At 38.0% G+C, this 67,178-nt stretch overlaps 1 long non-coding RNA gene across 1 annotated transcript; it reads right to left on the bottom strand.

The window, feature by feature from the left end:
* Nucleotides 1-27,229: 27,229 nt before the first annotated feature.
* Nucleotides 27,230-39,228, bottom strand: LOC148127672 (uncharacterized). The gene is made up of 3 exons (XR_015741001.1): nucleotides 38,981-39,228; nucleotides 33,240-33,316; nucleotides 27,230-27,844 (listed from the first exon to the last, which is right to left on the bottom strand). It is a non-coding gene; the product is annotated as an uncharacterized LOC148127672 (long non-coding RNA).
* Nucleotides 39,229-67,178: the final 27,950 nt, after the last annotated feature.

Genomic DNA, 67,178 nt, shown 5'->3' with positions numbered 1-67,178 from the left:
CATAATTGTCTATATGAAAAATATATGCCTCGTGAATCTCCTCTTCCACCAAAGTTAAAGGTGTCAATGCTCAACTTTCACTCTTATAAAGCGTCACAGAGAAAGTCATTGCCTGCAGGATTCTGATCTTTGTAGCTACAGATTTATTCTGACATCTGAATATCTTTTCCAAGGCTATGTTTTACCAAATGCTAGTCTATGGCATATTTCTTGATTGCTGATTCCTTTACTGTTGATAGTTGATCCCAAAAGACAGAAGCTATCAAACACTTTAATTCTTCACAGCCAGTTCTAAGGCTAATTGCTATACCTGTTGTAATTATCTTGGTCTTCTTTATCTTAGTCCCATTTTTTCACCGTGCCCTTGACTTTCATAACTAAAGCTTGCAGATCATTTGCCGTTATCAGAGTTATGTCATTACCATAGCTCAGAAACAAATCAAAGTTAAATTTGAGGTAAATAATAAAATGTTGGATAATTATTTATTCATGTGTTTACTTACTGGAGCTTATATATCACTCTAATTCAATAAAACTCCAAGAGGTTAGAGATGGTAAGGAGAAAACTCACAAGTTTGCTTAATCATGGGCACAATCCCCTTGGCAACCATTTACTTTGAGAATCCAAGACATGATCTCAGAATATCAAATGAACCACTGGCCTGAACAATTTAAGGAATCTACCTCTCTGATAAATTAAAACCAAGCTGTTCTGCCTATGTTTGTCATTGAATGGTTTCACAATTTCATGTCAGTCTTCCTCATAAGTAAAAGGAACCAGGACTCCCTCTTGCAGTGAATTTGATAGGATTAGATACTCTTGGGAAGATTCACAACTGTCCCAAATCTTATCATTTCAAGACAACAATCACTTTTTAGAGAGTCGTAAGGAGAAAAAATGCACTATATTAACATGGTATGCATTTCTCCCATCCAGGATTCAATAGAAAAATAGTTCAACATAAGTAGTGATGCCTGCATAACTGAGATTTATTGTGCCTCAGCAGTAAGGTCAGAAAAATTAATTTTCTCCTTACAGATTTAAGTCAAAAAACTTTCAGGCCAGCAATTGGTGAATCCCTCAAATTTCTTTCCCATCCAATATTATCTGCTGACAGGAAAGACAATCATCAGTCAGTCTCCATAAAATATGAACAGAACAAGGTATCGGGTGCCTCTGGAGTTTGTGTGACAAGAAGCCACTGTAATGAATTTGTTGAATTTATATAAGGTAAGGCTGGCCTAAATTGGTCCTGACTATTTAATTAAGTACTTATACACACAGTCCCAGTTATCTCTTTAGCTGAATTTTTAAGCTAGGCCAAGAGATGATTACCATACTTGTCCACACTGGTATTAAAAGACTTTGTTATAATGAAACAAACACCAAACTTTGTGGATATTTGTTCACTCAGATTCCCTCTGCATATCAGGAAGGCCCTTCTGATAACACATGGTGACAGAAATAGTCAAAAAACCCTCCAAAAAGCTGAAACTGTACATTCACTCAAACAATTTCTGCTTATCCACAGGACCCATCAATCTATTGCATCAACATGTTTTGTGACTATGAGAGACTTCCGAGTCAAACCCTCGTTTTGAGAAAGGCAATATTTCTCTCTGTCTCATCCTTGCCCCACAACTCAGCTCGATTCTCCTCAACTGTGGCTACCTAAAAGGAAACCAAAAGCAATCTAAATATGCTTAGTTGTCTTTTCCATCTTGCCCGTCTTCCTTTTCCATCGGGAGCGAAATTTCTTTTCCATTTATGGCAAAGACAAACATACCGGGAGCCTTCCCAGCTAGCAAAAGCAAGCAAGTAGCCTAGCCTGTTCCTGAATGTGCCGCTTAAGATTGGAAGGGTGGGCTCAGAAGGATATGGGTGGGAGTGGTGGCAGTAAGGAAACCCCTGCTTACAGTTTCTTCCAAGAGGAAATGGGCACAGATTCCAAGGAAATTGTTTTTTGTTCTTAACTAATCACAGGGGCAGGGCAGCAGATGAAGTCCAGCACTTTCCCATTGTTAGAAAACGGCTCGGCTGTATCAAGAAAAAAAAAAGTGAGGGGGGGCCTTTAACTGCTATGTGCAGGCTCTGCCATTTCTCATTGTTCACCATTAACAAATCTGTCTCCTTCTCTCTCTCTCTCTCTCTCTCTCACTCCCTCCCTCCCTCTCCCTCTCTCCCTCTGTCCCTCTCACCCACAGCAAAAGACAGAAAATTTCTTTCTTTCCTGGCATCTGCTACTTATGAATTTAGGGAAAAGTTACAAGGTATTGGAAATGATGTCACAGCAGAAGCAAATTGATATGAATGGGGTGGCCAAGATGGGAGCAAAAGGTTCAGTATTTCAGTGAGGGGAACTGCGCACAGGGCATTCGAGCTGAAAAGATTGGGAGATCAGAAAACACCAGCAAGGCTACAAATGTGTCTGTCTGAAGGGAGAGTGAGAGAAAACCCATCTGCAAACTCCTAAGCTGAGACTAGAACTTAGAATTCTGGGAAAGTTAAGGTTCCTCAGTTAATTTCCGCATGTTGCCAAATGCGATGAATCAAAAATGTCAAGAGATCCACTCAGTCCAGGCAGCCAGAGTCTTGAAGGTGAATGAACGAAGGAGGTTTCACTCCCACATTCCCATCTGAAGTAATTTCTGACAGTTCATGTGTGCTGCTGGACTAGATCAGCCTTCCACTGCCAACCCCACCTCACCACCTCTGTGTCAGCCCTCTATTTCAGGAAACAGACCCATGCAGTACTGAGCCAAGATCATCAGACAAATTTGACCTAGAAAAAAAATGTTGAAATGAAAATGTTTGTTAATTTCCAAAAGACCCAGATAATATCAGTGGGCGGTAGTTTCATTCATTTATCACACCTTCGCACAGGAAATTATCATTAACGCTCATTTTTACAGATATAGTATAGTCTTAATATGGCAACACCATAGAAACTTCAGCCAAGATATAAGCAGAAGTTTGGTCCTCAGCAGCAATTTGGATTTATTAAACTGAAGGAAACTTAACCATTATCCACAGGGATAACTCATCATATGCTTAGGTCACCTCTTTGAGTAAACAGGAGAATCTCCACAGTCTATCACCTGTATGTTTTCTATGAGCCTTGGTGATGCAGTGGTTAGAGTGCTGTACTGCAGGCCACTTCTGCTGAATGGCAGCTGACTGGCAGTTCAAATCCCACCAGGCTCAAGGTTGACTCAGCCTTCCATCCTTCCAAGGTGGGTAAAATGAGGACCCAAATTGTTGGGGGAAATATGGTGAATCTGTAAAACTGCTTAGAGAGGGCTGTAAAGCACTATAAAGTGGCATATAAGTCTAAGTGCTATTCTCTTGTCTACTCTATTTCCCCTAACAGGGTGATGCTTGATTGCATTGTCATTTTACAATCTCAAGGCATCCTAAGAAATACAATGGTCTAAAACATTGGTAGGGAACTATGGCCCTTTTCTGACTTGTGGATGATTTGTTCAAGATCCATAAGTTTTTCTTAGCTGTCCACAATATTCTCAGGAGTCCTCTCCAACATCAATGTTCAAAGAAATCAATACTCTTCCTATCCTGCTTCTTCAAAGTCCAGCTTTTTTGTTCCATAGAATGCCTTAGGCAATACCATGACTTGTATGATTCTGATCTTTGTAAGTATATATCGCAATATTTGAATATCTTTGCAAGACCTTCATGGCTGGTCTTAACTTCTTGTTTCTTTACTGATGAATTGAACTGTATATTTCTAGACCCAGTTAGAGTTAATACATATTAAATCACCCTTAAAATCAATCCAGCATTAACTCCTTAAACCAATTTCCATTGTAGTTCACAATTATCCTCCTCAATATGCAATGGAAAAGCACAATTTTTTACCAGCTTCCAAACAAAGATTAAGATGAAAAAGCTGTCATAACATGAGAGATTCAGATGTTCCAGATTAAGAGGGACTACCTCTGAGAATGGTATTTATATCTCTGGGGTCCTCTCTTGGAATAGAATAGAATAGAATAGAATAGAATAGAATAGAATAGAATAGAATAGAATAGAATAGAATAGAATAGAATAGAATAGAATAGAATAGAATAGTTTATTGGCCAAGTGTGATTGGACACACAAGGAATTTGCCTTGGTGTAAATACTCTCAGTATACATAAAGAAAAGGTACATTCATTAAGAATCAAGAATCATAACGTACAACACTTAATGATAGTCATAGGGTATATTGTATAGTATAGGGTACATTGCCTATAGTATCTAGGCTTCCCCTCTTGGCTATAGTGTCTAGGCCTGTCAGATTCTATCTGAAAAAGTTCGTCCTTATGATAGAAAAGGATCGATATACCTGAATGTCCCAACTAGAGGGCTCTTATAGTCTGGATTACCAATTTATATAATCTTTTATTTCAAGAGAAGACAAGAACTTTTTCAGTAGCTTTTAAAGTTGCATAAATTAATAACAAGATCCTGTATTGGTGCAATAGAGGTCTCTTTTCCAAAACAAAATGAGAATTAGTATTTCTTCATCCCCAGGGTGGGAGAAAACTGCTTAGCACAAGTTTCAGGATTTGGTAATTTATGGTCAATTGGAGAAAAACATCTTTCTGAAATCTTGAACAGCCACCTTGCACTGTACATAGGCCCAACGTTGCACTACTGTCAGAATTGTGTTACTGAACTGAACCAAGTTGGTGGGATATAACGTAGGGACTGGATTTGTGCCAGAGAAAGAAACAACAGTAAGAGAAAAGGAAATACTAACCAACCTGCTTCCAAGTCCTCCCAAGGGAGATGCTAAAATATCTCCTCTTAATCAATTAGCTTCTGACATAAAATATGGCCCTACACATGATGGTTGCATATCACTAAGGAATGTTTATGGTTTCTATGGTGACCAGTTTACGAGCTTCTGATCCCAGGAGAAAGCAGCCCATTTCAGCAAGAATTATGCAAGGTTTGGTCCTAAAGGGTTTTTGTCTGTTAAACGGGGGGGGACGACCCCGCCAAAACAGGCAAATCTGCAAGGACAGGAGTGAGAGGTGGCTGGAAAGCCTAGACATCTATCAAGGAAATATTTTGTCGAAAACAAAATGTTCAAAGCTGGCTGAAAATAGATGTCAGGCACTCCGGCTCAAAGGAAAAGCGGAAGGGCAAAGGGCTAGAGGCGGGGAGTGGGGGGGAGATCAAACAAATGACAAGGAGGACACCCCTGGGGAAAGGGGAGCACAAAAGTTGCAAAAAGGTTTCTTTAAAGTCCATTTCCTGCATCAGCAAGAGGAGGGCCCGTTGGCTTAAAGCAAAGCTGTGGCGGAGACTCTCTCGCTAGCCTGCAAGTCAGTCTTTGCCTTGTTCAGTGTTAAGGGCATTGTTAAAACTTTAATTTGCCTTTTATTCTCTCTCTCTCTCTCTCTCTCTCTCTCTCTCACACACACACACACACACACACACACACACACACACACACACACACACCAAGTAAACTCCAGACCACTTTGATTGTACACATGATGAAACGATTTGGGACTGCTTCTATTTAAGGAGATTGTTAACTCATTAGCAGCTTTAATTAAAGATGTTTGCCCTGCAATAAAGTAACTGTTGTTGGTCTTGACTGGGACAGGAATTTCTTGGGGCTTTCTCCTTGTCATTAGTCTCTCTTGCCCTTTGTTATTGTTTGTCGGTGTCTTGAGTTTTCCTCTCCACCCTCCTTTTATTTCAAACATATGTCTTTATTTGCTTATAATATATCGAACGTTCATCCTCCTCGAAGCCTCTTTGGGTCTGATGTTGTTCAAACTTTTTTGCTGTCATCATCACCCCCATCAATGCTGCCACCATCACAGCAATAGTGTGTTTTATGTTAACGAGCCTGAGAAAACAATAGGAAATAGGATTGAGCGGCAATTAATAGAAACAATTAACGACACCAAGCACTTACAGTACAGCTTCATATTTCATGATAGAAAGGAAGAAAAACAAGTTGGAAAGAGTTGAGAAAAAAGTGCTGAGGAAGCAGGATGTTGCTTTGAGGAGGTCTTAAAAAGAATGTAAAGTGGACTAAACTAGAGAAAACATCACAAAGATTTCTGTATGTTGAGGTAAATGTTGACAGTGCTTTTTTTCCTATCTTAAAATGGGATATAGGCATTTAATGGTTTACAGAAAATGCTGTTTTATTTAAGAGCATTTGGCACGTAACCAGAAATGGTAGAAAACAATGTGCAAGTGAGCTTATGAGAAGCAGGAAGTGAAAGAGACACAGGGCATTGGTGCTCTCTGATCTTGGTTGTTTGTTTGCAGACATCTCATTACCAGGCAAGGTAACAACTTCAGGGTTAGATATAGGACATTTTGCTCCTTGTATATTTCCAGCAATGAATTTTCTTATTACTTCTCTGCCAATCTTTCTGCTTAGTATACAAATGAGGAACTTCTGTATATTTATCGTCAGAGTTCTATTAAGACATTTCATGCAGAAATGATTCTCTTAATATATGATCACTAGCTGAAGAGGCTTTTGTATTACATCAGCTCTTAAGCCTTAAGATTTGGATACCGCAGTGCTCAGCTTATAGATTGGGCTATTTCCATAGAGAGGCCTTGTGTGGCTGGCAGAATCTTCTAGGAATATTGAATGTGGCCAGATAAGTAGATTTGGATGTCTTTTACCAAAATAATTTAGATTTTGCTTCTTGAAAAAGGGCAAATCTACTAATCAAGTAATCAAAAATATACATTCAAAAATAAAAAAAATTATAAAAATATGTAATACTGAAATTAGAGGTGTAATGTTCAAAAATATTGCCTTGTTCAAAATATAATAAAAGCACTAACAATTGAAGCTCTTCCTAAAAATGCATGTTACTCGGAATGAGTCTGACATCTGATTTGGAGTGAGGGATAGCTACATTAAATTTTGGGGTGTTTGGTTAAAAACAAAGTACAGCTCTTGTGATCAAATAGTTATTTTTTCCAGCTGTATCCCTGAAATAAGGTTCTTCTGAAATGGCCAGCTTACCATTCCTAAATCACTGGCCTTTTCACATATACTTCCATTCCTTGACCAGGGGTGTTTTTTTTTCCTTTTAGGTCAGGTGACATATGGGTTTGTAGTGCAGATGCCCTATGTGGGGCCTATGATACAAAATAGCAGCCCAAAACTAAATAGTCCAAATGGCTATGGCCCGGTGAGATAACTTTAGATAGAGTGATAAATCCAGGGGGCTGAACTCTGATCAGATGCATGGATGTTTTCCCATGCTACACTAAATCACAAAGTAGTCAACCACAGCAACATAGCAAGTTGAACAAATGTGGTAATGTTGTTGATTCAGCATCTTGGGGAAATCCAGGCATTCCAATTAATTGAGAAATCCATGAGTAAAGGTTTTCAAAGCCATTGCCTCTGAAATTACTTAAGTCTTTCTGGTTTCTGTTTGCATTGGAATGTGAAGCGGGAACAGGAGGAACAGCTTTATGGCAAGAATAAATATTCCTGAGGGTACACAAGAACAAAATTGAATTTTAAAAAATGGAGGAAGGAGACCATTGAGCAAGGGATAACAGTGAAGGAGAATATGGCTGAAGGATCTGGCCTCCCATATAATACTTGGAGGAACCTGGATGTGTTGAGAGTTGGAATGCCTAAATGTAAAACCAATATGGCTCAAGTGAAGGCTCTTGGGAGATAACAATACATATGTTAATGTGGAGAGAAACAGAGCCCAGTCCACCTTCTGGTATGTTGGCTAGTACCAGAAACATGTACCAATTATGACTTATTTTTGGCCAATGACAAAACCAAGAAGGTGGCTTCATTCTGGCAGTTTAAAGTTTGATCTAGACATGGAAGAAGTGGACATTCTTCCTGTAACCAGGGTTAGGATATATATTATTGGCAGATAGTTTCCATTTCACCCAGCTCTTTGTCTTCCCCCTCTATAATTCTTCTACTAGGGATTTTGTTTATTCTGCTAGCTAAACTTTGAATCAGTGATCAGAAAGTGGCTTCCTCTAGCAGGAGGAATTTGGTGTAACAAGTCATAATTCTTTTCAGCCAACATATTCTATCTTTAAAGTCAGTATTTAGTCTTATTGCAACACAGTGAAAATGCCCACAGTTCAGCTATGTATCAAGACCTACCTCAATAATGAAATATTTAAGTTTTCCACTTAAATATATCAACACAATATGGGCAGCAAGGATTCTTTCAGTACTATGGAAGGCAGACATGGGAAGTATCAATAAAAAGGCAAGAGTGTTATAAAAATAGGCCAAATCCCAGTGCTTCTCTCCCATTCTCAGACTGCCTTGTTTTCTCCAAATATTGCTGCTATGTATGTGTCAATAGTTTGCCTGATCATATGGTGATAAGGCATCCATTTATTAAGCAAAGTTCCAATTTCCCAGGATCTTTTCTTTTCTTGTTTATTAAGATACATTTTATTGCTTGAAAGAAAATTAACATAACTTCTATCCCACGAACTGTAAATTTAAGAAAAGGTTAAAACCCTACTGTTTTTCTCTCCTTTCTTGTAACCCATTAAGGGTGGAGGGGAGCGTCTGTGACAATTTGACCTTTCAGGAAATTGAAGTATCCTTTCTGCTGACTTCTTCATTGCCCTAGAGAGTCTTTAGTGGTAAAATCAGGCTCAGCATATGCAAGCAAAGAAGAATGATGGCTTTTCTTCAGTAAAGGAGGATGGAGACAAAAGTACTACAGTGGCTTGTAAAACTGTTTTCGGAATATTTTATGACTTTATCATGAACTCCTGGAAAATGTTTTCTTTATTAAAATTAATAGAGTCACTTGAATAGTCATCTGGTTAGAAGGACATTTAGCATGGCATACCCATGTCAGATTGGCCCCTTATAACTCAATAGAGCATACTTGGACTAGAAATATGCAACAAACTAAATCACAATTTACTTTGCCACCATTTGTTTATTAAGTTGGATTTGGTCAGATTCAATACTTATCTGTTGTCGGCTTCAGTGTCCTACCTGTCAATAACTACTTCAGCTTCAACCACAATAACACACAGGCAAAAAATAGATGTAAACTCAGAGTAAACCGCTCCAAACTCAAGTGCAGAAAATATGACTTCAGCCACAGAATGCCTGGAACTCACTACCTGACTCTGTTGTTACATCCTCAAACCCCCAAAACTTAACCTTAAACTGTCTACTGTGGACCTCACTCCATTCCAAAGAGGTCTGTAAGGGGGTGTGCATAAGCGCACCAGCATGCCTACCGTCCCTATTCTACTGTTCCCATTTATTCATACTCATTTATTATGTACATACTTATACCAGTTTATACTTATATGTTTATATGTTATGTTCATACTTATACTTGTTTTCTCATACATGCTTGACAAACTAAAATAAATAAAATAAATAAATAAAATAAACTGTATGCCATGTTTTTAAAAACAGGATTGTGAACTCACAGAAGAGATGATGTCAGAATTAACACCATATTTTGACTTAGTCTGAGATCACTTATGCACATTGGTTAGCAAGCTTTATTCAGGAAGAATACTATCATAGAAATTGTTCTCACAATGGAACCACTTAAATTTGGGCACTTAAAATGGTCCTCTGATGCCTCTAGTATCCTATTTTACAGCTAACAATAAACTATTGTTAAAATTGTGAGTTTTAAACTAACATTTAATGAAAATTGGGATAAAAGCATGCCAAAAACAAGACTGAGTGATTATTAAAATTAAATAACTACAGTATACAATGTTCAATAAAACATAAAAACAACAAATGTCAACATATTAAACCATACAAAATCAATAAATATACAAATAAACCGTTCTGCATAATTCTAAAGGGCATAGCAATATTTTTGTAATTTTACAAAAAGATATGAAATTATAAACATCCATAGCTAATACTGAATGTCTATCCAAGAAGAAAGTAATCTAGTTGGATTTTTTGTTGATGTAATCCAAAAGTGAATATAATGTGAATAAATTAATTTTTAATTAAAGATTTTTCAAGGCTCTTTACTATTGTGTTCATTTTTTTTTAGCAATGCTATTTTCAGATGTTTAAATACCAGTGACCAAACGAAATATGTACTTTTAGTTTCCTATTGTTTTGCTGTAGAAAATCTGGCAGCAGACAACAAAAATTAAATTAATTTCCTGTGTTGCCTTCTTTTATATGTCTTCGGGAAAATGGACAATGAAACTGTACTGAAATTAATTATTAAAGAATGTTGCATAATCTTTATAATTTTTTTGATCCAAAATAACTAAGTTAAATGGACATTGCCATGAGAGATTATAATATATACCAGCTTGATTACAATCCCTTCATCATAATCTAGACAAGACTTTGATTAATATAATACAGTTTTTAGGAGGTAGAGTACCAATCATATATTATTTCTATGTTCTATTCTTGATGAATTGCCAAAATACATTAAAAAGAATTTTAGACCACAAGCAGTTCTAAGTTGAATTGACTCTGTTTAAATCCCAGATCCATTTATTCATATTTGCTTTTTAAGTATTGGATATGAGTTTTCTGCAATAAGTGAAGAAGTTACTTTGATTTTCAAATGATGAAGACTAAAAACTTCATCATTATTGGGAAGTCTCCTGAATATATTTTGGATAAGAATTCATCTTAAATTCAAACCTAGAGTAGTTTCAAATGAAACAAGTGCAATCACCCTTTTTTCTAAGATGTTAATAGTCAGGTATGTTCAGAGGTGGTATTCAGCAGGTACTGACCAGTTCTGGAGAACCGGTGGTGGAAATTTTGAGTAGCTTGAAGAACCAGCAAATACCACCTCTGACTGAAGATTTTACAGTATCCTTCCCCTGCCACGCCTACCAAGCCACGCCCACAGAACGGTAGTAAAAAAATTTGAATCCCACCACTGGGTATGTTCACATGTTTGAAAAATGGTGTATTTTCCCTTGAACCAAGAAAAGTTTCCAAGAATTGCTTTGTGTCAGCTTTAAAATTCAGCTGTCACATTTCATGGAAGGGGGGGTGGAAGAGTTGAAAAGTTCAAGGTTATTCTGTATGTTGTATTAAGAAATTCCAGTTGCAGTTAATTGGTTCTCATGATTGATGAAGTGTAGAAGTGGGAGGAGAGAAGGTGGATTCTGTGTAACATGCGAAAATAATTTCACTTTGGGAAATTGCTTTTGACATGCCAGCTCTGTTTCTAAATAAATCAATTGGAGAGAAAATGTCTCGGAGTGATTGATATCATGGATACTTTCTGGATGCCTCACATTTATTTCCCAAATACCACTTTTATTTTTTGAAGGGGCTTGGCTGATACCCCAGAGTTCTTTTCCCAGAGATGGAGAAAGATCAACAATCAGCCGAAGTTGGAGATACGCAAGATGGAGAGTATGGGGGCCCTCCATCTGGAACATTAATTGAATCTGCAAGCCCTTGTTTGGAGGAGATGATGGATGCTTTCAGAAGGACAGTAGAGGAAAGAGGTTTGGGAGCTATACTGAAGCGTTTCAACTCAAGAAGTTGTTATAACCCAGAGATAACCCAGATGATTGAAGATAAATCTTCCTCAAGCCCCAGGCATACTGCTATTCTGTCAGATTGGAGGGAGGAGACTATATAGGTGCCAGTTGGAGGAAGCCAGAAAGACGCATCAACTGACAAAGGCATGTTGCAGCCTCTGAGGCAATCCCCTCATTTTCCAGAGGGAATTTTGCCCTCTACAGAGAGTATCCCTCCAGAGTGGGGATTTTATTCAGGCCAGGGATGGATTCTATGCCAATGGCAGCTAGCACCAACACAGCCCTGGTCTGAAGAGGGGTTGCCCAGACAACAGACAGAAGCCACTTGCCTTCCACCCAACCAGGGAACCAGGCCACACCCATCTTCCTCCTGGCAACCACAAATGCAGCCCCAAACAGCAACGAGGCCACAGGGACCCCTATTCCAGAGAGGCACCACCCAGCTAGGATACAGGGGGCCTACCCAACCTATGTACGCCACCAGGCCATTTCCTTTTATTCCAATACAACCTGCAGGGGCCTAGCCTGTGCCACCTCCGCAATCATGACCCAGGTCAGACCAAATACCCTTTAAGGCCGTATTCAGTGGCTGCCATGAACATTTCAATTACTTCTTCACTCAAATCCGATCCCATATAGAACAATTTGGAGATCAATACGTCACAGAGCATGATTTGGTTAGGGCCATAACAAATGGGATGAATGAAAGGGGTGCTTCAGAGGCCTTTGAGGTATGGACTGATCATAAGAACCTTGAGGCTCTAAAGACCCCTAGGAGATTATCACCCAAACAAGTCCGCTAGGCCTAATATTTCAAGCGATTCAACTTTAGCATTAAATATATCCCCAGAGGGAAAAACATACTGGCGGATGCTCTGTCCAGAAAACCTCAGTTTGACAGCCACCGAGAGGAAATGGTACAGGCCTTAATTTCAGAAACTCAATCAGCAGGCAAGTGACCACTCGAGCCAAGCCAACCGCAACCCCAAACACTTGGTCAATTTGTGCCACAATAAAACACCAAACTGGAAAACCCCCTGGCCTCCTACAACAAGTTGCTGAACCAACCCAACCTTGGAAAGAGATCACAATGGACTTTACTGTTGAATTACATAAGAGTGAAGGGAATACGATCATTTGGACTATAATTGATTTATTCTCTAAACGGGCCCATTTTATAGCCTGAAAATGACTTCTAGCCTCAAAAAAAAAAAAAAACCTTGCAAAGCTGTTTGTGAAACATACCTATATACTACATAGAGTACCTCGTAGAATAATATCAGACAGAGGGGTACAATTTACCGCAAAATTTTGGAGGAAATTTCTGAAATCCATTGGTTCCTTTCAAGGGTTATCCTCAGCTTTCCATCCTGCTTTTAATGGAGCAGCGGAGAGGGCTAATGCCATGACTGAACAATACATTAGTTGCTATGTAAATTATCAACAAGAACATTGGGCTGAGTTATTACCTTTTGCAGAGGTTGCTTACAATAATGCAGTACATAGCAGCATAGGATTGACTCCATTCTAAAACAACACTGGAATGGATTTTCTCCCAATGCCAGAGTTTTCTAGACAACCTCCCTCATCCATGTCCCTAACAGAATGGGTGAACTCATTAAAGAAAGGATGGGAAGATACAAAAAAAGCTTTGACCGAAGCTGCAAAAAAAAAAACAACAGGCGGATAAACATAGATCCCTTCAACTGCCTTTTAAAGTAGGGACAAAGTATATTTGTCGACCAAGTATCTTAGGTTGAAACTGCCCAGTAAGAAGCTGGGTCCAAAATTCTTGGGTCCATTCCCAATTTCAAAGATAATCAATCTGGTTACTGTCCAATTCATCCAGGGTGTTTAGATCTGGCCTAAGGGGCCACTCTGGAAATAGCAAAGGACCAGCCCATGGTGTCTGCTAGCAAAAATGGAGCTCAGGAAAGCTGTGGGTGGCCCTCCCAGACCCTGTTTTTGGTCGCAATAGCCTCCTGCAACCCTCTGCCAGTAAAAACAGAGCTCAGGGGCTTTGTGCAGCTCCCCTGGGTCCCATTTTGGCTTCAATGGCCTCCTGCAGCACTCTTCCAGTGAAAACAGATCCCATGAAATCCATGAAAGTCATCATGAATGGAGTTTGACTTAAAGATTGGGTTTTGACTTATGAATATGTCCTTCTGCTGATACAGAATACTAATTTCTCCACTCCTCTACTCATAGCAGAATACCTTATGCCACCAGACTTGAAATTTTAGACCTAGAAAATCTAGAACTACGCCGCCTTCAGTTCGACCTAAGTGTAGTACATAAAATTATCTATTCAATGTCCTACCTGTCAATAAATACTTCAGCTTCAACCACAACAATACAAGAGCCACAATAAATACAAACTCAAGATAAACTGCACCAAACTTGATTACAGGAAATACGACTTCAACAACAGAGTGGTCAATGTCTGGAATACTCTACCTGTGATTTCTTCCCCAAACCCCCAAAATTTTAACCTTAGACTGTCTACTATTGACCTCACCCCGTCCCTAAGAAGTCTGTAGGGGCCGTGCATAAGCGCACCAATGTGCCTACCATCCCTGTCCTAATGTTTTCTTTTTATTCGTATCCATTTCATGTATTCATAAACATACTTATACCTGTTATCTAACACTTGCTTGACAAATAAATAAATAAATAAGAAATAAAAATCACTCCAACATCTCAGCTCAATGTCCCTTCAGCCTATGTTTCCCAGCCACTAACAAAAGAAAATGTTGATCTATAATATTTTATTCACTAGTACATTTGTATCACTTCTATTTTAATGTAAGTTACAGTAATGGTACAATGCCTTTGTTTGTTATGAAAGCATAAACCTTCATGATGTTCCCAGTGTCCAGTTCTCTGGAAATCACTGCATGGTTTGATATTAAAAACAAAGGCGGTTCAAACCAACAGTTAGAAGCTAAAGTTAGCATCTGAAGAATAGTCCTAGAAAATATGGTGACTCAGAGATTACCTCTGGGTCAATGTTTCCTCTGTTTGCCTTGAACTTCCAAAGGGTAGTAATTTACTCCTAGCTATATATGCAGCAATAATTATACTTTTAGCGTATCAAATCAGCAACTTTCCCTATGTGTGTGCAACACAGTCAAGAAAATTGAGCAGCTCTGATCAAGTAAAATATAATCAAGCAGTACCAAGGTAACACTTTAAGAATGCATGTTTCAAAACAGTATGCTTGGATACCAGCAGACAGAGAAAGAGCCCTCAGCCTCTCTAAAGAGATCTTTGAGGTCTCAGTATGCATGGATGTTGCTTATGCTCAGTGTATATTCTATTGTATATTATGGCTTTTATAAGGGGACACCAATCAAATTGGTCAAGCTAATGTGCAAAGTTTGCTTATTTGTTCTTTATTTGAAATCAGAACTTCTTGTTCCTAGTTTTCATGTGAGCCAAGAACTGTCTATAATAGAGCAGTGCCCTCTAGACACTACTGAAAAGCCAGGATTGAGATTGGGATTCTGAGTGTTTTCTTTGGGATGGTTGATACTAGCATAAGAGGTGTATTAAATCTATTTTATATTGTTTTTGACTGAATACCATTAAATTTTTCTTCTATTCCTTGTTATTCTGAAGATGAGACATGGAGATATTTTACACTGACCAGTCATTTCCACTGGGTCATCTCCTCCTCTGCCATAAAAGTGACTTCTGTTTTGGTATTATGGATTTCTTCTCTTTCAAACGTGTGCTCCATCACGAGATACAAATTCAATCTTCTGAAAATTAAACTGATAGAATTAAATGAGACACTTGGATGACTGAACTACCCACTCAGTGAGATCAATACCCAAATCAATACAGCCAGATAGATCTACAGGACTGATTAAAAGACAATGCACAAAAGCATAACAACAGAACCCCGCAGGTTGTCCTCTTCAGCTGAATTTCCCACTTCAACACAGTTTATTTTAGTAGAAATATGATAGAGTTCTTCAAGTATTTGAAGAGGTCTTACTCAGTAGAAGGTCTTTGATGTCTTTGTTGAATCAGAATGAAAAATAAACAATAGCCTTGAGTTATTGAAAAATTCTAGTTAAAATAAGAAAAAAAATCCTAGCAATAATATACTTTGATGAATTTATTAAGTCATCAAACTTGGGAAAATAATAGACTCCCCTTCACTGGATATCTATCCAGGGTGCTTTAATTTGGATGCTTGCACAAACCAAGAGCTGGGCTTGATGAACTAAATGGCCTTTTCAAATCTAAGATTCTATCAACCCTAAAAATGCTTATACAAATGTGCTTATCATTTCAAGGTCGGATAACTATTGTGCTCCTTTCCACACCCATGAATAGCATGAATAAAGAATCTATTTTTGGTAACCTGCTTCAAATAACATGGCAGTCAAAGAACTTCTTTTGGGAGAGACATTATGCAAGAAAGATGCTAGAAAAAAAGATTAGAGACATGGTGGTGCAGCGGTTAGAATGCATTATTACGGGCTAATTCTAAGGAGTGCCAATGGTTCGATTCTCACTGGCTCCAGGTTGACTCAGCCTTTCATCCTTCTGAGGTTGGTAAAATGAGGACCCAGATTGCTAGGGACAATATGCTGACTCTGTAAACTGCTTAGAGAAGCCTGTAAAGTACTGTGGAGCTGTATATGTCTCAGTACTATTGCTATATGTGAGATAAGGAAGCCACTACATAGAAAAAGTACATTTCATAATATTGGTCTAGGGCATGTATAAAAGTGCAACTGACCAGCAGAAAAATTATGCTGAATAACATTTGCTGCCCTTACTTCAATTAGGTAACAACATTGGTGCTAGTCGGTTTGAGGTTGTAGATGATGATATGTTGTAACACAATGGTGTTATAACACCAATGATGAGGAGCCACGATTAAAGTGTAGTGCTGCAAACAAACTCTCTCTACAGCCAGGAGTTTGACCCTGACAGGACTCAAGTTTGACTCAAACTTCCATCCTTCTGAGGTCGGTAAAATGAGGTAAAATGAGGAGCTAGATTGTTGGGGGCAATATGCTGACATTTGTAAATTGCTGAGAGAATGCTGCAAAGCATTATGGAGTAGTACGTAAGTCTAAGTGCTATTGTTACCTAGACAAGTAATGAGACATCTATAAGCAAACAACCAAATTCAGACAACACCAAGGACTCCTCAGTTCAACCCTGAGCTACGGTCATTCTCTTCTATTTAATGCAATGAAATATCAATTTAATGAAGCAGATGGGTGAAAATTGTTTCTTAAATCATGATGCAGATTCATTTTTCACTTCTTTGATGATGTCGTTACACAACTGAGAAAATATGGATGCAAGTGACATAAATCTCTTCAGATATTTGATTCACTGCATGCAAAGCACATCACTGGAAATGTCACCAGACACCAGGAACATATTATCATATGTGGTGGCTATGCGTAGAAGCAAAAAGATATTGGACAAAAATACATACTTGGTTGGAAAAGATGATACAACAACACATGGTTTTAAGACCTGAAATATTTTTGTTGGGGATCATACCAGAAACTTACAGTAAAGATAAGATGTATTTAATTATCCATGTAGTAATTGCAGCTAGAATTGTATTTGCACAAAATTGGAAAAATGAAAAGATTCCAACAGAAGAGGATGTAATAAGGAAAATACTAGAATGTGCAGAAATGAACAGATTAACAATTGCCATTAAAGAGAAGGAACAAACTGAATATTATCAGATATGGGAATTATTTTATCAATCACTAGAGAAAAAATGTGAAAGCCTGAAATAATTATTAGATCGTTGAAATACAGAATATATGTTAATAGAATTGAATACACAAAGAAATGTTATAGTAATAGAAATAATTTGTATACTAATATTATAAGAATATGATAAGAATAGAGAATTAATATTAAAATAATGAATATGGTTGTAAAATTTAATTGTTATGGCACAAGACATTTGTAACCAGAACATTTGTTACAGTTAAATGCAAAATGAATTGAATGTTGTATGTATTTTAAATAAAATAAAAAAATATTTTAAAAATAAAAGTACATTGCATTGAGGTTTTACCATGTTTCAAATATTTCAAACAGTTAAAGTTAAAGATCCTGCCTGATCATTCAACGTACATGGTTATTTTTAGTACCTTTTCATTATACAATTATTCCTTTATGTTAGGGGTCCCCAATCTTTGCAACTTTAAGATTTGTGGGATTCTGGGAGTTGAAGTCTACAAGTCTTAAAGTTGCCAAGTTTGGAGACCTCTGATCTATGTTGATAAGACTAAAGAGGACATATAGCAGTTTAATGTTCAGTTTTGCATCCACAGACTTAGGAGTCAAAAATGACTTGATGATACATAATCAATCAATCAGTTTTCAAGAAAGCAGATCTCCTTCTGTGCCTCTTGCTTTTTATCCTTAGAGGTCTGCTTGCCCCCTCTATAATCCACCCCCATATTTTTTTTTCTCCAGCATTTAAATTTTTACCAAAGTTTTCAGCCTACTTTTTAAAAAATGTCTTTTTCTGAAACATAGCATCTTTGGCAAGATACACTCAGCTCTAACCTCGTACATTAACATCCCTGAAAACAACAAAGCTCAAAAACCTAAAAAGTGGAAGAAGAGGAATAAAAAGTTCAGCTGTTTGAAGTCCCACTTTTTTCATTTACCCAGCAGCTTATGCAGTGAAATGTCAAATTGCAAGCTGCTTTCACAGTGCAAATATGAGCAAGAGTGAGAGGAAAATTGTTCTTCTGCTGTTCCATTGATAGTAACTCTGGCTTGGATGCCAGTATTCTTCAGAAAAGATCTGGCGATGTGTTTTTCTTGTCAAGCTGCTTCTAGACAAGTCATCAAGACAGTGAAGCCATCTGATTCCTTCATATGAGTTTATCTCAAATAAATGCTCAAAACAGTATATATTGGTGTAAACCAGTGTTTTTTAAACTTGGTGGTTTTAAGAGGTATGGACTCAACTCCTGGAGCACCTTAGCCAGTTTGAGAATTGAAGTTCACACATCTTAAAGCTGACAACTTTGAAAACCACTGGTGTAAACTAACTGAAAACTGGGGCATATCCTTCCAATCAACTATAACAGCGGTCATCAACCGGTGGTCACGGTGGTCTGTGAGAAAAATTGGGTGGTCCACAGAGAAATGTCACCCCCAGAGCACTCCCCAAAGCAATTAATCCAGGCTGCTCAGGAACACAAGGCTGCGCCACCCACATGGCCCATAGGTACCCTCCCCGCCCACTCACTCCTTACCCGACAAACTTGCCTCCTAAGTTGCTATTTTTCTTTTTTCCAACCATAAGCTATTCTGCTGTGCCAGAAGATTTAGATTAGCTAGAAAGCAGGAAATCATTGGATTTCTTGATTTCTAGCTAATCTTTATATCTTTGGCTCTTTAAGCAGAGCCGAACCTTCCTTAGGACTGAAGCAGTGCAGACTCAGCTAGCCGATGGCAGAAACTCTAAGTGAATCTGTGATTCTGTGGGCAACTCAATCTGCCTGCCTGCTTTGCCTGATTTTGGGTAAAAGTTGCTCTTTTTTTATAAAAAAATTCAATATTTATATACATGGTGTGTTGTGAGTTAATTTTGTGAGTTTGCTTCCTAGCAAATTTTATGAGTTTGCTTGCAAGCAAATTTTATGTGACAGACTCAGCTAGCCGATGGCAGAAAGATAGATCTGAATGAATCTGTGATTCTGTGAGCAACTCGAACTGCCTGCCTGCTTGCCTGATTTTAGGTAAAAGTTGCTCTTTTTTAATAAAAAATTCAATATTTACATGCATGGTGTGTTGTGAATTAATTTTGTGAGTTTTCTTGCTAGCAAATTTTATGGATTTGCTTGCAAGCAAATTTTATGTGACAGGCTCAGGTAGCTGATCTCACAGATCTCTGAATGAATCTGTGATTCTGTGAGCAACTCAATCTGCCTGCGTGCTCTGCCTGACTTTGGGTAAAAGTTGCTCTGTTTTATAAAAAAAATTCAATATTTATATAAATATTTATAATATTTACATACAAGCCATGCCCAGCCAGTCACATGACCATCAAGCCACACCCACAAATTAGGCCAAACCCACAGAACTGGTTGTTAAGAAATTTGAATCCCACCCCTCCCTCTGTGTGTTTGTGTGTGTGTGTGTGAGAGAGAGAGAGAGAGGTTAGATCAGATCTCTCTCTCTCTCTCTCTCTCTCTCTCTCTCTTTCTCCCACCAATGTCAGCAAGCCACCATCAGTCAAAATTCATATTAGTGACCCCTGGGATTTAAAATTATGAGTTTGCTGGTTCCTGAGGTCCAAAAGGTTGGCAACCCCTGAACTATAACACAGTTCAATGTAAATTGTGTTTTTTTTTTAAGTTTTCATGTTCTTGTGCCTGAATGACAAATTTTGTATCTGAGTTTAATTCTCTTTAGTTAGCCAGAATACATGGCTGAGACTTTTGACCGTCACTTTCCACCACTGGTGGAATTCAAATTTTTTTACTACCGGTTCTGTGGGCGTGGCTTAGTGGGCATGGTGTGGCTTACTGTGCCTGGCTTGGTGGGTGTGGCAGGGGAAGGATACTGTAAAATCCCCATTCCCTCCCCACTCCTGGGGGAAAGCTAGCGCAAAATCCCATTCCCTCCCTACCCCACTAACCTGCTTTCTAGCTCCGTTCTCCTGTGCAGGGCAGCAAAAGAAGAGCCAGACAATCATCTGGGACTTGGGAGGCAGAGAATAGATGAGGGTGGGGCCAGTCAGAGGTGGTATTTGCCAGTTTCTGAACTACTCAAAATTTCCACTACCGGTTCTCTAGAACTGGTCAGAACCTGCTGAATACCACCTCTGGTTTCCACCTCGGTGAAACCAGAAAACAAATCAGGGCATCATTAGGTCTTCTTGGTTTTGATGCTGCACAGAAACTTTTGCTAGCAAGCCAAGATAAGTTGTGTGGCCAGTCTGCCTGGATATGGCTAAGTGAGATCATTTCACAGCTTTACTTCAAAGGCGCACTTTGATCATAGTCTTGATGAAGCAAAACACCTCTTTGAAGATCTGAACACTCCTGACGTGTTCCTTCCTCCAAGTCATGCCTTTTGCCCTGAATGAAACTGAAATGAATGTGCTAAGGTATAGTCGGTCTGTACAGACGGAATGACTATATTTGGGGGCGGGGGAATCAAGGCAACCTCTGTTTAATGGCTGAGAAATTAGTGTTGTCCTTGTCATCCGAAAATATGGAATGACTTTTTTTCTGAGAACAAAAACAATTAGAAGAATTGGGGAAACAAGGCAGCCTAATTTAAAAGGTTTTTTTTTTTTTTAATAGAATGAGTGCAATGGATTTTAAAGCAATTGTTATCACAGCCAATATGCATACTTACTGCAAATATTAAAAAAATAGAATTAGAATTCTTTTATTGGCCAAGTGTGATTGGACACACAAGGAATTTGTCTTGGTGCAAATGCTCTCAGTATACATAAAAGAAAAGATACATTTGTCAAGAGTCAAGAATCATCAGGTACAACAGTTAATAATAGTCATAGGGTACAATAAGCAATCAAATCATACTAGGAAACAGTCAATATAGATAGTAAGGATACAAGCGATAAAGTTACAGTCATACAGTCACAAGTGGGAAGGGTGGGTGATAAGGAGTGATGAGAAGATTAATAGTAATAGCACTGCAGACCTTGTAAATAGTTGGACAGTGTTGAGGGAATTATTTGTTTAGCAGAGTGATGGCATTCAGGAAAAAACTGTCCTTGTGTCTAGTTGTTCTGGTGTGCAATGCTCTATAGCGTCGTTTTGAAGGAAGGAGTTGAAACAGTTTATGTCTGGGATGTGAGATGTCTGTATACAGGATATGGTGTTAATGGCAACATTCTGTTGCAGCAGACTGAACTGCTAAACCAACCACATTCTTTTGCTTGATATAAATGTTGCAGGACATTCATAATCTTTAAGTAATTTACCCAGACTATGACTCAGTCAAACATAGTAATCATGCAACATCAATCAGAATAGAGTTAGAGGAGACTTTGGAGGTCTCCTAATCCAACTCACCCCCTCACTCAAGCAGGATTCCCTATACCATTTCAGATAGGCTGTCCAGTATTTTCTGAAAAACCTCAACTGATGTACACCTATAACTTCTGTTGCTCCACTGATTGTTCTCACTGTTCGGAAGTTTCTCCTTAATTCCAGGTTGCTTCTCTCCTTGGTTAATTTCCATCCGTTGTCTTGCCTTCTGGTGCTTTGGAAAATAAATTGACCCCCTGTTCTTTGTGGCAGTCCCTCAAATACTGGGATACTACTCCAGTCCTTCTTTTCTCTAGATTGACCATACCCAATTCCTGCAACCATTCTTCATATGTTTTTGTCTCCAGGGCCTTTGTTGCTCTTTGTGGCTTTTCTTTGCACTTTTTCCAAAGTCTCACATCCTTTCTTTATAATGGGGTGACCAACACTGGATGCAGTATTCCAGTATTCTTACTAAGGTTTTATAAAAACAATTGCCCCAGTTCCAAACCAAGCCAGCAAAAGAAGAGGCCGCACTGTGAGCAGAACAGGTCTCTCTACTGGAGTCTCAGCTTGAACAATGCAAGTGAAGGGTTTCTAGAACAGCAATCCTGGCTTCTGCTAGCCAGCTGGCTATACTGACTCCTGTTCCGAGTTGCTCCCTGGCCAGCTCCAGCAAGTACTTTTTGGGCCCGGCTCCAGCAAGTACTTTTCAGGCCGGCTTGCCTTCCTGGCAGGTTAGTGGGTGGGGAGGGAATGGTATTTTGCACTAATCCTCCCCCAGGAGTGGGGAGGGAATGGGGATTTTGCAGTATTCTTCTCCCAAGAGTGGGGTGGGAATGGAGATTTTGCAGTATCCTTCCCCTGCCATGCCCACCAAGCCATGCCCACAGAACCGATAGTAAAAAAAAATGGAATCCCACCCCTGGTGTTGGCTAGTCCTGCCAGCTTAGTGTCATCTGCAAATTTGATAAATTCCCCTTCTATTACCTTATCTAAGTCAATTATAAAGATATTGAAGAGTACTGGGCCTAAGATGGAATCTTGTGGTACCCTAGTACTAGAACTGAGTTGAACCTTAACCTTGGGAGGAAATCAACAGTACCTGAAGAATTCCAGTTTTAATCGACTCAGTCTTAGGGATTGAAAATGAAAGAATGTGTTTGACTGTTCAAATGGAAAGGGGATAGAAGAAGGGCCAATAATAAAGGGCAAAGAGATCAGAGATTATGTACGTGCTAGAGAAACTTAGAGAAGGATGTTGCGTGTGGGTTGCTTTGGGTTACAAGTTTCAAACCAAGGTGAGATATCTTACGTGCTTGGTTTCAAAGGAGAACCAGTGGTTTCTTTAATGGAAGTTTCATTTTAAAGATGGAAACAAATTTTCCCAACTACCAAAAAATTGTATATTCTTAGGTGACCGATAAAGCCTGCGTACATACACATTTCTAACCCTTGGTATTTGTATATAATTGTTGTTCAATACAATTGAAAAATCATTTTCATATCATTACAAATTCATTTCAATCTTTGGGGGAACTCATGACATATATATTTCAGTTTTATCCTATTTTTTTCATTTTTTTTCAAAACCTATTTTCTCTGTGGTTTAAAAATTTCTACATTCTGATTCATGAATAGGAGTTGACCCAGATGTATCACTGTATATAGTCTGCAGTTCTCACCTATTAAATGAACTCATAGAAGTTTCCCTCATTAGAGTGTTAAGGGTTTTTTAAAGACCAGTTATTCAATTGCTACAAATATACTTCCAACAGAATTTCATCATTTTAGCTATCACTAACAAAAGCTTTCCTTTTTTATTTCTTTGAGTTGGGTTGGTCTTGTTTCGATCTAGCAGATTCATATACTTTTCTCTGATGGTAATAAATAGCTGGATATTTTTCTCCCTTAGAACTCTTTAATCAATTGCATTCCTAAAACACTACACAGAGGTTCCCAACTCTGTATTAATCATATTTTTCATTAGTGACAACATGGACCATGAAAATGTAAATTATCCTTTCTATAGTATAGTAATCAACAGCTTTAGCCAAATATTGTGGTGTTCTTTTTGTTTCTTTTCTTTTTTGGGGTGGGGGGAGATAAGTGATTATGGTTGCATGATAAATCGATATTGTCCTTTTTCAAGACTGCAGAACTTGAAACAGGAAAGAGTGGTCATTTTTTTGTTTGAAAAAAAACAATGAAACCTAAGAATTACTGAAAATATAATCACGCTAAAGACTTCTACCAGCCCCGAATAATGTTTTACTCTAAAGAACACATTCTGTCTTCAAAATAGCCTTGAAAAACTACAGGAAACAGCCAAGCTCAGAGAGTTCCAAGGACACCTCATTTCAACCCTGAGCTATTCTCCTCTATCAAGTTATCTTTGCCCAACAAATCAACTTTCCTATTTTTTTATTTTTTTATTTTAAATTTAACCTTCTGGTCCATCTACAACTGACGTTGACCTACATCACCCACACACTTATATATAATGTGAACAAGCTCAAATGGGTTTCTTGGATTTTAAGTGGAGAGGCTTAATTTTAACAAAGAAAAGAAGCTATAGAATGTTGGTCTTTATATAGGTCTATCCCAGAGACCTGTACTTCCTGGTTAGAGACTGATGCCTAGTATTCAGCAGGTTCTGACCAGTTCTGGAGAACCAGTAGCAGAAATGTTGAGTAGTTCAGAGAATCAGCAAATCCCACCTCCGACTGGAGATTTTACAGTCTCCTTCCCCTGCCATGCCCACCAAGCCACGCCCACAGAACCCGTAGTAAAAAAAAATGAATCCCACCACTGGATTGAGGGTGTTGGGAGCAGAACCACCATGGCAGACTGAGAAAGGAAGTGGACCTGTAGATTGTAGATTGGCCACGTGGTAATTTCCATCATATCTTTTAGTTGGCCGAATTTGATTGCTTCCACTAGTAATAAAGGCAGTTTGATGTTTTTGTTAACATTATGTTAGCGTAGCCTTTCCCAGAATGACTCTCTTCAGGTGGTGTGAAAACTGCATATGTAGAATTCCCAGCTAATTGGTAACCCATTGATTCTGTGGCAATTGGTCATTCGATAACTGTGCAGACACTATTTTTTATTGTATAAAAGACCCATAAAAGGTGCAAAAAGAAAAGTAGTCTCATTTCTACTGATTTTTCATAAAGTTCTTTGATGAACTGGAATTATCTGCATCCCCTTGCTTCCACTGACTACTGCGACATCTTTGTTTTATTTGAGAGGATTCACCTAATCATTAGATAGAAGGAGTCTATCATTGTTGGTTAGGTAGCAAAATGTTTGGTGTAGTGATGAAGGCCTAGAAGCCCCCAAAATTGTGAGTTCTAGTCCCACCTTAGCCATGAATGTCAGCTGAGTGACTTTTGGTCAGCCTCTCTCTCTCTCTCTCTCTCTCTCTCTCTCTCTCCCCAACCCACCTCACAAGGTTGCTGTTGTGGGGGAGGAAGAGAAGGAGCAAAGTGTGTTATGAATGTTCATGAGCTGACTTACTTGAATTACCTACAAAATAATAAAAACAGGATTTAAAAAAATCAGAGAAATAAAATAAAATGTGTTTGGTGAGATGTGGCTACACAGGAATGAAACTGGAATTTCATCTGGCAACGATAAAGCAAGTTGAAAAGGAACAGTGTTATTTTTATTGATTTTTAATAGGAAAACATCCAAAGAGAGGAACAGACTCTCTTTTAGTTCAGCTTAGAACCTCTGAATTAAAAGTAAAAATTGTGCATTGTTTCATGTCCCCAGCATCTGAAAAGAAGACTCAGAATTCTAAGAACTGCACACTGCATCATGGGGAAGCTTCAGAGGTGGTATTCAGCAGGTTCTGACCAGTTCTGGAGAACGGGTAGCGGAAATTTTGAGCAGTTTGGAGAACTGGCAAATACCACCTCTGATTGGCTCTGCCCCCATCTACTCTCTGCCTCCCGAGTCCCAGATGATTGGCTGGATCTTCTTATGTTGCCCTGCACAGGAGAACAGAGCTGGAAAGCAGGTTAGTGGGGTGGAGAGGGAATGGGATTTTGCAGCATCCTTCCCCCAGGAGTGGGGTGGGAATGAAGATTTTATAGTATCCTTCCCTGCCATGCCCAAGCTATGCCATGCCATGCCCGCCAAGCCACACCACACCCACCAAGCCATGCCCACAGAACTGGTAGTAAAAAAAATTGAATCCCACCAGCTTGGTTTTTTCTCTCTCTCTCCCTTGATCCTCTTTCCTCTCTCCTCTCATTTCTTATCATCCATTTTTCCTGTCTCTTTGGCTACTCTGATGCTTCTGGATGAAATTTCTAAGATTGCCATTAAATATTTCTAAGATTGCCATTAAAAAGAAACTGATTGAAAGCCTCAAGGTTTCCTTCATTTATTAACTGTTTACATGATATTATGTATATTCTATTCTTTGCTTAAAAGACTCCTCAGTCCTGGATCTGCTTCACATCTGCATACAAATAAAATAATTATTCTGGGTATAATAATTGGTTATAGATGATGCAGAAGGCACAACTGGATAAACAACAAATCATCCTTGAAAAAAGGGAAAGTGGAAATTGTGCATGTGTGTGTATAATGGTACCTCTTTATTAAGCAATCTACTTCATTAATTTTTAAAACTTCCTAAAACATCTTTCCTAAACATTTGATTCATCCAAGGAACTACTTTCCTTACAGGGGAAACAAAAGGCAGATGATGATGATGATGATAATAATAATAATAATAATAATAATAATAATAATAATAATAATAATAATAATAATAATAAACAGCTGACAGCTGGTGTAACAAAGCACTGCATGTACAGTTCCTTGAAAAGATCCAAGGAAAAGTAGATAAGGAAAAGGCTGGCCAACGGAACACTGAAGAAAGAAGCAGAAGGCCTGATTCTTGCAGCCCAAGAACAAGCCATCAGAACTAATGTAATCAAAGCCAGAATAGAAAAATCTGCTGATAACCCCAAATGCAGACTCTGCAAAGAAGCGGATGAAACCATTGATCACATACTGAGCTGTTGCAAGACAATAGCTCAGACTGACTACAAACGTCACACACACTCAGATGGTCCACTGGAACTTGTGTCACAACTACCATCTGCCTGTAGCAAAGAACTGGTGGGATCATAAGCTTGAAAAAGTTATTGAAAATGAGCATGCAAAACTACTGTGGGACTTCCAAATACAGACTAACAAAGTTCTGGAATACAATACCCCGGATATCATGATTATGGAGAAGAAAAAAGTGTGGATCATCAACATTGCCATACCTGGTGAATCGTCGAGAAACAACTTGAAAAAGTCACCAGATATCAGGACTTGAAAATCGAACTGCAGAGACTCTGGCATAAACCTGTGCAGGTGGTTCCAGTGGTACTCGGCACAATGGCTGCCATGCCTAAAGAACTCAGCAAGCACTTAAAAACAGTTGGTGCTGACAGGATCACTATTGGTCAGCTGCAGAAGGCCACTTTACTGGGATCTGCTCACATAATCTGCCGATACATCACGCAGTCCTAAACTCTTGGGAAGTGTTTGACTAGTGATTTGTGATATGAAACCCAGCATAGTTATCTTGTTTGCTATGTATGCTGTAATAATAATAATAATAATAATAATAATAATAATAATAATAATGAGGCTCCATTAATTCATCTTTTTAATGACTCAAAAATATTTTTAATGTAACTAATTACATAAGTAGTGCAGCCTTGTTTTGATTTTTTTTTCATTTCTAAAGCAAAAAATGCCTGAAGATTGATTCAGGTCTGGGCAAATATCTGCCTCAATCTCATCAGGAAATTAAACTTCAAATTAATTTTGACTGTGTAGTGTCCTGAGTATTCCTGGTGCATTTATTCTACTTTGTAAACAGTCAACTTCTTTGTTTTCCAAAAAGGCATGTTAATTTATTAATTTAATTTTTTGATTGTGTAATGCTAGTGTACATTGGAATTATTTAAGTAAATTGATAGTGTAGATAATTGTAAAGTGACATTTACTATGAATGAACAAGTCTGTATATTTCTCTGGGTAAGAACCAAAAAAAAGAAGTAAAAAAATGTGATGGGAATTAATTCTTTCTCAGCAGTGGTTTGCCATGATAAAGTTACAGGATATTTGTAACAGTGGGAAACATAACCTTTAGGTGACATTTTATTTTAGGTAATAGTTGTTGATGTTGTCTCTGTGACCTACTTACCAAAGCTTTGTAGAGCAATAGGAAGCCAAGAATCCATGCGAAGGCACAAGGTATGTCCATGGCCCATCCTGTATTCTACAAATAGAGCCAGATTCCTGGTTGGTTATTTTAGTCACAGACGATGAACTACTTCCTTCAGATGAAAAGGCTCCACAGCCGGTACCCGGACACAAACAGGATCTTGGCATATGGAGATTAATCAAACAATTTAGGCAGCTCGGAACTCATGTAGACATAAACCCAACCATGTATAAGCGCCAAGAGACAAACAGCACAAACTGAATTTAAGACTGAGTTAAAAACAGGGGAGAAAAATTGCTTTTGCTTTTTGCCGGCATCTTCTACGCTTCTATTTTTATTTTACTATTATCAGGTAGAAGGGGATCCATCTTAATTCTGACCTTCAAATTTATGTGATTTATGTTATACATGAAAACAATAACAATATATTTACAATAGCTCAAGGTGAAGTACAGACAATAAAAACAATTATTGAAAAAATATATGGAATGTTGTACAGTCATGACCCCACTGAACTCATTGCTCATTAACCAAGTAAGCTCAATATTAAATCCTAGTCAATCCATGGACGGGTTTCCAAATCACTAAATACATTATACTTCTTAAACTCTATGAAAAGTCAATAGCATTTTTACTGTTAATGGGGAGTGTTGCTAACTTTGGAACGCTATCATGAAGATTTCACCTCTTAATTTCTAAAGTATCTGCAGCATACATCTTTATCTAGTCTAGTAGGACCAGCAAGTTCTACTAGACGGATGATCCTCAATATAATCACAACTTTTTAGAAATAATATTTGTAGTTTATTAGTAACTTTAATGTGATTTTATATATTTATTCATATAGTTATGATTTCATTTTACTGTTGTAAGCTGCCCAGAGTCACCTTGTGGCAAGATGAGTGGCAACCAAATTTAATAAATAATAATAATAATCAGAAGTAGCAAGAGAACAACCACAGTTTCAAAGTTGATCTTCTATGAACAAAGGGTTCCTGCTATTTTAAGAAAGGATGAATAACCCAATAAAATCTTCTTCAATGTTACATGTCTGCTGATCATCCCTCACACTATTTTCTTCTCAGGACTTCCCAACTTTCTGAAAAAATTCCTAGGAAAAGAAATAACTTTCTTGGAAGAGTGTAGGAAGAAAGGATACTTTTCCCCCTTACATTAAAATAGAAGTGATACAAAGTCAGTTTGAGGAATACTTGCATGCTGAAGTTCTGGATATACTTTTTCTGTTTCTGGATAACTGCATTTTGCAGCAGTTCAATATTTGGAGTTCAGTCCAATGATTCCACCCTCCTTGCTGTGCAAACCACTTAGAAGTTCCCACTAAACTTAATCCAAAAGAAGTCAGTACAGGGTCTCACTTGGGAGAACAATTTTCTGATAAGTCAGGAATAAATGTAGGTTGGATGAAAAAAAACTGGAGTGGGGCTACTATTACTATTAATAGAAAAGTAATTTGTTTAGTATCATTTCTCACAATCAAGAGAGGAACATAATATTCTCTGAAAAAAGGCAGTGTTCCTTCAGAAGAGAAGTCTATCATTCTCTGCTTGAATATGACTAGACTTGCAAAACTATTGCTCTATTTAACACAATACTTGCAAACAAAATACTAGTTGGGTCACCATGCTACACAACATCCTTCATTTTTACAACCAATCTATTTTGTCTCATCTGTCAGGAGCTGCCAACACTAAAAAAATGTTTTGAAATTTCCTTAGGCATAACTGATTCACCTCCTGAGTTAAACAAGCCTGGTCTAGCAACTTCTGCACTCACTGTTTGTGCCCTGAAAATATCTGACAAAGAAGCCCTACACACATGTACAACTGCTCCAACTTTGCTGATTTACAGATGCAGAACTTGGCTGAAAGAAGACAAATAAAACTCATAATCCTCTTGCAAAAGGAAATAGTATGATGGGGTAAAGAATTCAGCAGGTGTGGCACATGTTTTTTTGTGACCTGACAGGGCTGCAATTTATCTATCTGTCTGTCTGTCTGTCTGTCTGTCTATCTATCTATCTATCTATCTATCTATCTATCTATCTATCTATCTATTTGATTTGTCAATCACTTACAAGATAACAGGTATAAATATAAACATGAGTAAGAATACAGGAAATAGGTACAAATAAATGGGGACAAAAGGACAGGGAAGGTAGGCACGATTTTGCACTTATGCACACCCCTTACAGACCTGTTAGGAATGGGGTGAGGTCAATAGTGGATTGTTTGAGGTTAAAGGAGTGGGGATTAGAGAATATAACAACAGAGTCCAGTAGTGCATTCCAGGCCTTGACCACTCTGTTGCTAAAGTCGTACTTACTGCAATCAAGTTTGGAGCGGTTTACATTGGGTTTGTATCCGTTGTGTGCTCTTGTATTGTTGGAGTAAGAAAAAGGAGGACGAACTCAATTCTGGCCTTGAAAAGCTCCTATGGTGTCAAGAAGGCTAATGAATTGACCTGGCTACTAGTCAGGTGTTTTGTGGTGAGATATTGGAGAAGCAGTCCCATTAGTCTCAAGCAAATCAACCCAGCAAATTTAAATAATAATAATAATAATAATAATAATAATAATAATAATAATAACAACAATAACAATAACAATAATAATAATAATAATAATAATAATAATAATAATAGGTCCAGCCTGGTATGTAGATGTTGGAAGACTAGAGTCCTGAGAGAGAACCACTTCACCAGTTGCTGGAGAACATGCTGCTTCTCTGACTCAAAATATTTTTATTTAATTATTTAATTATATTTGTCAATTGCTTACAAGATAATAGGTATAAGTAAAAACATAGTTATGGATACATGGATACATATAAGAAAAATAAAAAATATATAAAAGAAACAATAGGACAGGGATGGTAGGCACATTGGTGCACTTATGCACCCCCACTACAGAATAATAGGCAGTCTAAGGTTAAAGTTTTTGGAGTTTGGGGAAAAAAACCACAGAGTCAGGTAGAGTATTCCAGACAGTGACCACTCTGTTGCTGAAGTCATATTTCCTGCAATCAAGTTTGGTGCGGTTTACCTTGAGTTTGTATCTATTGTGCGCTCTAGTGTTCTTATGGTTGAAGCTGAAGTATTCATTGACAGGTAGGACATTACAATGTATGATTTTATATACTATACTTAGATCAGACCGAAGGCGGCTTAGTTCTAGGTTTTCTAGGTCTAGAATTTCAACTCTGGTGGCATAAGGTATTCTGCAATGAGTAGAGGAGTGGAGAACTCTTCTTGTGAAATATTTCTGGACTTTCTCAACTGTATTAATATCAGATACGTAATGTGGGTTCCAGATTGATGAACTGTATTTGAGTATTGGTCTAGCAAATGTTTTGTATGCTCTAGTTATAAATAAATAGTTATAAATAGTATAAACAAATAAATAGTTATAAATAGTAGAAGAGAGTACAAAAGGTGACAAAAGAAAGGTGAAGCCATAGAGAAAGTGAAGTTACATGAGTATGCGGAGCAAATGGTGCTCAGGGAGAGAGAAGAAAGATCTGGATGGCTTCCCTGGAAAAAAAGGAAATGGAGACCCAGATAAAGGATATCATCATGCAAAACCAAAAGTGGAAGGAGGGGCCCAGCTGGCTCAGATGACATCTTCACATAGGACCCAATAGAGACTTGTTATCAGGAGTGGGATTCACCAGTATAACAACCGGTTCAGTGATCACACCCTTTGCGCGTGCATGAGCTCCACATTTTTAAAAGCTCTAATACTTACCTTCTACTGCAGTCCCTGTGAATAAAATAGCTGAGGCACAGCAAACCACTCTGCCAAGTGAATCAGCTGTGCTCTAAAAAAAATGAAATAAAGCACAGGAAAGAGGTTCGAAGCGAGCTGATTTTCACAGCAAGGGGTTCGCCTGAACCACTCCAAACCAGTAGAATCCCACCCCTGCTTGTTAGTCATTGGTGAAGCTCTGGTCTCTAGATAAGGAAGGGAAGAAAACCCTGAAAGAGGTTCTTCCTCCAAAAGAGAAACTGTAGGTGTTTCAGCAGATCCAGGAAAAGGTTAAATCCATTCCTTTCTTTTCATTCTCTCTTGATAACTTAGAAAAGGGGGAGGAAGCAAGAGGACAATAGCCACTGGGAAGAATATTTTTTTAAATTTAATTTAATTTATTTGTCAAATGCTTACAATATAATAGAAATAAGAATAAACATAAGTATAAATACATGAAATAGATACTAGTAATTGGACGGTAGGCACGGTTGTGCATATGCACGCCCCTTACAGACCTCTTAGGAATGGGGTGAGGTCAATAGAGGTTAGTTTGAGGGTAAAGGAATGGGGGTTTGAGCAGGTGACAACAGAATCAGGTGGTGAGTTCCAGACATTGACCATTCTGTTGCTGAAATTGTACTTCTGGCAATCAAGTTTGGAGTGGTTTACATTAAGTTTATATCTGTTGTGTACTCTTGTATTGTTGTGGTTAAAGCTGAAATGTTCATTAACTGATAAGACATTGTAACATATGATTTTATATACTATGCTTAAATCCAATCTTTCCTGGCATATTTCAAGGTTGTCTAAGCCTGGAATCTCAAGTCTGATGGTGTAGGGTATTCTGTTGTGAACAGAAGAGTGTAGTACTCTTCTTGTAAAATACTTCTGGACTTGCTCAATTGTGTTAATGTCTGATATACAGTGCAGATTCCAGACAGCGGAGCTGTATTCAAGAATTTGTCTAGCAAAGGTTTTGTATGCCCTAGTTTGCAAATTGGTATTACCAGAGGAGAAGATGTGGGAGGAAATCTGACACTAGGTGAATAACAGGATTATGTTGTATATACCTGTTGTAAATATCTGTTGTGAGTAGTAAAAAGTATAAAAATCCACGCTGGGTTGTCACCTTTGCAAAGCACAATACACCTCCAATTCAAAAACAGCCCTCTCACATTGTGATAGCAGGAACAACTCTTGCCCGCTGATGATCTCTTCTGTTACTGAACCTCACATCAGCATTCTTTGCCATTATGCTGTCTGGAAATGATATGAAATAAATTCTAATATGCCAGGTTGGAGAAAGCTGTAGGGTGTAGTGAATCTCTCGAGATCACTTTCCAGAATCTTTGCTTCCTGGGGTTACCCAAAGTCAGCCCTGCTTCAGCCCTGATGTTCTTCAATCTTTGTAACGTATAGATATTCACTTGTTCCCATCAGCTATGTGATCTCTTTGAACATATGCAGATAATGGTGGTCATGTAGTTTTGCTGCAACAAGTTTTGGATGAATGTATTGACTGGGATAATGATATATGATAGCTTCTAATCTTATCTAAACCAGTTATTTCATGCCTACATTTAATATATGGAATTATATAATTCCACTTTTAGGTATTTATTTTAATAAAGAGGCATCTAACCAAGTTACCTCCCAGCTAAAACTTCATGAGTCATTACTTACCTTTTTTGTTTTGTTTTGTTTTCTCAATCAGTCAAGGGTGATGATATTTCTACATTTTTTTCTATCTTGTTGCAGACCTAAATCAAAGCGAAGGAAGAATTGTAAACCTTAATTCAGTGGATGTATTACAGCCTGTCTATTGAAAAATGCAACTCAGTAATGTGTCTTGATTCTACCCCAAAGATTCCTGAAGTATTTTTAAAAGTGATCTATTAATGGCATCATTAATAGCAATAGCACTGATATATCACCCCATAGTATTTATAGCCCTCTCTAAGTGGTTTACAGTGTCAGTATATTTCCCCCAACAATCTGGGACCTCATTTTACCAACTTTGGAAGCATGGGCCAACCTTGAGCTGGTTAGCATCAAATTCCTGGCAATGGGCAGAGTTAGCCTGCAGTACTGCATTCTTAACCACTGCATCTCTACAGCTCCTAAGCTGCAAAAAAAATTGGTAGGGTCTCTACAAAATATTTTTTACTGGGCAAAAGTAGACATCTGCTTTTTGATTCTTGGGAGAGCTTCATATTTTAAGAAGCTCTTCATTATCTCAGTCTGAACCACTTGGAAATATTAACAGTTTTCAAACACATACATTATTTTACTGGTTATGAGAGCAATTGCAACTTGAAAAAACAATCTTTGAAGAGTCAGGTATCAAGTTGCTGCAAACTGGTAGTGTGGAAGGTGGCGGTAATCATATCTTTTATGCCTTTCAATGGTTACTGGGGAGGTTATAATCATAACGGTAATTTTACTGTTTTTCAGTAAGGAATCTGTTTCTAAAAGAACCAAATATATTCATTAGCCACAAGATTTCACAGTCAACTTCTACTGATCAGCATTTGGCTAAGGTCACCAGTACTGTCCTGTATATAGAATTTAGGCAACTATGAGAAGCAAATGATTGGTAGATAGAATCCCAGGATCACTAAGAAGTATTAGCATTAGCAATAGCACTTAGACTTATATACTGCTACATATATACGTATATAAGCAGTTTACAGAGTCAGCATATTGCCCCCGACAATTTTGGGTCCTCATTTTACCCATCTCAGAAGGATGGAAGGCTGAGTCAACTTTGAGCCTAATGGGATTCGATCTGCCAAATTGCAGGCAGCCAACAGTCAGCAGAAGTAGCCTGCAGTACTGCACTCTACCACCAAGGCTCAAGTATTGTAATTGTATCCACTATTTCTTCAACATATTCCTTAAAGAAATGGTGGCTACAATATCTTGTCATAGCAATATCCTCCATGAATTAGTCTAATTGCTTTTTACTACCGTAAATTTAGTATAGGTAAGTGTCTGATGCTGTTTCTTGGAGTAGTGCATTCTATAAACGAACACTGTGATGTTTACTTTTTTAATCTACTGCTAATTACTTTCAATGAATCATATCCAAATCTTCTTTTAGATTCAGTGGAACTCATCTAGATTAGCCTAAATTCTCATAATCTCAGTTAGCCTATTTTAGATATGGTAAAACCTACAGCCAATCGAGTATATAACTGTAAATTTTAATCTTTAAGAAAGCTAGGAGAGGGAGAAATACTTTGTATTCTCTTCGTCATCTAAACCTGACTGTGAAAAGAAGCAGGTTTACTTTAATGTTTATGCCAGTAATAATCCTCCGTTTTTCCTCCTTTCCCTATTTCATTCATACAGCTTGCATGAAACAAATGCTTGCTAAAACATGATGTAAAAATCTAAGACTTTTGGCAAAAAAATAGAAATGCTAATAGAAATACAAAAATATACTTAATTAAAAGCCATGAGCAATGCATATGTTTTCACAAACCTTGTAATTAAGTAATAATCAACAAAATTGTTTAAATATCTTGCTTTAACCACCCTGACAATTTCCATATGAGTTGAGCATAGGAGCTATCATTCACAATCCAAATCTGTAATGTGACAGGAGCAGTCATCCAGAAACAGGGCTAGCCACAGGAATAAAAAAAAAATCAAGAATTCAGGAGCAGCTACATGGCACACATTAAAAAATGGTAGTGTTTCAGTCAAGTGATTGAAGACACCATCTTGACTTTTGGGACAATCCTACTGAAGAGGCCCATGCCAACAAACCTGTAAAGTACACAGATCAATAAAACTGTCATACAATAACACCTTAATAATATTTATTTATGCTGTATAGGAAGAATTGCAACAGATTTCTGTTTCTGCAAATATTTCTGCTTCAGTATTTTAAAATTCGCTTTTTGGGACAAAGTAAAAAGTGGTTACGCAGAATTGTTGCCTCTACATCGTGGTCTGCCAATCAACTACGTTAAGCTCCAATCAACTTATTCTAAAAACAAGATTCAACTTTTTCAAGCACTACTTTTCAAAAAAGCAGTTCTATCCTATATTAACTCTGAATTGGAAAGGACCTATGGTTGAAGGTTCTGAATCCTTTCATTTTCTTTACATAATGATCCCCAGCAAGGAAAAAAAAAACTTCCAACCAAGAAGGGAATGGTTAGAGCTAAATTTTTCCACTATGGATAGAAACACAGCTGGGAAGGGTGAGATGAGAAAGAAAACTAGCTAGAGAAAATGAAGCAGTGCCAACCTTGACAACTTTAAGACTTGTACACTTTGTGACTGGCTGAAGAATTTTGGAAATTGAAGTCCACAAGTCTTAAAGTTGCCAAGGGTGGGCTACAGTGGTGGTATTTAGCCAGTTCTCACCAGTTCGGGTGAACCGGTAGCAAGGATTTGGCATGGGTCGCCAAACTGGTAGTAAGTTCTGGCTGGTCACGCACCTGACCCGTTCACCTGCTCACTTGCCCTGCCCACCCGATGCTTGCTCACCCTGCCCGCTTGACACTTGCCCCTTAAGATATTTCTTTTTTTCTCTCCTCCCGACAATCAGCTGTTCATACGATGAGCTGTACCGGATTCCATCTTGCTGAGACCCAAGAAGGCAAAAAATGAAGGGAGGGGCACAGCCCCCCTCCATTTTTTGCCTTCTTGAGCCTCAGGGGAGCCTTCTGAGAGCAAACCCCCACCCATCATAATTAATTATTACCACAGGCTAGCACCAGAATCTTCACCCTTTTTAGTAGTTTTTTGCTATCTCTTCCTCTATTTCCTCTTTGGCCCAACAAACACAACTTCATTTATCACACTCCTTTTATTATAAAGGTCTATGTCCTTTCATTTTAATACATATTTTTCTCTTTCTATATTTAAACAAAGTTTATCACCAAAGGTGCCAGTTGGCGGACTATTTAGAAAGTTGGCTGTCACATAACATATTATTTAATGTTTGAGGTAAACCAGGTCAGGAAACAGATACTATAAGAACAACTAGAACTCTGTTTGTTATTATAACTTATATAACTTATAAAAGTGAAAGTGAAGATTCTTTTAACAGACTCTTGAAAGCCTGACAGTTTCCCCCTCTCTCCTTCTTATAAAAAAGAGAGTCAAAACGGGACAATGTTCACTTCCTTCCTCATCCCTTTCAATCTTTTTGGCTAAATTGATGTTTTTGTAATAACTGCAATACCTACTTAAAGGCCATCTTTGTATTTCTCTACATTTCATTTCCCCTTTTTCTTTTTGTTAGTTGACTTAAAGGTGAATGGTTTCATTAACTAACATCATATTATTATATGTGTAACATTAGTTTTTATTAGTATATAAAAGTGGCATATGCATACAATAAATGTGCAAAAAAACCAGTCCCAGCAGATAAAGCAAAATTTTCATTAATTCAAAATAACCTAGGAAAGAATTTTTTAAAATCACACAATGTCAGAGGGCAGAGAGGTAATCATTTACTCTTTGGGGGTTAAATCTTCCAAAATATCAGTGTGGTTTCTGAGATTGTCTTAAGTGTTCCTCCAAGTGTCTTGGCTTCCATCTTGGACACATCTGATGTAAAAACAAATTAAAAACTAATTAACTAATTAATATCTTTGTTTGAAGGTACACAGCTAAGACTCTTAAAATAACAACTTCTTAAGAAGGGAGTAGACCACTGCTTCTATAAGAGCCAAAAAAACCTCCATCCCAACTCTCAAGAAACATGTGCCACCACACGGATCTAAACACATGACTTCTCCCTGGTGCATTGATCTACCAGGAAGTGTGTGGATTTAAAATACAAGTAGCCCCACCAATAGCCCTAAGGTTCCATCATCTTATTCAGGACATACAGGTTCAAAGACATCAAAGATAACTTAGATCACATCTTTATCTGCCAAATGCTAAGCCTAAACCTCACAGTAGTACAGCAAAGCTTCTCTGACCCTTCATTACCCTGGAAGAACATAGGTGCCTTGAAGAATTCTACTGGCCAGCAATCAGCAGATACAAAAAGAACAGAGAAATAATTATTTGACTTCCAGTCTCTTTAAATATATATATTCTCTTGATGTTATATACGCATGAAATTAATTTAATGTCCTATATTCCCTGTATTTCTATATTTACACATTTAGTTCCTCAGGGCTATTGAAGATGGTCAGGATTTTAAAATCAATTGTCTGGCTAAAGAAGAAGAATATTCTGCAGAATTAGAAGACTGACCAGAGAAGACATCTGGACTTTTGTTATACAAATGCAAACTAAGAAGAAGGTGCCATTCAGCAATGCAAAATCTGATGGTAATCGAAGGATATGCATTATCTATTTTGCATATTGCAATTTTTTTCCTAAACCATTCTGACTGCCAAAAATCCACCCAACATTTCTATTGAGAAGGAGTTACATTTCTTTGCAGAATCTTCATGGCAAAGTTTTCAGTGTCAATTTTAGACAAAGTACAAATGTAACCCCAACAACCCCTGAACATTTCTTTTATGAAAATAAAAAAGGCTCACAGATATTATTCTGGCTGGTATAGTTCTAAACTTTTATATTTATTGGAAAATTATTTAGAGGGTCATTGCTACTGAAAAGATAGGAGCAGATTTCTTTTTTAAGAAAATCAGAATGAAGTTATAGATATAAAAAATATTAGGTGTTCAAACTTTTATGATTTGAGCAATGACAGAAGCTGCTGCTACCGCTTGAAATCAGTAATAAAGCAGAATAGATCAAAAAGCTCAACAACTAGAGTAATATAGCTCCTGTTATGTATATGGAGATTCTCAGTCATCCAGCTCATGGTTGTCCCAAAGATGCTTTTTTAAGAGGACTTTCTGGTTTTTCTTTGAAGAAGAATATTCTGCAGAATTAGAAGACTGACCAGAGATGACATCTGGACTTCTGCTGTACAAATGCAAACTAAGAAGGTGCCATTCCGCAAGGCAAAATCTGATGCTTCTCATCCAGGAAGTATAGTTCTATTACAAATTCCATATTAGAAAATCAGAAAACAGATATTCATGTTTCATTTTCATTTCTTTCAGTTTCTTTCACGATAAAGGTTATGAGGCATGATCTTGTGATAACATTAAAGAACAAGGGCTCAGACAGATCATCTACCGTCAAATTTTCCTTTCTAGAAAATTTGGGTCTTTGCTTCTTAACCGGTGGGATGATACAGCAACCCAATGTGCCTGTCTTTTGTATCAAAATGTTACTATTCTCTAAGCCTGGTTTGCTAAGACATCCAGAGTCACTTATGAAAAGTTTTGCAATAGTGTATTGTTCTTATGGGTCCATTGAGTCAACCCTGACTTCTGGTGACCATAAGAACCATGGAACTTTGGAGGCAATTTTCAAAAGTGGCTAACAAGTAACTTTTTCTTAGGACTGACAGGAAAACCAGGAAAACTCACCTAGTTAGCTTGCATGCCTCAGACAGGGCTAGAATTCATGGTCTCCCAGCTTCTAATCCAGTTCCTTTAACCACTACACCAAACTGTCTCTCTAATGTTATATGAAAAGAACTAATTCTTTGCCCTTTGTCCTGTGACTACCTTTTTCAGCAATACCACTAGCACCAGTAGCACAAAGAATAGTGGGGATCTGACTGATTTAAAGGTGGCAGCCCAGAACATTCTTCCTCCTCATGAAACCTGATTAAAATCTGTGGCCTTTTACATTCTGAGCTTTTTTCTGAATGACTGCTTTAGCAGCATGAGGTGAAATTATAGTGAAAATGTGGGTACAACTGCCTGGTGTTATTGATTCCAGTCAACAAACCGGGCAGTGTAATCTGTCTGCTTTTGTTCCCTTCACTTGGGGGTGTGTTCTCATTAGCCCCCCATGAACAGTCAACCTGTCAGCAGGTCTGCACTCCAACTGCCCGACCTCTGGCTTCAGCTCATTCTTCCACAAATTAATTTCCCAAATTGACAAATTAAAGTGCACAGTATGTCCAAGGTCAGCAAATCACACTGGGTTCTGGTAAATGTCAAGCAGCACTGGGCAGGAGAAGGAAAGGAAGAATGAAAGCAGGAGACCTGAAGAAAAGTTTTATAGTCGATCGATTTGTCCCTTTGACATAAATGCAAAGGAAATGCATGAACCTTGTTATCAAGGCATTTTAAAGTATGATTGCATAACACATATCCTATCAAAAGGACCAACTCTTGGTTTGCTTTTGGCTTCATTATTTTATTCTTAATTCACATGCTATGTTTTAATGCAGGTACGTCTTCCATAAGCCACATTTGTAAGCCATTTTGAATGCTTCATAGAAAAGTGTCCCACAAACATAACATTCTAAGTGTTAATTCTTCCCAGGGAATCCAAGGAATTGTTATCTTGTAAATCAGAGTGAAAGGGGGAGCAGAGATCTCAGAAGAGTCTGCACTTCAACAAACTGGGATTCTTTAAAGGATGCAATCACTATCCTGAAGTTTGTAGCCTTTTTATCAATCTATTTACAATTTGTTGCCTGACTATCACAGGTCTATTAAAAAAAATACTTATACTGAAAAAATAAAAAGTAAAAAAGAAAGAAAAGATCCAAACAATCTGATCAGTCCTGGTTCATTGATAATACCACAGAAGGAAAACATTCCTGCTGTTGCTGCTCCTCCATGTTAATCCCTAAAAAACAGCATATAAAAATTAAAAAATTTAAAAAAAGAAGCAAGGGTGATTAACCCTATTAAAAATTAGCTTAAAAGGCCTAAAATAATTAAAATATTGAAATATTAAAACTATATAGATTAAGAATTTAAAAAACTGAACTAAACTCTTGTTTTACATGATGGCTGCTATAAATCTATTTACAAGTAGTCAGGGTGGGTTTCTACTGGTTCTGTCCACCTCTGTAGAACTGGTAGCTCTGAAGAGCAACAGACATAGAACCGGTTCTATGTCTGCTGATGTTTTTGCCCACTCACCCACCCAGGTTCTTATCTGATCTTTATTTCCTGATTTTTCAACTTCAACTTCTGTGCCGAACGAGGCACAGCTGCAGTTAAAAAAGCAGGAAAAAAGTGCTTTTTCAAAGGCTGTTTCTCTGCACGCAGCGTGCTGATGACGACTTACAGGCCCACGCGGGCAGCGGGCAGGGAAGCACATCGTAAATCACCAAATCTCATAAATCCCGAACCGGTAGTTAACCCTGTTGGATCCCACCCCTGCAGGTAGTCCTTGACTTATGGACACAACTGAGCCCAACATTTGTGTTGCTAAGTGAGATATTTGTTAATTGAGTTTTGCCCCATTTTATGACCTTTCTTGCCACACTTGTTAAAAGAATCACTGCAGTTGTTAAGTTAGTAACACGATCATAGAGTGAATTTCTTACTAGCTTTGCTTGTCAAAAGGTTGCAAAAGGTGATCACATGACCCCAGGTCACTTCCATTGTTATAAATATGAGTCGGTTGTTAAGCATCTGAATTTTGATCACATGACCATGGAGATGTTGCAACAGTCATGTGAAAAAAAATGGTCACAAGTCAATTCTTCAGTGCCATTGTAAATTGGAATAGTCACTAAATGTATTGTTGTAAGTTGAAGGCCACCTGTATGTCTGTTTGCCTATCTGATTGTCTTTCTGTCTGTTTGTCTATCATCTCTATACAAATAAATACTTTCTTCATACGATGGATTTCAGCCCACAATGCCCTTGGCTATATATAATATGATATAGCCAAAGAAAGAATATATAAATAGCCTAAGATTTTTTTCCCCTAAACTGCATCTAGGGTTAGCTTTCTTGAAATGCAAATAAGGAGTTTACCTAGGTGCTTCTTGTAGTAAGTTGACAAATGCAACAAAATCATGTTTATCCAAATCAGTTTATCTGTATATTTCATTATATTCCTTGGAAGGAGCATTACTTTAATTGAAGAGGCAACTGTAAATTAATTGATTGATTGATCAATTGATGTAGCAATGCTGTATTAACTGGGTACTATATACAGTACCTTTTTATAATTAATTATATGGTAGAATCAGAATTAATTCTTTTTGTGCTATGTAACAAGGTTATAATCCATAAACAATGCATATTGAAGGACTTTCCCTGATATGACAACCTCAGAAAGACTATGCTTCAGAATTTATTCTATGGATCAGAGTAAAATAAAGATTAAAGACAGACAACAATGCTTTGCAGCAACACAGAAAGCTGCCCAAATCTTAATCATTCCACATTTTTCATGCGATGAGGTTCAAAGTGTGATTTTTGATTTTAATGTGATATCAAGCATATTGAAGGAAGCGTACCTGAGAGATCTGATTACTCATCTGACCTTAGTCAATAGGGTTTCCACTGGTTGTGTGGGCAATATAATTTATTATCATGCTATAGTCTGGTCCATGGATGAGTGCTGCTACTACAGGTGCCACATCCATGTTTTTTGTGATATTAAAGGAGTGGATTCTTTGAAAGTTTCATATTTAAACTATAATTTTAATGATATGTGGTAAAGTATGAAAGAAGATTTGCACTACTGTACATTGTACAATTCTGTAGTATCTAAAAGTTATGATATTCTGATTTAGAATTGCATAAAACAATAAATCATTTATTTCGCCTCCTTCCACACACATACTTTGTCCGTTTCCTTTACAGTCCTTCATACCCTTCTGAAAATATTACACAATCCTTAAACCATTCAATGAGTGTTTGCTTGTATTGCTTTCCATTCTCCTTTGCTTCCTTTTTTATGGCAATTAACTCTGCAGCATCTTGCTGTATCAAATACTGCATATAATACTGCCAGTGTAAAATTTCTCCCATCAAGTGATCACACTGAAAATGTCTTATTATTGTTATTTAAAATACTAATTGATTATCCTGGTCCTGGGTCTACTTGTAAGGCATTCCAGGGTTTTGGGAACATGAACAAGCACATGCTATGGCACCAGCTGTCTTTAAGCCTAAATCTAGCCTTGACCAGAAGACTGGCATTAGATGACTTCTCATTTTACATGTTATCATTTTTACATCAACATTCCAAGCCTCTGAAGCTATTGTTGGCTTCTCAGGAGCAGATCTGAGGAATTAAAAACTAAATCTTACTTTATCCTCATCTTTTTCTCCTTTCTTTCCATTTTTTTAATAAGGTGGTGGCATAAGTTAATTTAATGCAAAGGCCTAAATCTTTTTACATGATAGAGCAATATCATGGATTTAGTTTGAAAGCTACAAATATGAATATATTGCTGTTTTATTAAGAATGTATTAAAAGTTAAGGTCTTTAAGATGATAATATGATCTTAGTCAGCATGCTTATAGTAATTATCTACTAATAGAGGAGAATGTAGCCCAGGGTTGAACTCTGAAGGCCTTGGTGTTCTGAATTGTGAAGGCCTCGGTGTCCTCTTTGCTTGCAGATTTTTCATTAGGTGCACAAAGTTCACAAAGACAGATAGTTTCAAGTGGGAAATTGTGAGCATCCTAGGCTAAGTGAAATCCAAAAACTCTAGGGAATTCCTGGAAGCTTGGCGCTCAGACAAACCAGCCATCAATAAATACATACACACCATTCAAACTAGATAATAAAAAGGATAAGAAAAGAACAAAAAGACCAGGACACATTTTCTTTAGCAGCCCATAAACAAATAAGCAGGGATTAGCAGAAGACAAACAATCAAGAAGAAAACAATACTCCAAACAAGGGAAAACCAAAGAGAAACCACACTCACATCAACACTTACAAGATAAGCTACTATATGTAAACAGGGAGCAAATCCCCACACTTACTAGCACTAATGAGGGTACCTAGTCAGATAATCAACATCAAGGACTCCTCAGAAGTTATCTAATTAATGACATGGCAATCCTGGTGAGCTGAGAGAAGGGGAAGAGGAAGGAGAAGAAGATATTGGATGGAGCTGATGAATGGGATCTGAGAAATTCTAAGGAAGTCCTTGGATGAACTAGAACTTATTACTAGAGATATGTTGAGATGGAGAACTTTCACCCTTCTGTGCACCTTTTGTGCACCTAATGAAAAATCTGCAAGCAAACAACCAAACTTAGAGGACACCGAGGCCTTCTGGAACTGAATCCAACTTGATGATATTCATGTTAATTAATAGTACAGCAATATTGATTGATTGATTGATTGATTGATTTATATTTCATATTTCTTAACTGCCCATCTCCTCAGAATCCATGACAACTGCAAACAATTAATATTTCCAGATCAAAAGTATCTGCTCTCCCAATATACTGGAAAAAAATAAAAATATATTATTTTGAATAATAAAAAGAATATTAATTTGATTTCCAAATAAGGAGATGATGAAGTAGAGTAATACATTTACACTGAAACAGAAAGAGATGCTTCAATTCAGAAATAATACCAATCAGCAGGATTTTACCATGAATTTGTAGGAGATAATTTAATAAAACACTCCTGAAAGATGTTTAAGACCCTCATCAAGCACTGAATCAGAGTTCTTAGACTATATTACTTTTGTAACAGATACCACTTCTTTTTTACATTAAAGCATGCTTTAAAAAAATATGTTGGAGCCAAAAGCTCTTTTCAGCCATTTACCAAAAGAACATCTGGAGAAGCAACTGAGACAAATGCTCTAGTTCAGTGGTTCCCAAATTTTTTCAGTCCACCCCCCGCCGCCTTTGTGCTACAAACTCATCCTCAGTGCCCCCCACCCAGGGTTGGGATTCAAATTTCTGTGGGCATGGGCGAATTTGAGGGTATGGTTTGCTGATCACGTGACTGGGTGGGCGTGGCTTGCTGGTCACGTTACCAGGTAGGTGAGGTTTGGTGGTCATGTGACTGGGTGGGCGTGGCCAGGTGTCTGGCAAACCAAATACAAGTGGTCCTCACTTAATGGCTGGTTGTTTAGCAAAGTGTTCTAATTTATGACTGGCCTCCCCAGAGCTACTTGACCTGTTTTTGGAGTTTTGACAGCCATGCACACACATACACAACCGTGCTGGAGCAGGTAATTGGAGTTGAATCAGCAAAGCATCTCTGATTAGATTCTAGTAGTGAATAGAATCTAATCAGAGATGCTTTGCCGATTCTTGTTTACTTTTATTTGTATTTCTTTATTTTACGTTGCTGAATTGCATTGACATGTGTGTCCCTTCTTGTGCACAACCCAGAAGCTTTTGTGATTCTTTGCAGCAAAAATTACTGACCTCTGGCTTTGCTCTACTTTTCAAATGTGCTGTCCACCCCCTTGAGCCTGCTGCATCCGAGGGACCTGCCCAAGCAAGTCCTTGTGGAGCAGTGCACCAAGTCAGTGGGGTGAGCCTGAGAGAGGGAAAGAGAGAGAAAAGAAAAAGAGAAAGAGAGAAGGAAGAAAAGAAAGATAAAAGGGACAGACAAAAAAAGGGGGAGATGGAAGGAAGGGACAGAAAGAAAAAGAAATAAAGGAGAGAAGGAGGGAGGAGAAAGATAATGAGATATCTATTCTACTCCAATCACCTGCTCCAGGAGGGTTAGAAGGGAGTGTGTATGTGTGTGTGCATGTTCTCCTTGTAATTTATCAGTACATTTTGGTTTTGCCTTCTTCAGAATTGGCACTGTAATACATTGGGGAAAAGTAATTTTTTAGGGTGGAGATCTGGTCCAATGGATCCTGTTTCAAGCCTCAACAAAATGTGAGAGCCTCCTGATAGTGACCATGTTTCGTCCACAGAACCTTTAATAGAAGCCAAAGATGTTTCAATGTGGAAAAGGGCTTCAATCTAAACTAGGTCTCTCTCTCTCTCTCCCTCCCAGACTGGCTTTGCTCTACTTTCCTCATGTGCCTGCTGGGCCGGCACTTCGAGGATGGATGGATGGATGGATGGATGGATGGATGGATGGATGGAGAGGTAGGTAAGTAAGTAGATAGATAGATAGATAGATAGATAGATAGATAGATAGATAGATAGATAGATAGATAGGCAGGCAGGCAGGCAGGCAGGCAGGCAAGCAGGGAGGAAGATAGACAGATCTTTTGGATGGATGGATGGATGGATGGATAGGTAGGTTGGTAGGTAGGTAGATAGATCTATATTGGTAGGTAGGTAGGTAGACAGAAAGGCAGGCAGGCAGGTAGGTAGGTAGACTGGAAGGCAGGCAGGCAAACCTTTTGGATGGGTGGATGAATGGATGGACAGACGGACGAACAGACAGACAGAATGCAACAGCAGCAGCACTTTGAGAAAGCGGTGGTGGCAGCTTTTCCCAACGTGCTGCCGCATTCGAGGCGCTGGCTCTGGTGCGGTACAACAGTCAATGGGCCTGCAGGGCCAATGCCTCAAACGCCCCCCTGCCACCTCTTACCGTCCCTCTGCTGGGCCCCTTGGGGATGCTAAGAGGTGGCGGGGGGGCATTCGAGTCGCCAGCCCTGCAGGTTCATCTATTGACTGTTGCACTGCTCCAGAGACATGGCCTCAAACGCCCCCCTGCCGCCTCTTAGTGCCCCTCTGCTGGCCCCCTTGGGGATGCTAAGAGGTGGCAGGGGGGTGGCACCTCGAATGTGGCCATGGCAGCATGTAAAGTGCCACCGCTGCTGCATTTGAGGTGCCACCTCTGGAGCAGTGCAATAGCCGGCGCCTTGAACACCCCACTGCTGCCTCTTAGCACCCTTCTGCTGGCCCCCTTGGGGAAGCTAAGAGGCGGCAGGGGGGCATTCGAGGCAGTGGCTCCAGAGCAGTGCAACAGTCAATGGGTGACCCTGCGGGACTGGCATCTCAAATGCCCCCCTGCCACCTCTGAGCATCCCCCTGCTAGAACCCTTGCCTCTTAGAGCCCCCTAAGGCATCCCACCCCACCCCCAGGGGGCGGTACTGCCCACTTTGGGAAACACTGCTCTAGTTCTACTCTCTCCACTCCAGAAATGACTGAAAAGGATTAAAGTATTACAAAAATGTATTTAAACAAGTGAACATTAGGCTTTAGGTCTATATAAGAACATTTTCAGTTACTGCTACCCAAATGCCATACATACATACGTACGTACATACATACATACATGCGTACATACAATTTTATTAAGAATTTTTAAAACCAAGATAAAAACTTATCCAGACCAATATAAAGAGGGGAAGGAAAAAAATCACACAAAAATATAAAAAGCTCAAAAAGGATAGAAAAACGTTACCAATAAGGCAGATGATAATATGTAGAAATTATCTCTATGTTAGAGATATCTCTATGTTAGAAAACAACTATCTCTATTATCTCTATGTTAGAAAACAACTGTGTAATTTATTCCACATTGACAAAAGATTTCAAAGTGTTCACAGCAGCCAATGAGTGGTTTCCGAAATTGAGGTTTACTCAATTGCCATGTATGATAAAGGATCAAGCAACATGTATTCATTTATTTACATAGAAATGGCTCACTCTGATTTTGAAGTTCTGATTTAACAGAGTATGATCAGGAAAGCATTTCTGATCAAGGTGTGTGCATGCAGAGGGCACATAAAAATGTAAAGATGGCACATTCCACCATGCAACCAAAACCCTGCAGCTTCGATCATGTGGTGAAAACCACAATCTTTTTTGTTGACATTGACATCTCCTGGTGTGTAACTTTTCCGCAATGGGCTGAGGGACCATGCTACAGGTTACCACCCGCTAGTGGTAGAAGTAGCAAGGACCCATGAGCAGGAATGCTCAGTTGCAATCCTCTCACTCTGGCCAGAGCCAGTTTGGTGTGGTCATTAAGACATCATGCTAGAAACTAGGAGACAGTGAGTTCCAGTCCCACCTTAAGCACAAAACCAGCTAGGTGTGGCCAGTCACACTCTGTCTTAGGAAGCAGGGCATGGGCTAACCACTTCTGAATAACCTTGCCAAGAAAACTGTAGGACTAGGCTAGGCTCTTGCCAAGAATGAGAATTGACTTAAAGGCACACACAAACACACACACACGCACACACACACAAGTACAGACTACCTTCCACATCTTCATGTCAGAATGACTGCTTCCTTGTAATTATTAGGAATGAGTAAATTGTGCTTTTCTGAAGAATCTTCAGAGAATTTAATGATATATAAGGCTAAGAGTGTATAAGTTAGTTTTCATTCCGTGAAAAAATAAACCTGAAAGTAGATCAGACCATTACCCAAATGTCGAAGGAGTAGAAACCAAATTTCTTCCCAAAAAGACAAAGAAGACTGGATGCCCATTATGATGCTGTGTAACTACCACCTATTTTGTGATGCTATATATGTTTTATTATTTCATGGGTATAAACTACCTAGAATCTGTGGAATGGACAATATACTGTATATCAACATGCATGAATAAATAAACAATAAACCACCAATAAACCATAATTATTTGAAATGTATCATGCTTTGGAAACTGCCCTGATTCACATCCTGCATTCAGTGAGCCTTTGCATTTCATTTTTCTTCCTAACTTTCACGTTTTGCTTATCAAACTGCTAGATCTAATGTGAGTATATTGCATTCACATGGGACTTTGGATGATTAGGAAGCAGTCATATGGATGTCTAGAGGCACATATTCATCTAAATGCGAAGACTGGGGCACTGGGATTCTGTTTCCCCTTCCACACATTTGATGTCTGTATTGCATCTTATGCTCCAAAACATATTCCATGCATTTCAGTGGAAATAAATAGTCATATTTGTTCTGGAGAGAGGGTGATCTAAATCAGGGCTGTCAAACTCCCCTCTGGCCATGCCCACGCCTGGTTTAGCAAATGGGGGGGGGGGGCAAAGGTTTAGAAAAGTCCCAATATGGCACCTGATGCTGCCATGACAACGTGAGTTTGACACCCCTGATCTAAGTAATTATGCAAAGGATCAAAGGTTCAGATCAGATGATGGATTTCAATATCTAATTCTAACATCTAATTGATATTTCATGGTAGAAAAGAGAGCCTGATTTTAAAGAGCAAAATGGGGGAACTCACTCTCCCATCTCATGTAGGTCACCAACCTTCAGAATAATATCACTTTTTTCCCCGATGTTGCAAAATTATGCATTAGAACTTCAGCTTTGTTGGGGAGAGGGGAAACAAAATAAGCTTACAAATCCAATTGATTGTTTTATGTTTATTTTCAAATTGACTTATGAGTTATGCGTTTTTGAAAATCATGCCTATTCAAACATCCATAGTGAAGAGAATCATTGGCTAAGATTTTACCAGCTCTGGATAGAAGCAATCTGCTTTGGTTCAAGTGGAAAGCAATGATTCTTCAAACATTTATTTTCTGATTTTCCTTTCTGTTTCTTTTCTGTTCCAGAAAAGCCTCATGTTTTCACAATGTTACTTAAAGACATGTATGCATTTACATACTTTTGCAAACCCCAGCAGAAATAAAACAAATATGTGACTTTGGAATGACATATTCAATTGTCAGTACAGTTTAAACACACCGTCCGTATCAGGTGAGTTTTATGGATGAACCTACAATAACAGGAGAGGGAATATGGCACACATTTCACAGCAGGTGAGTAGTTCTCCTTTTATTATATAACAGAAATCTGGGTAATTCAGAGAACAACATTGAGGACTGGTTTAGTTAAGAGCTTCACTTATTCAGCTGCTGAGGAAGGTGCCTGGTGTGAAAATGTCACAAATGGATGATCATTAGTTTTAGCTTGTTGACAGCATGAGTTATGGCTGACATAACTAATGGAATTTCATGCAAAAAAATACATAGAGGAGCTATGGGGAATACTACAGAAAGAGACTGGAACAATTCAAATTCAAAACAGGGCTTCCTACTTCAAGTACTAAACTGCATAGGCGTTGCCTAATAACATTTGCAAACATTTTTTTTCCAAAACAAAGGCATTATGTAAAATGTTTGTTTCTCTTAACCCCGCTGACATTTCTTCCAATGAGCTCTAATGTCATTAAGACTCACAAAAATCACCTTCTTTATTTCCTATTTATATCTTCTTTGTATGTGGTTTCATTTTCCAATAACATTTCTAGTTTTAGGTATGAATCGCTCCATCAACACGTGACCAAAGTAGTCTTTCCTCACCCTCCACCTCCCCAAATCTGGCTTGCTGGCATGGTCTTGCTTTTATGAAATAGTATTTCAGGAACCCATTAAGTAATTACAGAAATGCTCTGCTCTGCTCTTCAACTCAGCAAATGGCTGCTAGCTGTTTTTCATTGTGGTTTCTTTTAGGTTTTTTTTAAGAGTAAGCAAAATACGGACTGTGAAACAATTGCAGGAAGCCCGAAAACAGAAATATGTTTGTTATCCTTCACTATGGGGTAGGTGCTCTAAGAGCAAAAGGAAGGCCACTCATTTCTCAAATAAGTTCCACACAGCATCAAGGAATTGTTTAGTTATTATTTATTAAAATATTTTATTTATTAATTTGTTTGCCGCCTGTCTCTCCACTGATTATATCCTGAAAGAAGGCAAAGCAAGGTCCTTGTCTTCATCTAAGAACCTTGATTTAAGAACTGCCCCAGAGTGTCCTTTGACCAGGTTGCTGCCTTTAAAAAGCAGAAGGCATCTGCTGTCTTTTCATGGTCCTATTTTATTGGGGATTTCGTATGAATTGCCTTATTGTTGCCCAATAATCAAGTGCTTTCAAATGGCTTTCGATAACAACTGTTCCAACAGGACTTGGTATCCCTTGGTATTACAGACAGAATAACAGAGTTGGAAGGACCTTGTAGGTCATCTAGTTCAACCCCACCCACCCACCCAAGCAAGAGACCCTATTGTCATATAGCAGTCCAGTTTCCTCTTGAAAGCTTCCAGTGGTGAAGCTCCCACAACTACTGAAGGCAAAGCTTCTTCCACTGGTTGATTGTTCTCACTGTCAGAAAATTTATCTTTATTTCTAGGTTGAATCTCTCCTTGTTCAGTTTCCATCCATTATTCCTTGTCTGGCCTTCAGGTGCTTTGGAAAATACTTTGACCCACCCCTCCTCCTCTCTGTGGCAGCCCCTCCAATATTGGAACACTGCTATCATGTCTCCCCTGGTAGAAAGAGGCCAATGTGTTGCTTTGAAGAGCCATAGGAATCTGAAGAGCTTTCTGGTGGAAAGCAACCTCAGTTTGAAAAAAGAATGTCCTCCATAGTACAGTTGGTATAAAGATGAAGAAGCATAAGGACTTGGAAGGATTGGGATCCTAGAGTTACTCATCCATTGGGAGCACCTTGATCAGAAATGGTCACCTGGTCGGTCTTCCACACTGTTTTGAGAAGAATTGTCATTTCTATTTATTTTACACTAAAGCCATAATGTATTGCTATTACAACTGAATGACAGCTTGCACATGTTATGGATATGTGTGTCTCCTGTTTGACAATATGTAAGTCACCATACCATGGTCTCAAAAGCCATTTGAAGCCAAGTTTGTAGCATTAAATCCCTTTGTAACCTTAACACTGTCCTGATATGCCTATAACTACTTGGAATAAATATATAGAGAGATATATCAAAACCAGCTTGCTGCAATGGTTAGGTACAAGGCTAGAAATCATGAATTTTTGTCCCACCACAGGTATAAAGCCAAATAGGTAATCTTATTTTAACTGCCCTCTCCTGTCCCTCCACACCTGTTTCCTAAAACAGCAGTGCCTTTTCCTGGCATTAATTTTGTATAATCCATATAATAATCTTATAGTGTAGGTAGGAATAAGCAATAGCCATTGTGCTAAGCTTAATTTATTTTACAACTGAGGATTTGAAGCCTCTCTGATTCAAATCTGGCACAGAAAGTTGGCTTGCCTTATTTTAAATACTATTTGGCATGCAAAATAATTTTCTATTACAGAATACAATCTCAAGAATGTTTTCCTTTGACTATTAGCTCCCCCCTCCAAAAAAAAAGCCCTTTGTTGATTGAAATCTTTCATATAATTTTGGCTTGAGTTATGCAGTGAACTCCTGACAGCAGGAGTCCTGACTGCATTCTCAAAGAAGAAGAAGGCTCAGCACATTATCTCCTCAGCCTATTGGGAGATATTTTCTAAATTAGTATAAAAAGAAAATAAAGCTCAATCCATTCTGGGTCCAGGCCAATGCCACAAAGACAAACCACAAGGAGAAAGGGGTAGCTTTGCCATACAAAGTACTAGCAACTCTCTAGTGAGAAAGAAGCTTAGAAATGAAGAACAGTTACAATATTTAGGAAGATCTGAGCTGGAGGAAATGTGTCTAAAAAAGGTATGATCAAAAGTATTGCATTACTTGTTCTATAATAAAAACATCACCATCAGTTTGTCGTCACTGCAGCCATCTTAATTTTCATCTGAGAAAAGCATAACTGTTTGGGGTAAAAAGCCACACTTATACTTGAACTTTGAATAAGGAGGGAGCATACTTTAAAATAATGTTGAGGCCAGGGCAAGGAAATGGATTGAATGAAGACAAAAACTACATCTGCTTTAATTTAGTCCAAATAGTTAATGCAATTATTCTCCCCAAGCCATATCTCCATGAAAAGCATTGGAAAGTTTGGAGGATCAGCCCAAACCTTGGAGATCATACTGTATATATGGCTCTGAGGCTGCAAATTGTATATTTCTGTCCATCACAAGCAACTTCTTGCCGACATGATAAATAGTCATGTAGATGAATTGCAGTTGTCATTTGGTTGCAATTGTAATGAACTTTTCTAGACATGGACTGTGAATCCAACTACTATTTTATTCCAGTAAAAGAACGCACTCTTTAAGTCTCACAATTAATAAGACCTAAATCAAGCCATGATTAATTTATCCTATATTCAATTGTCCTTACTCTGGATCCAGCTCAACAGTGAATATCTCAGGTTTCACCTTTGAATCCCTTGTCTTTTCAGCTGTTGCTCAAAGTAATTTGTTATTTATCGGGAACATAACTGGTACCATAAGAACAAGGAAAACTACTGATTTGCAGAATTTGCAGAATTGCACCAACTGCATAAATGCACTAACGTGCCTACCGTCCCTGTCCTATTGTTTCTTTTTATTTTTATTATATGTATACATTTCATGTATTCATAACTATGTTTATACTTATACCTGTTATCTTATAATTGTTTGACAAAATAAATAAAATAAAATAGATATCAGTACACCCTCTCATTCTCTCCCTTTGGTATCTTCAATATGATTTAGATTTTGGAGCAGAATTATAGATGGTGAACAGGATCATTTCATTTGAAACATCACCTCAGTTGGTATTTTCCCAGCCTGCTCAATAGGTGCCAGTAATGATAGCATAAAAAAACTAAAGACACTTTGGAACGTTTTTTTTTTTTAAAGAAAGATATTTGCTACCAAGTACAATATATAAGATGAGGTGTGATGAGGCAATTGATTTCCAAATGCCAGTATCGAGAGATTTAGTATGATTCAAATGGAAATTTCCAGTTTTTATTACATTGGGTTTTTGATTATTCAGGCCTCATTCCATGTGATAATAAAAAAAAAACCCACTGTTGCATAGTTTTCTTTCCTTCTCCCCTTTCATTTGAGATTAATATACTTGCTCTCAAAAAAAAAAAAAACCAGATCTCCATCATTTATTAGTCAGTGCTCCAACTGAAGCCAATAAGTCTACCATTTTAATGAGAAATGTCTCCACTGAGTGATAATATGTGCAAATAATAAATTTTCACATGCTCTTCACTTTTGAGGGCAGCAGCCTATGACTGATCGATTCTTCAGAGTTCAGCACATGGTCATGCATGAGCTGACCTTGTAGAAGCCTGATCATTATCCAATAATAGAATCACAGACCTAGTAGAAATCTCTGGGGTCATTGTCCATCCCCAGCGGTGCAAAAAGAATCATGAAAGTTTAACCCTGACAGATGTTTATCTAAAACAGAGGAGGGCATATTTAATCCATTGCTAGTATCCCCAACATAAATAATTGGTTGACAAGTTGTTTTTATTGATTTTCTTTTTTTAAAAAAAAAAGAATTTCTGTTCCTCATAGAGAGATTTGTGAGTGTGATGTCTTAAAGTTTCTGAATTATTTCTTTTACAAATTGCACCCTGTAACTACAGTTTGGTAGGAAGTCAGGTACTCTGAAAACAATAAAACTGTGGCCTTGACAGTTAGTGTTTCCATTACAAAGTAGAACTAAGGAAGGTATAAGACCTCAGCTATTTTATTCTTGGTTTCCTGTATTTCTCATCCAGGGCTAAAAAAAACATATAGGTGAAAATTTGTGCTAAAATTACTGTTATAATTTCCTTCCAACTGTTGCGTTCTATCAACAAGACTGGATATTATCTCACCAAACACATTGGTGAAGAGAGGGAGAAAGAGGAGACATGCAAACCAGCAAAAACTGATGGGAGCAAATTAAAGGATTACTTAATCCTTCTTGTACTTGTCTGCTGTAAATGTCTCCTTATAAACCACACATTAGCATTACATCTCTGGACTTCTTTTTCATAACATACAGCGTGGTCATATACTTATTTAAGGAAACACTCAGACAACAAGATTAATATAGTTTGCTTCAGTGGTGGGATTCAAATTATTTTCTGTGGGCGTGGCTTGGTGGGCGTGACAGTGGAAGGATATTGTTAAATCTCCAGACAGAGGTGATATCTGCCGATTCTCCAAACTACTCAAAATTTCTGCTACCGGTTCTCCAGAACTGGTCAGAAGCTGCTGAATACCACCTCTGGTTTTGCTCCAATGTGTAAAGTGGCACAACCTAAATTTGCCTGTTTGTATAACTAGTCTCTATTCTGCCTCAATGATAACAAGTGGCACTGTCCTAACCTTTACTGCGGAGCCAAAATAAGTTCCAGCAATTGGTAGATTTCCCAACTGCCGGGGGAAAAATAGCCATCAATTGCCCCACCTAAAAAGAGGTGGTGCTGGAATTGAGGGAGAAGATGAGATTTGACAAATGGTTACAATGGTTGGAAGGTCTAGGTATACATTGTAAAGAGGTCCTATTTTATTCTGTTTTTCACCAGTAGAGAAGGCAATAAGTCAGAAACCCTGAATTACTTTCTTTAGTGATCTTGGTACTGCTAATGAAACAGTAAACACTGGGGGAGCTCCTGGTTTAGCTCTAGCAATAATAAGATCCCCAGAAATAGTAGTAGGCCAGGACACCTCTATGCCATTAGGGAAAGTTATAGACTTCTGCTTAGAGACAACCTGTGCAAGAGCAGCACCAAGTACTTGCGAGAAGAGCTTGCAAAAAGCTTGGCCCATCACTTTCTCTTCTAGTATTATAGCAGACCAGCAGCACAAACCTCAATGGCCATGAAAAGAAAGTAGCCACAACCAGAAAGAAGGAGGTATGCTCACAGTAGTCGAAAACAGTAAATAGAAGATTCTCCTGCATCGTCACCTCAATTGCCATAATAGTGCCACAAATCATTCTTATAGCAAAGTCTAGGTCAAAGTCTCTGCTATAAGATGGAAAATCCTCGCAAGATCAGAAAAAAATGAAGTAAGCTATCCTCAAATATGGATTGAGGACCAGAAGAAGGCTGCATCATGCATACATGATTTTAAAGAACAGTTAAGAAAATATCTTTGATCTGCAGTAAAAGGGACATGTAGAGGTATCCTCGGAAAGTCTTTAGAAACATTAATATGGATAAGAGACACACAAGGACCCATCAACTATATCCCGTTCAACTTGTTAAGCTATACGTCTTTTATCTCCATCTGACACCCTTTTACATAATGCCATTATTGCCTCTGACTTTTCCTTCTTAGCTTGTTTATCATTCATGAATGTAACATATTTACATTGTGGTTTTTCAACTTGAAAGGCTTGTGGAATGGCTTTTAAAGTGAAAATCAGATAGATGTGGTACAGAATGAAGTGGGGAGAAAAAAGAAAAAAATAATTAAATCTAAAGATGCCCAGAGAAGCCTAGAGGTCATTCTCAAAGGAGATGGTCCTAAAGCGCTTCTTCACAGAACAGTTAGTTCAGGTGAACTCTTTGAGGAGGACAACTGTAAGCAAAGATAGAAGTTATTTGTTCTATGTTTCTACTCTTCCTCATGGGGTATTTGACTCTAATAGGTGCTTTGAAAGGAAAAGGGCCTAGTTCAGTAGTATACTCTCTCTCCAACATCTCCTTCATAGATCACTGTCTTGTCGTGGTTTGCACAGCTCAAGGAAGCTATGACCTAAGCCATACAGGGCCACCCAAGATGGAGTGGTCATAGTGGAAAGTTCTGTCAAAATGTGGTCCACTGGAGAAGGAAATGGCAAACCATTCCAGTATCCTGGTCAAGAAAACCTCATGAGCAGTACCGAAAGGCTAAAAGATATGATGCCAGAAGATGAGCCCTTCAGGTCAGAGGAAATTAACCCTGACAGTCCTTTGGAAAGACAGATACTAAAGCTGAAGGTAAAATACTTTGGCCACCAAAAGAAGACTCGTTTAAAAAAACAACCCTGATGTTGGAAAAGATTGAAGGCAAAAGGAGAAGGGGATGGCAGACGATGAGATGATTAGATAGTGACATCGACACAACAAATATGAAGCTAGGCAAAATCTGGGAGACAGTGGAGGACAGAGGGGCTGGGTGTGCTATGGTCAATGGGGTTGCAAAGAGTCAAACATGACTTAATGACCGAACAACTCTCTAGCATATTTAGGGTCATTATCATCATCATCACCCAGAGTGAACCTACTGCAGGATGAAAGTTTCTTCACTAAAGGTCATGGCCTGTTATCTACCACACTGGTTCATTGTGGGATGATAGGTAACTTTTTATTATTCTATTCTTATTTAGGGTTGAGAAGGAATGACTAGCCCCAAGAGCTGATAAACTGTTAACCAAATACTTTTTCCCCAGAACTCCACAGGAATGTAGCGCAGGGAAACTATCAATTTACAGTGACCAAACTACTGTTTTCACTGAATTACAATGGTTATGTTTCTTTCAGAAGAAAATCCCACGGAAAGTCTATAGATGATTTCTTAGACACTGATCATTTTTGTATGGTTTCTTTTGATTCTTTCCCTTCAGAGTGGATTTTTAATTTAATATATCTTTATAGCATGATGCCATTTCTTTTGGAAAGGTCAACATACGTTTTTTGTGAACTTACTCTTTCTTTTGGTCTTTCATTTTGGTTTTCTCCTGCTAGTTTCCCTGTTCATTTGGCTCTTCCTGGGAGGTATGCTCCATTTCAAGAGAGGTGGACACGTGGCCAGGGACATCCATATCCTTTCAAGTACAAGCTGAAGAAGTCGTCCTTTGATATTTGCCTGAGTTTGCCCTTTGGTAGTTTTAATGCCTAATTTGGGTTTCTCCTCTTCTTGCAAGCTTTCAGAGAAAGCCCCTCTGAATCCGGTAACTCTCTAAGAATGTGGCATATTCTTTCATAGTCTGAGATTAGAATGGACCAAAGAAAAAAGCACAAACAAAAGAATAATAAAAATAATAAAGCTGCAAAAATAATTGCCCTTCAAGCTGAGCTAGAATTTGGCAAATGTTAGTTCCAGCTGGCTATGCTTTGTCTTCACTTAAGATCTCTATTAAGGTCTGATTTGCAACTTCCTAAGTCCCTTGTCTCATAATTTATTATGACATGCTGAGGAGCTAAACTCAACAAGCAAGCTATGCTGAATTATGTTTTCATCCTTCATCCCCTCATTGAAGAAAATGGAGACTAATTGGAGTTCTCCCGCACTTCATCCAGGAACATTTAGTGATCTAAATACAGAACAATCCACCATCCTGTTTTTGTGAAGATCAAACAGCAGAACTTTAGCAGGGCCAGGTTTTCAGCAGTTAGGTGGGTGTCTAGCTGCTGCGTTGTAGAATTTAGACAATTATACTATGCTTGAAGTTGTAACATGACATTTTAAAAGGCTTCAGAAGAAATGGTTTATAAGGGGCTTCCATTTTCTGTGAAGTTGGAGCGAGAACACTTTTCAGGTATGCTTTTCATTGCAGGGATTCTCAAGCACTATAAACACTATAAAGCAATTGCATAGAACATGATGCCCACCAGATGCCCAGTCTGGTCATTGTGGCAGTTTTGTAAATCGTTTTGTGACAAGGTTTCTTAGCTCTGCTGAAGCCTTGGTAAAGTAGAGTTCTTCGTAAAGTAGAATATGGTGTAGAAGTAGGCAGGGTAATCTCCTGACATAAATTTAACCAGAAGTGCACAGTGTGTTAGGAAAGTTTAAAAAATGCTTTGGAGTAAGAAAATACAGTTTATTTAATTGTGAGCTTTCTATGCAAATATGTTTGTGCATTAGGAATTGAATAGCAATAGCACTTACATAGCGCTTCACAGTGCTTTCCAGCACTCTCTGAGTGATTTACAGAGGCAGCATATTTCCCCCAACAATCTGGGGCCTCATTTTAGCAATCTCGGAAGGATGGAAGGCTGAGTCAACCTTGAGCCGCTCAGAATCAAACTCTTGGAGTGAGCAGTGAGTTGGCCCTGCAGTACTGCATTCTAACGATTGCACTACCACAGCTCACAAATAAATCATGTCATTCCAAAATAAGTCAAACCCGCCTCTTTTAACACCGTTTAGCATTGCCATTAAATAATGTATTGTAAAATAGCGAGGAAGAAAAAAGGCATATATTATGTCGATCCATATCATACTTTATCAAAAATGGCACTCTTGGCAATAATGATAAAAATAAAATAGATACAAATAATAATAATACAGTAATAAGTAATAAATTAAGGTTAAAATCTAGAAACTCTTATCAGCAATCAAACATTATACAGTGCATCTCTTTTACATTTTTCATAGATTAATGAATTAACAGGATAACTATTATACATTATTATAGTAATATTCTGTAAACTAATGGGAAGGGAAAAGGAAGGAGTAGGGATAAAAAAGTGGGGAAAGAGAAAGTAGGAGAAGATAACATAAGTATGGAAGAAAATGCACTTTGTAATGTTTTCCTGCAACCAAACATGTGAGTAAGCAAGCAAATGTCCATTTTGAAACCAGACATAAAAAAGTTTTAATAGCCGGAATACACATAACTATAATAGCAAACCATTAAAAATGGATTCCCAATTTCAATAAAAGTGTAATGAAGGCAATTAGATTTCAGCTTCCACATTCTCATGAAATGTTTTCTGAATATCATTTGATCACTCCAAGAGACAAATCAGATTTATCTACAGACCTCTCCTGTATTCCAAAGGAAATGTTTTATTCTCAATTGCCTCTATTCGGGAACTGAGTAACAGCAGTAACTTATTAGCTTTTATATTCTCCTTTTCTAAAATAGACTAGCCACCACATCTTTCTCAGATATTGCCAAATCCATCACTTTAATGGAGGAAGATAGATTGTTGAATAGTATCCAGGCTGATAATGAACATGCCCTCCCTGCTCATCAAAACACTCATTAATCAACTCATTCTGTTTCCAGTAATAGCAATTAGTATATACAATAAATGACTATTTAAGATGAAAATTGTAACAGATTATGACAAATGACAATGCCTGTTTAACAACATCAGTAACATGGGCAGAAAAAAATTGTTTTTATGGCAGTAAGCTGATAACAAAAATCTGAACCTTATAGAGTTGGCCAACTGAGTATTTTACTGGGGACAAAGCTAAAGAGTACATGAAACATTAAAATCAATTTTTACTGCTTGTTGGTTTTGATGAAAGAGTGGGTGTTATTAGGAAATAGGTTATTGCATTTAGAAGGTCATGATTTGAGATATCAGTGGCATGGATATTTAAGGTAGGATATACTTAAGGCAAATGTAGATGTTAAAAAATCATTATGTCAGGTTGTCTACTCTCAGAATACTGAATAAATATAAATTTACATTCTGTCCAAAATCACCTTTGCGGTTTTCAGTCCAAGAAGCATTTTATAGATGAGAAATGACAAGTAAACATAAATGATTAACTCATCATGATGTGTTAGAATTTTCTCAAGGAGATTGTAAAATGAATTCAAGAGAAGATTTGGTGACAGAAGGATACTCTTGTCAATGGTTTTCTTACGTCCAATTAACAGAAAAGTTTAAAGTGGACAAAAGACTTTATGGTTTGAACAAAAGCTGAGTTTGAAACAGAAACATGTATTAATGATGAACACATTATTGCTAAAATATGTAAACATTTGCTAAAATGTCAGACAGAAGAAGAACAACTGAAAGAAAATGGGCTAAAACTTTAGGCTACAATGATGGACCAGTAGGAAAATATGTGGTTTAAAATATTATAATTTACTTTATGTTCTAGCTTTTTATAACTTTTTATAAGATGATGTATGGTATCATTGATATGTGTCATCCGAGAAATTGTCTAAAATGCGCAAAGGTACTTTGAACCTTTGCTGAAAATGTGAATAACATGAAAGGATATGCCTGGTTGACTTGTTAAAAAAAAGCTTTAAAGATTGGATACAAATGTATATTCAGAAGTTTTAAAAGGTTACAGTACAACTGAAACCTGGCAGTTTCCTTTTGGTATTAATGTACAAGCAACCAGAAATAGTCATGGAACTTTGTTTTTATATATGACAATTGCAATATAATAGTCTTATTATATCATACCAGAGGTGGTATTCAGCAGGTTCTGACCAGTTCTGGAGAACCGGTAGCAGAAATTTTGAGTAGTTCGGAATAGCACTTCTGACTGGCCCTGCTCCCATCTATTCTCTGTCTCCAGGTCGGCTGGATCTTCTCTTGTTGCCCTGCACAGGAGAACGGAGCTGGAAAGCAGGTTAGTGGGGTGGGGAGGGAATGGGGATTTTATAGTATCCTTCCCCTGCCATGCCCACCAAGCCACACCCACAGAACCGGTAGTAAAACAATTTGAATCCCACCACTGGCTCAAATGTGGAATTACCCACAATGGAAGAATGGTTGGTGAAGATAAGGGAATTTGTGGAGATCAGCTTCTTTGATTAGAGAAAAAAAATCCACATTTATGGCTGATAGGAACTGTCTTATAGATTTGTTTGCATAAAATGGGAAAAAATGCACTTATTGTTTATGATTCCGATGATTTAGAAAGAGGGATAGTAGAAAAGAGCCAACTTTCTTTTGTAATCATACACAATAATTTGTAATTATATTCTACTTCTATTTTCAACAAGGGAAATCAGAAGTTTCTTTCTATTTCTTATTATTCTTTTTGCATTTCTGTGGTTTTTTTCTTTTTCTTTTCTATTGTCTGCCTTTACTTGTTATTAGTTTATGTTAATTTTTATGCTCTTTGGTTAAAACTTTCAATAAAAATCTATTGAAAGAAAATATTTAAATCCACCATAAAAAGGTGGAACCAACAGAAACCAGGAAAAATAATCATAATCTGAGATGCCATCTATACGTATTTTAGTCTTTACCCCAGCAGAAGTTAATTTAACTATTATTTTCTAATAATCTTCTGAGTAATACATATACTAGACAGCTTTGCTTAGAATTAATGGATTGGCCAGTTAAAAACAACAACAACCTATAGTTCTGGGACAATTTTCACAATCTTTAAAGAAGGCATCACTTTGTAATATCTAGGCAAGAAATACAAGTATGTCTCTCACAAAAGAGCCTCTGCAGTACCTTTATTAACCTGAATTGAGCTTTTGATATAATCCCTCAGGAAAGACTATGGTAGAGATTAGGTGTTTCTTTTTTATTTTTTATTGATCTGTGGCTTCTGCAGCTAATTATAGTTATGTGGGGACATGACCCTCCAAGATAAAGGAAACGGCAGCAGGATCAGTTGGAACTTTAACAATACCAATCATCACACAAAGACATGTCAAGCCAGAGTGCAATCAGGCTCCTTTGTAGATTAATTTAATCACTCAGATCTTCTCCAAATATGAACTTCACTCCTCCCCCCACCCCAACTAAATTACAAACTGATTTCCATATTCCTCTATGCTGATGACAGGTTGTTTCAAGAATCACTTCTGCTATACACAGAAGAGCACTAATGTTAGCACAGTTCAATGTCATGCTTCCTATGCTGACCTAGGAGAGGTGTAAGAACATACCTCATGCAGAATGTTTCTGCATCTCTTCTGACTTTGCTATTGAATCAATAGGTCATATTTCACTTGATTGCCCACTATATTGTTCTTGATATGCAAAATCCATAACCCCACTTATTAGTCGCTAGCTGTATACCTGTGCTTGACTACAAAACTATGTGGTCAGTCCATTTTGGGGGAGGAAAATAAGGGGGGCAGGGAATTGTGCCTCTGCCCATCAGCATTCATCCATATTCATCTGGCTAGCATCCTGCCAGTGTGTGAGAAAGTTGAGAAACTGAAACAGTATTTGCAGTGTGAGCAAGGAGACAGCAAGGAGCCTGGGTATTCTGTACTAAAGCTATTTGTTGCTGTGAAACTAAAACTGAAACTGAAACTCCTCTCCTCTGCTCGTGTTTTGCATTTGGAACAGATTTCTGTTCAGGTGAGGAGGGGGAGTAGAATTCCTTAGCATCAGAGCTTGTTAATAAATAATATACAAAATACTAATGCTCTGATAGTCATTTCAAAAAATCCTTTCTCAGTGAACACCTAGAAGCCAAGAGGAACATACATGCCAAATTTCAAGTTTGTAGGCTTTATGGTTCTGGAGATTTTGTGATGATGCATGAGTGGTGCTTTTTTATATGCATTGAATGTCCATGGATACATATTTTATTATAGTTTAATAATCTTCACTTCTATTTTATTTTAACTAGAACTACTTTACTATCAATCTTCTTTTCTAACTTATTTCCTCTGGTGCTCTATAAGCTTTTATTTATTTATGGCCTCCAGCAGTAAATCCATTGATATTTAACATGTCAGTACTAAAATGGCTCAGAAATTTCATCTAGTCCATATCTTGGTTGCTTATATATTGCTATATTTAAATATAGACACTGCCTGAATATTCATAACATTTTAAACCAAAACAAACAAGCGACTTAGATGAGGATGCTATGAAACCTCATTTCATGGTTTCTAAATCATGATTCTGCGAACCCAATTAGTTGCGGTTTGTTCAGGAAATAATATTCAGAAAGACTTGGCAGAGATAATGTAGGAATTAGGCCACTTTTCCAATGTAGTTATATGACTCAAATACAAGAATTAAATTTCAATGAGCTACTCAGAGCAAATATTTTAACTACTTTCTTCACAAATCTGTATGTAGGGTAGATACCTTGCAAAGAGGTTCATGTAACAGCCTTGGGACTTCAGTACTGGGAGTACACTTCATAATTTTTTCAGAAAGGTGTCCCATTACGTGAAGATTGCAGAGGAATAATTACAGTAACAGTTTTTCTGTGGATGTGGCAATTATATATAACTTCCCCTGATTTGCTAAGCTGGAGAGGAGAATGTGGCCTTTCTGTTTCTATTATGGAATACATTCATGTGGTCTTTTTAGAGTGAGGTATATTTTCCCAGAAAAATAAGCCATTCACTGGGCTTTTATCATAGCCACATTAATGTGCACTTTTCCCATCCTTGACTGGCAGAAAAATATTGCTGGCATTACTGACATTGTTCTGATGGTTGAGCCTTAATTTGCCCCTATAATAAGGCCAGTGAATGGTACTGTCTTTACAGGTTTGATGTAGGACTATTTAAGGGCAGCAGAAAATGGATTCATATGTGCTCTCTTTGAGCAGTAAAAAGATAACATGTATTCTGAAACCCTTTGTTAGTGCAAGAAGCAAAAATGAAACAAATGGTAGGTAGGAAAACAGTAGACAGCCAGTTTGGAGTACAGTAATGATTAAGATAACAGGCTAGAACCTGGGAAAACCTGAGTTCTAGTTCTGCCTTAGGCACAAAGCCAACTGGATCACCTTGGGGCAGTCTCTTTCTCTCTTTCTCTCTCTGTCTCCCCTGTAGGGAGGAGGCACACTAATTCTCAAATCTTGCCAAGAGAATTGCCAGAGTCAATACTGATTCAATGCACACACATAGGAAAACTACAAACTATGAATCATGTGAATCCACAAGACCCAGATCTAAGATGGTAGCAGTATATGCTCTTAAGTAGCGAGAATGCTGTACACAGCTAGGTCTGAGAATAACTTTTTCCAAACAGGGCCACTAGGTTGGACTTCATAGATGGAAGTGAAAGAAAAATAAAACCAACCATCTAGACTTTCAGTCAGAAACTTTCTTCTCCACTTTGTCTTTTCTGGAAATGGGTCAGGTTTAACCATGTCAAAATGATGTATGGATAATCCTTCCTTGGGAGGATCACCTAGAAAGTGGAGTTTCTCCTATAAGATGTGCTCATTCATGATAAATATATCTGCCATATGAAGCCTGAAGAAAACAAGAGCAATATTTCCTAAAGTGGATGGAATGACAGAGGTAGGTCTATGTAATTAAGGAAAGAATTAGAAGTAACTTGATTGCGCTAAATTGAAATGCTAATGTTTTCTCATAGATCTCTTCCCTCAGCCTCCCAACCCCATGTCCCTATCCTTTTCAAAGTATGGGGAGATTAACAACCTACGCTACAGCTCCTATCACTTATTTGTGATGAATATGCTCATTTTATCTCCTTGCTCCATCAGATCATGCTGCTACTTTGCATATTTCTTTTGGCTAATGAAATGGACACAGTGATAATTTACTGGCTAGCAATTTGCAGGGAAAGTAGCAGCAACTGCAGTAGCTAGCATCCCTCTCACTCTTAAAAAAGAGACGTCAAGCCAATCAGGTTCGCTAATATTTGAGCTCAATATTGGACTTCGTATGATGTGCTCCTGCAAGTGAAAGAAATCATTGTGCAAAAGGCCTAGAAATTCACTGGTCTAGCTGGGAGATTGAAAGGGCAGGAAAGAGAATATTGACTAATGTGAGTTTCTTTTTAACCCTATTAATAACCCAACTGAAGCTGAAGATTTCCCTTGAGGTTCTAGATTAACGACCAACTTGGTGGAGCTGACAGCACAAGGCACAGATGATAGCCGTCATCCATTTCAAATAGTATGCATGGGAGGCATTTGAAGCAAATTAATGCCCTTTGCCTTAACCAATTGGGTTGCTGGCTTCAGCTTGCAACATTCCATCTATCTTAGAGCCTCTGTCACTATCCACGCTGACGGGTAGACGTGTAATTAAAATGAATTAATGATCTGAAGCAGAAACTGTGTTTAATGAAGCTTCTGCTCAGATGTGAGATGTGAGATTCAAAGCTGTTTGCTTACAAATGTTTACCAATCCTCCATGGATAAATGGCTTTGCCACCTGCTCTTTCCTGCCATCGTAGTCAGTTGTTCAGCAGTTGTTAATTTCCTCAATATAAATTTTGTCACAAGAGCTTAATGTTTTCAAGTCCAAATGTGCGATTGTTTGACCTAACTATCAAGCATTTTCTTTTCACAGTGAGGTTCTGGAGGAGCTTTAGGAAATGTGGGAAGATGCAGAAACAATCTGATGATTTAATAATTAAACAGGGCTACAGCTTGACTGACATCTCTTTCAACCTATGGCACATTGTCAGTCTATCAATAATTCCTGTTTCTTATTCGTCTCTGTCCCTGAGATCAACCTTTGTCCTCATACCTTTTAAGTTCTTTTCCTCATCTAACCTCCTTTCAGCCCATGCTCTTCTTTTCTCACTTGTCCCCATTGAAGATTTTCATTATTTCTTGCACAGCTATGCTCTTGCTTAGTTCTGTGTGACCCATCTTCCTTCAGCATTATACTAGCACAACTGTAAGGCAGCACAAGCATTGCTGCTTCATTCCAACATATCAATCAACTCACACAGACTGGTTCTCTTTGTTTCCTTCATGACCCAAAGGTCTTTACCTTATAATGGCACAGGCATCATTTGAAAGCTGGCCTGCAATATATCATTACCACATTGGCTCATCTCACCCCTGCAATTTCCATGCTGCAGAATGATTTTCTGATTCCTGCAGAGGAGCCCTTTTGGGGACATTGCTCAAGGCTGACTAAACATCGAGTTGTGAGTCTCTGCAATGTCCACATTTGCCAAATGCATTGATGTTTGCCTTGTTTGCCCATAAAATTTCCTGATGAAGTATGACAAAGTGATCCACATTTTTTCAGTAATGACTGAACTGAACAACAGACTTATAGTAGCAATCAAACATTTTCTTCATCCGTGTTGATTTAGGATAGGAGATGTGGTTCTCCTTTTAAATTTAAAGCAGGTTCAGGAGGGAACAAGTGGTTAAAGGAGAGAAACATACTATTCATCTAAAATATCCCTAGACCGCTTGTATTAAAAATTCTACATCTGTTTGTGGCAGGAATAAAGCAGATCATAAAAATGACACAAATTGAATCAAATATTCAATCAAATGGAATGAAAACAGACAGATAAAGAACAGAAGCAAATTTATAGAAAGCAACAAACAAATATGTGTGAGGGGGGACTAGAGCTTGACTGGGAAAGGCTTATAAAAATCTATTTTAAACAATATCTACAGCATCTAGTCTGATACCTAGTATATTGCATTTCTTAGCATGTGCCCATTCACATTTTCTCCAACGAGGCTCTGAAGTGAAAATCTAATCCGATGCAAATGCAGATGAAGTAAACCATTTTCTGGGATTAGTTTTTACTTCTTACTGGTCCCTCCCACCTTACCCTGTTAGCTGAACAACCACAAATATGGGAAAATATGTTTGCATAGGTCTACCCTAAAAAAAAAAACCCACCATTATCATGTTAGGAAAAGGATGGCAATGGCCATTATTCATGTTGTGGCATGGGCTTCATGTTGAAATTGCAGGCCTAGGTAGTTTATATATGTGGGTAAATAAACAGAAATAAATAGCAATAGCACTTAGGCTCATATCCGCTTCACAGGGCTTTACAGCCCTTTCTAAGCATTTTACAGAGTCAGCATATTGCCCCCAACAATCTGGGTCCTCATTTTACCAACCTCAGAAGGATGGAAGTCTGAGTCAACCTTGAGCTGGTGAGACTTAAACTGCCAAATCGCTGACTGTTTAAAAGTGATCTATTAATCTATTAATCCTACCATACTTAACAATAGTAATAGCACTTATATATCATCCCATAGTGTTTACAGCCCTCTCTAAGCAGTTTAGAGTCAGCAAGTCAGCATCTTGCCTCCAACAATCTGGGTCCACATTTTACCAACTTTGGAAGGATGGAAGGCTGAGTCAACCGTGAGCTGGTCAGGATCGAACTCCTGGCTATGGGCACAGTTTGTCTGCAATACTACAGACAAACTGCTGTATACTACTTCTAACCACTGCGCCCCCATGGCATGTGATCAATATGGATTAATTTGCAATGTTGTCTAGGACTACTTAGAATATTGGATTAATATAAAACCATAGTGTCCTATCTTGTATGTTAATTATATAATGACATGGTTCACACATACTACTAAGCCATGATGTGATTTGTTCTTTGTGACGTAATGTGCTTTGTAAACATAGCTTTTGTGTTTTGAAAACAGTGGCTTATGGATTAATGCAACATGTGCACCTAGTCACTGGAGCTTATTAAACAAATTGCTTATTAAGTAGCTCACGATTCAGTTCAGTATATGAAGTCAAACATTCCTAGGATTATGATGTAGCTTTATAAAAACATTCTAATTTGGATTAAAATAGGAAGAGAGCAAGATATTAAATTTAAATACTATTTTAATGTAGGAATATTAATAAGAATCTTACATAAGCTGTTTTCACTCAGTGTTTAAAATTAATTCAGGTTA

This window comes from Pseudonaja textilis, chromosome 1 (genome assembly GCF_049901715.1).
Source record: "Pseudonaja textilis isolate UNSWEBS1 chromosome 1, rPseTex1.2, whole genome shotgun sequence".
Lineage (NCBI taxonomy): Eukaryota > Metazoa > Chordata > Lepidosauria > Squamata > Elapidae > Pseudonaja > Pseudonaja textilis.
The sequence above is the reverse complement of the archived record's forward strand: the minus strand, read 5'-3'. Positions and strand labels throughout refer to the sequence as shown.